At 38.0% G+C, this 72,089-nt stretch overlaps 1 long non-coding RNA gene across 1 annotated transcript; it reads right to left on the bottom strand.

Moving 5' to 3' along the window:
- Window positions 1-35,589: 35,589 nt before the first annotated feature.
- LOC132367828 (uncharacterized) lies at window positions 35,590-54,482 on the bottom strand. The gene is made up of 3 exons (XR_009503861.1): window positions 54,421-54,482; window positions 48,761-48,874; window positions 35,590-36,021 (listed from the first exon to the last, which is right to left on the bottom strand). It is a non-coding gene; the product is annotated as an uncharacterized LOC132367828 (long non-coding RNA).
- Window positions 54,483-72,089: the final 17,607 nt, after the last annotated feature.

The following is a 72,089-nucleotide window of genomic DNA, read 5'->3' as shown; positions in this document are numbered from 1 at the left end:
AGGGGGTGGGGGAAATAGGGAGAGATTGGTAAAAGGGTACAAACTTTCACATATTTCTGCTTTAATGTTTATTTTTCCTTCCTTCTGCTAACTTTGGGCTTAATTTATTTTTCTTGTTCCTTAAGGTATAAAGTTAAGTTGTTTGAGATCTTTCTATTTTCTTAATGTATGCCTTCATTGTTATGAACTTTCCTCTTAGAACTATTTTTTCTGCATCCTGTAAGTTGTAGTATGTTGTTTTTCCATTTTTGTTCATTCTAAGATACTTTTTAATTTCCTTATCCTTTCTTCTTTGATGCACTGGTTGTTCAGGAGTGTATTGTTTAATTTTCATGTATTTGTAGATTTTCTAGTTTTCTTTTTTTATTGATTTCTAGTTTCATACCATTGTGGTCCAAAAACATACTCTGTATGATTTAAGTTTTCTTAAATATGCTAAGACTTATTTTGTGGCCTGATATATAATCTATCTAGAAAATACTTAACGTACACTTGAGATGAATGTGTATTCTGCTGTTATGGGATAGGGTGTTCTCTATATGTCTGTTAGGCTTATTTGCTCTATAATGTTGTTCAAATCCACTGTTTCCATCCTGATTTTCTGTCTGGATGATCTGTCCATTATTGAGAGTGAAACAATTGTAGCTTGGTACCAACTTTAATAGTTGATATTACAGATCCTAACTATTATTATATAGCTGTATACTTCTTTTAGTTCAATTAGTATTTGCTCAATATATTTAGGTGCTTTGATGTTTGGTGTATAAATATTTGATATAACTATCTTCTTGATGGATTGACCTCTTTAATCATTATATAATGACTTTCTTTTTCATTTTTTGTACCATTTTTAGTTTAAAGTCTTTTTCTGATATGAGTTTTAGCTATCCCAGCTTTTTGTTGTTGTTGTTACTGTTGCTTAAAATATCTTTTTCCATCCCTTCAATCTCAGTCTATGTGTGGTTTTAAAGCTAAAGTGACTCTCTGGTAGACAGCATACTATTTAATCTTTTTTTTTATACATTCAGCTATTCTATATCTTTTGACTAGAGAACTTTAACCATTTACATTTACAAAGTAAATGTAAAAGAAGCCAATCTGAAAAAGTTAAACACTGTATGTTTTTTACTGTATGACATCTGAAAAAGGCAAAAGACCAGTGTTTGGCAGGGGTTGGGCAAAGGGGGGGATGAATAGGTAGAGCACAGAGGATTTTTAGGTTAGTAAAAATACTCTGTATGAGACAATAATGATGAATACATGTCATTGTAAATTTGTCCAAAGCCCTAGAATGTACAGCACCAAGAGTGAACTGTAATGTAAACTATGTACTTTGGATGATTATGATGTGTCAGTGTAGGTTCATTAATTGTAAAAAAATGTATATCACTTTGGTTGGGCATGTTAATAATAAAGGAGGCTACGCATGTGTGAAGGCAGGGTATATATGAGAAATCTCTGTACCTACCCATTAGTTTTGCTCTGAACCTTAAACCGCACTATAAAGTCAAAATTAAAAAAAAAAAATCGTTAGGTGCTCTTTGTAGAATGGTTAGAAGACACAAATTATATAGAAAGTATAAAAACAAACTGTATAAAGAAATGACCATTACCATTATTTTAATATGTTATCTTCCCCACTTTTTTTTTTAATGCTCCTTGTGGACTTTGAAGTAAGATATGCATGATTTGAATACTAACCCAAATACTACTATCTGTGGATCTTGAGTGACTTGTTGAACTTCCCTGAGCCTCTTTTTCCTCCTCTGTAAAATGAAAATACTACTCAGCAATCTAAATTTTATCACACATGTTTATCATCAATTAAATCCCCAATTAGATTAGGCCAACTCCTATTTGTGTTTAAAGACTCCACTTAAATGTAACTTACCCCAGGAAGCTGTATTTGAAAAGACTCAGTGACACACCTATGATCAATATATGAACAGACAGTGAAGCAATCAGAGCCCCTAACACGGTGCTTGACTCATGCCTGTGTTTGATACATGCAAATTACTACTATTATTATTATTTCAAGATTATATTGTATACACAGTTTTACGTCTTGCCTTATTTTTATTTAAATGCTCGAAAGTATTTCCCCATCTTATTACGAAGTGAAACAAATTAAAGAATTTTAAAAAGGAAAATGAAGTATAAATGGAGATTTTTTTTCTCCATCTTTGAAACCTGGTTTCAGAATTTTAATATGGAGTCACTCTCTCAGTGTTTGAGAACATCATTCTTAGGCTTGGAGAACCTAGAAATAAAGAATCTCTAATCGGAAGGCATCATAGGTCTTCATTAGTCTAACTCACTCCCATCGAGAAATCCTTTGGATAGTGTTATTAACAAATGATCACTTGGGCCAGATGTGGCTGCTTCCAGTGACAGGGACCTCACTACTAGCTATTTTTGCTAGAGGAACTATGCTCTCTTCTGTACCTTTTGAAAGGACTACAGCTGTGTGTGATTCCAATGTAAACTGACAATAAAAGAGACGAATTACCATAACTGGCTGTTTCAGTTAGGAAGATTAAATAGCCTTTTATTGCAGATGTTTGCCAAGGAAAATGCTCCCCAGTGGAAGACTCTAAGCAGTTAAGATAGATTTGATGAGGGTTTTAATTGCTGTTATGTAAGTGGTAATGGAAAGGTTTTATTAAATGTCACACAAGAGTCAATCGATAGTTTAAAAGAGAAAAGCTTCTCTCTAATGTAGACCTCAGGCTTTTCCAACAGTCGTTTATCAGCAGGGGCAGTTCTATCAGCAACCACAAATATTTATCAAGTACCCAGTGTGCATATGGCAATATCATAAATGTGTCGGGGACTGTTGGGGATTAGAAAAAATAAGCCTATGCTGCAGAGGATCGAATGATTTGAAGCAAGCAAACAGCTACCATGGAAACCAAAATAAATATAGATATATGCATTTGTATAGACATGTATATGCATTCTACTAAAAAGTAATTCAATATACAACATCAAGAGTCAGAATAAGAGATATATTAAAATTGAATATTTATAAAAATAGCATTTTCTTTTCAAAATAGTTTACCACAAAGATTTTTGTTCCTTTATTTGTTTTCCTAGTATTATAATGGAAAAAAACATTTGGTTGGAAGACAGAACACTTGGGTTCTAGTCTATCACTACCTACCTATAACTGGGGCACTTCTTTAACTTCTCTGGGTCTGAGTGTTCATCTGTAAAATGCAGCTTTGGATAAAGTTCTGAGGACTTTTGCTAGCTCTAAGATTTATTGATTCTATGAAGGACTAAGCAACCTCGGTATAGGCATATAATAATTTGTGTTTTAAAATTATTTTACACAATTTTTAGTACTCCATTCATTGCATAAAGTACATGCATACTAAGATGAGAATTCTGTTTCTCACAAAATGCATATATTTTAAAACTAAAATAGAAACTTGATCAGTAGATCATAGTTGGTATTTCCCAGATCCCCAAACTTCTGCAAGATTATCTAAAACAATTTTTATCAAATTCAGCATACTGTCAAGCTTGTCTCTTTCTATTGGTGTCACACTCTCCTAACTACTCAGTGGGCTATGTTGATAAGTAAAAAGCACATTTGCTTTTGAAAAAGAGCTGATCCTTCTTAAAATCGGTGATGGTAGAACATGAATCATTCTGTGCCATTTTGTAGTTTTGTGTGATCTATCACAACTGAATCAGAAACTTGACTTCTGTAAAAAAGTGGCTGATTTTGAGAGGTTATTGGATTTAGAGTGGGAATGCCTGCATTCAAGTCCCAACTCTACCATTCTTTTTTTTTTTTTTTTCTACCATTCTTTAGCTCTGTGACCTTAAGAACATTATTTCCCTCTCTGAGTCTCTTTACCCAATTTAAAGGGCATGAGTCTTTGTATTGGGCTGGCCAAAAAGTTCGTTCGGATTTTTCCATAACATCTTTTGGAAAATCCGAATGAACTTTTGGGCCGACCCAATATTGAAAGTGAGATAATCTACAGATGTCTATACTACAAGTAATCATACCTTTGGAGGTTATTACTTTTGTGATTTTAGACAGACATTTCAGATTTTTTTCTAGGCTCAAAAGGATTTGTTGAGCTCTTATTCCATGCTAGGCATTATGCTAGTCAATTTCATTAAGAACCTATCATTTAATCCGGAAGAGCTGCAACCAGATTAAAGATTGAACTGATATAAAATAATTTATGAGGATTTGGTGAAAGTGAAAGTGATGGTTAGTGGGTTACTGCTTTTGAGGAGGAACCTGCTATAGCTTCCCACTTTCAGTACTGGCCGTGGATAGCAGCTTTGGAAACGAAAAAATGCTGTGCATGGATTAACTCAGTTTAGTTGCTAGGAATACAGTAAAGTGTCACTGCATTTTCAACATTCTCTCTAGCCCCCAAGATCTAGCATGTACCTAAAAGCCACCTACCAGCAGCTATGTTTATACAGGTTAGAGGGCTGTGTCAAAGTCATTTTCAATGGAAAGGATGTCAGAACCAGCAGGAAATGCACAAAGTTAGTAAAGAATAGCCTGAAATGTGCTTCTGGATCAATTATTTAACAAACGCAGTTTACTTCCTCTTCAGAGTATAATAAACATGGTAATTCTTTTCTGAAAGATGACTATAAATGAAGGGAAAATTATGAATATGCCTACTATGTGCCAGGCACTTTATTAGAAACAAAGCAATTTATATACAGTATTTAATTCTGTCCCCTCAGCAATCCTAAGAAGTGGTTATTCCTAATGTCTCATTCACAGGTGAAGGAACTAAGGCTTAGGAAAATAAGTCACACAGCTGAAATAGTGGCATTTAAACCTACGTCTCCATTGTAATCCCAAACCCAAGACTATTTCTGGGCATGCTTTCAGGTTCCCAGTAGACGGATGACTTCTCATCTATCCACTGGCTCACTATCATTTTGGTTCTACTCTATGAGTAGGAAAGGAGTTCCCGTAAAGGGACTCTGGAATGTTCTCATCTCGAGTGTATTGCTTTCTGTAAACACACGTTTAGAATTTCATTGGAATTTGGCTTAAAGCTGGTTTCCTCTGTTAAAAAATTCCCCAAGAAGGACCAACAATCTGTTACCAGCCTCAGGATGTGTGGTACATTAGATCATTGTTCCCCTTTTCTTCATGCCCTCCCTGTAGAATTGTATATCCATACCCTTTGCCGTGTGACCTTGAAGTTCTTCCCTTTAAAAGTAGAGTTTCTTTCCATAAGCTTGATGTCAAGTTTGGCCATGACACTTTCTTTGACCAATGGAATGTGGAAGAAGTGACAGTGTGCCAGTTCTAGGCCAAGACCATCAAAGGCATGGAATATTCCCATATGTCCTGTTTTACTCCTACCTGTCACCACAAGGAGAACATGCCTGGGTTTCTGCTGGTCCAAAGAGGATGAGAGAAATGTGGAGCAGACCTGAACCCAAGCTGCAGCCTAAAGCAGAGCTGCCTGTGGACCCAGAATAAATGGTTTTTAATGGAAGCCACTGAGATTTGGGATGTAATATAGCATTATCATCACAATAGTTAAATAGTAATGTGAATGAATGAATTGGGTTCTGTTTAAAGGAAAGTTTTGGTAGGAAAGAGAGTAAAGAGAGCAGGATTCTGGCTGTCTTCTGGTAAAGGAAGTGGAGAAAAAGTCAGAGAAGATGATTAGTGTAGGAAAAAGCAGAAGAAGAAGGCTCCCAAAATGACAAAATGCATATCAGGTCTTTGGAGACTGGTGGGTCAGAGAGCAGGGACCTATTGTGTGACTTGGTGCCTCCTTGAGACCTTTATGACAAAAGATGAACATCCTCTGGTATAAAGACAATTGGGAGTGACAGAGGCTTTGAAATGTGTAGGCAAACTCTGGAACTGGTAACTCACACTTCATGTTCAGAGGCAAAAAGAATTTAATAGATTAGAGAACCTCCACATTTAATCTCCTGCTCTCTAGCTAAAATTATGGTGCTGTTGGGTAAAGCAGGATGTCTGAAAATTATCTGTGGCAAGTTTTGTGTTTAAAGAGAAGGTTCCAAAAGAGGGGGAAATAGTGTGTTTTTTTTCCTTCTGAAATGACTTTATTTCTGTAGTGCTCTAATAAGCATGCTTTCCTTGATGGACTAATGGCTGCCTGCATTATGTGTGTTTGTTTCTCTACTGCTCTTCAGAGCTACAATAGCACTTCAGAGAATGGCTGTGATGTAACTGCCATTACACAGATGTTATTTGGTCAGACGCCACTCATCTCTCTGGCTCCTAAACATCTCATCTCCATAACATCACACATTGTCATTCAGGTGGGAAGAAGCAGAACTTCTGAAGCTCATTTCTTTTTCCAAAACCTGCTTCTTAAAAAAATGACAACAAGTGCTGCCTTCCTTGGGAAGAAAAAAACAAACTCTATGGAGAGAAACATAATATTCCATTTGCAGAGGACTGACTAAATTAATCTTCTGTTATCTACATGAAGAACTACCAGGCCACCATAAAATATGATAATGTTTATCTATATTTACTGATTTGAAAATATATACATTTCCAATTGATTAGTTTAAAAAGCTCATTGATAAACAGCATATGTAGTATGATTTTTATTATACAATAATGTGTGTGTATATATGGGTAGAAAAGAATATAAATTAATAATATTCAAAGCCAACAGCCTTAAAGGGGCCAAGATTTTATTAGTGGTTACACCTGAGTGATAGGATTTTATCAGATTTAAACTTGTATCTTATACTTTCTCTAATCTTCTTTTTGCAATGAGTACTGCTTTCTGTAGTCAAAGAAATAAATATTTTACTTTCAAAAAATAACTGAAGGGCATGTCTGTAACTTTTTATGAAATTTCATAAGTATTTTACCTTACTCAAAATAATGTAAAGCTGCTCTTTCCCTTCATATATGACTAGAGTAGAGGTAAGTTTTTATAAATGGACTAGGATGATTTGTAGAGCTTTGGAAAGGCCACTAGACACCTGCTACTTAAGCATGATAGACACTGTAAAATGTGCTTTGTTGGGTTAAATTTAAATACCTTTCCTTGGAAAGGTGAAAATACAGTTAATCATTCATTCAACAAATATATATTCAACATCCAGAGCAAGGTACTGTTCTTCGTACTGGAAGAATAATAACACTCTATATTTGCTTTCTAATATTCATTCTATGCATTATCATTTATTTTCCTCATGGTATGAGGTGAACCAGGCCAAAGTATTATCACTTTTCCGATGAATGAATCAAGGCTCAGATAGTGAAATGACTTGTGTACATCGGCAGAGCACCACCTCTCTCCAGATTTAGCTGCCTTATCGCTGGTCTCTCTGTCCCGTGTTCTTGGCACTCCAAACTTCATCAAAGCAATGGGAGTCTCTTTTATTTTTATATTATTTTCCTATCTAACTGTAGTTGCCTTTTGAACTCAGCTTTCCACTTAAGGGATGTTGCTGTCTAAACAACTGGGAAGAGTCACCTGGAATTGGATAAGATTTTCAGATGGATTACACTGGCAAAATCTGACTGGTCATTAATATTTTATGAATGAGTTTATAAGAGTGTCTTGACAGCAAGCTGCGAGCAGGTAGAGGAAGAGGGCAGAAAGCAGGACACCAGGATGGCGGATAGGAGCAGTAATCTCCTGGAAGCCAGTGGCAGCATGGGTGACGCGGATTCTGAAGTAACCACGTTTGTTGATTCTCCATCATCCAGTCCATCCCAGAGATTAGTGTAAACTGGTCCATGCAACCCCTTTCCCTTGCCCAGTAATTTGTTTAGGAAGTAACAAGCAACCCAATTCTGGCAAGTAAGACATGAGAGAAAAATCTACTTGGAGCCTCATCTATCAAGTAGACACAAAGAAGTTTCCCTAATTCTTCCTCTCAATGTTTCTGTGAAGGAAGGTAAAACATGGAACTGCTGCAGCCATTTTATGACCAAGAGAAACTAACTTGAGGTCATAGTTCATGGAAGGAATTTGGTGATGGCCTGGATGAGCCACTGGATCAGTAAGCCTTGAACTCTGAGTTGTTGACATCCTGTTATATGAGATAACTCATTTCCTCATAGCTGAAGCCCATCACACTTATGGTGTTCTGATATTTGCTGCTGAAACTTTCAAACTGATGTAGGTTCCTAGGAGAGGAAAGTGGAGTTATAAGAGGGCAAAGTAGGAAGGCCCTGATAATAAAAACTCTTATTTCAATTTTTCCCAGAAATGACCCTTCATGGCAATACATTGCAACATAGAACAGTGTAGATTAGAGCTTCTCAAACAATGTAGATTCTCTAGGGAAGTGTGTTAAAATTCAGATTCAGATTCAGTAACTAGCTTCCAAGTGATACTGGTGTTGCTGGTCTAGAGCAAGATTGTAGAGAACAAGGAATTGGATGTTGAAACCATACATATTGATTTAAGCTCTAAAAGCCTTCTCATCATATGAAGGTAGTACTTCATAAATTTTAAATCACTATATAAAACCTATTAGTGATGAGGATGATGATGATGATGATGATTAGGGTGATGATGATGCCAATGACGAAAATGGTCACTGCATCTACATAAAGATGATGGGAATAGTGAGGTGAATAAGAACATGGAATCTGGAATTAGCTAAATAGGACCAAATCCTGGCTGTACCTCCTATTAACTGCATGACCTCAGATAAATTACTTAACATCTTTCAGTTTCCTTATTAGCAATATGGATGTGTTAATGATACCAACCTTATAGAGCTATTCTGGAGATTGAATGAGGTAATAAATACACACGGTGCTTAGAGGTACCTGGTAAATAGTCAGTGTTCTACTAGTAGCAGCAGCAGCAGCAGCAGTAGTAGTAGTAGTAATATCTTGTGCATAAAGTTTCCCTTTGATTATCTTACTTTTGTTGTGACCAAACTCCTCTCTGCATTGAAACTTTTCTTTGAGTGTTCTCTACTGTTTCTCCTAAAATGAAACTTGGTTTCACCCTAGTAATCCCACTTCTGTTCACTGATCCTTGATAGCCAGCATGGAAAAAGGCATAACCCAAGAGTCTTACTATAAGCTGGTTAAGGCCACATATAAAATCTAGAAGAGTATTAAAACAGTCCTTATTTGGGGATTACACTGGCTCATTCCAACCCCATCTGGAACCACAGAAGGGAGGACATTCTGACCCACCCAGCACTGAATGACAATTCTGTAGACAGCAGAAACACTGTACCCGTTGGACTTTTCCTATCATCTCTTCCCCTTTATCTGTTCCCATTGTTTTCCTCATCTTCTCTCCTCTACAAATGAAATACCAGAACTTAGCGCTTCCAAACCTGACTTCCTTATCTATCACTTTGCTCACCTCACACCTCTTGAGGTTTTTCCTGATCCCCCCCATGCATCAGGTTCCTTCTGGCTTTTTTGGGTCCTCAAATGCCCTCTAACTCAGCTATTTCAATACTACTCTCCCGGTTGCTTTAGGACTTCCTACTCCCTTGCTCTTCAGTAATGCTCCTTCTGTCAATCCCCAACCTGGGCCACAACCGTAATTCTGTTTCTCTACTCTTAAGTTCTGAGCTTCACTGGAGAAACTTAAATAACAACCAAACCAAGACACTGATTAGAATCAGTATCAAATAGACCCTTGTCAATTCCCTGTCACATTCCCCACACTAGCTGTTTCAAACGTTTTCCCACATTTTTCAGGCCTCTGACATGATTCCTTTTTCTTAGAGCAGTGTTTCTTTAATATTAATGTACAAATGCATCTCCTGGGAACCTTGTTAAAATGAAATGTCAACAATTGATGCTGAAATTGTTGGTTTAGAAACCAGTCTTTTGAGTAGGAATGTCTTAGTTTTCATCCACTTATGCTTTCTCTGGAACTTTGGTCAAAAAACTATTTTCCTTTTGTCTTACATCTTCAATTTCTTCTTCACAATCTCCCTCCCCTAGACCCACAAGCATAGTCAAGTCTAGCAAATATAAACTTTTATTAACTCCACTATTCCTTAAAGTAGTATTTCTCAAAATGTGTTCTATGGAACAATAATTTTTCATTAGTATTTCATAGTATTCCATGCAAAAAAGTGGATTCTATGTCAAATACGTTTGGAAATGCTAGATAAAACATAGTGCAAAAATTTCTTTAGACAGTGCTTTCTACATGTAATTCCTTAAGCACCAACTCTGGAATTAGTTTAGTAAATATGATTCTAGAACTCTGTCTGACTTACTTCACTCAGTGTGACAATCTCTAGGTCCATCCATTTTGCTGCAAATGGCATTATTTCTTTCTTTTTTATGGCTGAGTAGTATTCCATTGTGTATATGTACCACATATTCTTTACCCACTCCTCTGTCGATGGACATTTAGGTTGCTTCCATGTCTTGGCTATTGTAAATAGTGCTGCATTGAACATTGGGGTGCAGGTATCTTTTCAAATTACAGTTTTCTCCAGATATATGCTTAGGAGTGGGATTGCTGGATCATATGGTAGCCCTACATTTAGTTTTTTAAGGAACCCTCCATACTGTTCTCCATAATGGTTATACCAATTTACATTCCCACCAACAGTGTAGGAGGGTTCCCTTTTCTCTACACCCTCTGCAGCATTTATTGTTTGTAGGTTTTTGATGATCGCTATTCTGACTGGTGTGAGGTGATACCTCATTATAGTTTGATTTGCATTTCTCTAATAATTAGTAATGTTGAACATCTTTTCATGTGCTTTTTGGCCATCTGTATGTCTTCTTTGGAGAAATGTCTATTTAGATCTTCCACCCATTTTTTGACTGGGCTGTTTCTTTTTTTGATATTGAGCTGCATGAGCTGTTTGTTTTGGGGATTAATCCCTTGTCAGTCATATGGTATTACTTATATGTGGAATCTAAAAAAAATGGTACAAGTGAACTTATTTACAAAACAGAAATAGAGTCACAGATGGAGAAAACAAACTTGTGATTACCCGGGGGAAAGTGGGGGGCGAGGGATAAATTGAGAGATTGGGATTGACATATACACACTACTATATATAAAATGCATAACTAATAAGGACCTACTGTAGAGCACAGGGAACTCTCCTCAATGCTGTGTAATGACCTATATGGGAATAGAATCTAAAAAAGATTGGATATATGTATATGTATATCTGATTCACTTTGCTGTACAGCAGAAACTAACACAACATTGTAAATCAACTATACTCCAATAAAACTTAAAAAAAAAAAAAGAGGAGTGCAAAAAATACTATTCTAGAACTACCATCTCAATTGACCTTTCTTTTCAAGGCACAACTTCTCCAAACCATAGTGTACATAGATTGCCTCAAGTCCATCAGCACCTATTGAGTCAGGAAGCCCTTGCTTGTCAGCTTTTGCTCACTCTTCAAATGAAACTGTTCCTTCAAATAAAATGATCACATTCCCTTTTACTAACCGATTTTTTTAAATTACATATTCCTGTATGTAACACATACATATAGGGGAAAGTAAGAAAGTAAAAATTATCCATGATCTCATTACCCGTATATAACCATGGTTAACATTGTTTTACATATCCTTCCAACCTTCTGTCCACATATGTATGTTAATGAATATACACGCATACCATATGCTTATATATGTACATAATATATGTGTATATATATATGTTCATGCACTATATACAAATATATGTATATATCTGTATGTGTGGGTATATATATAATATATATAAGTATGTACATGTATATATACAACATATAGACATACAAATGTATTGTGTGTCTGAATAGTATATATTGAGTAACAAGTTAAACAGTTTTTCTCTTAACAGTGGCTATCACAATTCCTTTAAGGCATAGAATAGTTCCTACTTTTGAAAATTACTTTAGTAAGTGCTTGGAGTAGAAGGTGAGCTCCTGAGGGGGGAGGAAGCTGCTTTCCCTAACAGAGGGGAAAGTGTTTGTCCTTTTCTTGAGACTTTGGGAAGGGTCATAGTGATGAGAGGGGAAAGGGAAGAGGAGTTGTGGGTAGCACAAAACTCTGTGCTGTATGGTATTATTCTCTCTTGAGCCTTCAAACATTTAAGAATGCCTGAGCAGCTTCGTTTTGTAGCAGCTGGTGGAGGAACTGAGTTTCTTGTTTAGCTTCACACGGCACAGCACCCGGTACAGATAGTACATGAGGGTACAAGAGCCCAGACACAGAGAAGGATATGAAGACAAAATCACCCAAGTTACTACATGTGTATCTTGGGAAAGATTTAAATATCCATAGATGTTAGAGTCGGAGGTTTAAAGGCAAGATTACTTATATATTTGAAAACAAATGAGCAGCCACCCCTAACACTGGGAAGATAAAGTATATAGTTTAGTATTATATGACTTATTGTATATTCCTTTGCAAAAAATGATATCAAACACTATAATATGTTTCATATCCTGAAAACCAGGTTTTCAATTTTATTGGATGGACCAGCCATTGATTTTTCAGCAACCTAGTCTTAATACGCAAATGCAATTTTATATAAGTGGTTTTGATAAAACCGTTAAAAATCTGACCATATCATATCAGCTTTAATAAGTTTGATTCTTGGGTTCAATAACACTGATAATATGTTAATCTTAGGCCTTGTGGTGATGCCTCAGCATTAGAGTCCAGCTCTCTCTACCCTATTCCAATCTTTTCATCCTCATCTTTTCCTATCCATCCCTTCCTCTCCTACCTCCCCTAAAGAGATTGCAAAAACCACATACACCATAAGCTCCAGGCACACTCAAGTACTTAGCAACTCCAAAATGGCAAAGCCTTTCAATACCCCTGTGTTCTTGTTGTCTGGAATACCCATCTCCTCAGTATCCAACTGTCTGTTTGAAGAAGTCTTTCTTCAATCTCTCCATGCAAAATGGATGGTTCAATTTTCTCAGCTTTCCAAGCATTTTATTTATATCTTTATTATAGCAGTTATCATGTTATCTTTTGATTATTCGTTTACATGCATTCTTCTGGCCTGGAGGTGGGAGGGGAGATAATTCAGTATTATAAAATACGAACACATTCTGAATCTATTTATGATTACTAATAACCATAATGCCAAAGCTAATGTGATGATTATAATATGCTAGTACATGTAGCAATAGAACTCTGCCCCGACTATTACGCCTGCACAAATGTGCTTAGGCTTTCTCTCTCTCTTGCTTTCTTCTTAATTAACATTTGGATAATGCTCTAAGGTCTATTATGCCATACATTTTCCTCTCAAACACAGTGGATCTCCAACATGAACTTGCATATTAAGGACCTGGGTATTTAGTTAAAGTACAGATTCTGATGCAGTAGATCTGGAGTGAATCCTGAGAGTATGCATTTCTAATATACTCCCCAAAGAGACCAACACAAGTGACCTTTAAGTCCTAGAAAACATGTGTCCATTGTTGTGAACTAAATGAGTGCTAAGGCCTCGCAGAAAATTTATACATGAAGAATTTATATCTCAGATGAGGCTTGGGTTCTAAAATCAGCCAACACTACATATAGTTAAAATTATATTTGAAAATATCATAGGAAATTGCCGTGGTGGAGAAGGGCACAATAAGCGCACAGTTTTCTCAGTAAGTTCAGTATATCTTTAGGTTGATCCTTCAGTGTTTGACAACTGACGAAGGATCAGTGAAATGCACATAATTAACTGGTTCTATCCAGACTGTGCACCCAAGCCTTACAGTCCAAGATTCTCTATGTCTGGCTAATATTTAAAACCGGAAAAACAATTTTGATCAACATGGTGTGGAGAGTTTATTCACTGTCTTGTCTGCAGAAATTTGATAATTCTTTGGTTTGAGTACCATGTGAAGGAGTCAATTTACAGGTCGAGATCATGTGGCATAAAAATAAATAAATAGTTAAACAGATAAATATCTTAAAACACTAGAATTATAATGCTTACTCTCTGAGAAGCATGTGTGAACTAAGCCTGCTGTGGGAAAAATATCTTCTAACCTCCCATCTCATGTTCATTCTTGGGTATAGGTTCACTGAGCAGAATGGCAATCAGAACTCACGCTACGTTAATTGTTGTATTCCTCTCTTCCTTTTTCTAATTTTGACCAAAAGGGTATAGTTAAATATGTATAAATTATATGCTTGTAGTCCCAGTATTCTCGTGATATTGATGCCAAATACATGTAAGCTTTTTATGTATTCCTGCCATCTATAGATTGAGATTATAAATTCAGGATTTCTCAAACAGACAGCCTGTAAGCCAAGGCCTGCAAAGCAGTGGAGTGGAATATGGAAAGCCTGTCATAGACTATTGAAAATGAAACAAATGTATTTCTGCTGAAATCCATAATCCTGTCATTTTCAGTTCCCAAAGATAAGCCAATATAGGAAAGTACATGATTTTTTCATAATTCCTTATCCTTTTTATGGACTATTTTCTGTTAAAAGAACTGGATAGCTATTCAACCTTTATTGTCATTTGGTTCCTGTTCTCTCTTTAGGGTGTAGTTGATCATGAGTATTAGGCACTTCTAGAATGTTCATTTTACCTTTACAAATAACAGTGAAATTGAAAATTTTTATGCCACTCTAATGGAGCCCAATGAACTTCTCAGGCATGTGATTAAAGACTAGGCAATAATCAATTTTCCTATAATCTATTTCCATACTTATCCCTTGCTTTCTCTACCAGATATATTGCTCTACCAAATCAATAGAATTTTTGTAAAAGAACGTACTTCTAAAATAAAATGCATTAGTCCCTCTTACTTCCTAATCTCAGAGTCAGACTGGACTGACAACCTGTTCTTAATGTCTCTGAGCAAGCTAATCCTGCCTCCTACCTAAGGGTGCTGGGGAGATGATTGAAAATATTGAGATATAAAAACACACTGGAGCTATAATAAACAACTCAGCAATATGCCTTCTAAGGTGGACAGATTCTTGGTAGGCAGTCCTAGTTATTGCAGTCTCTTTTAGGTGTTCTAATGCACTCGGCTGAATTATGCACCACACTGCTTCTGAATGACACAGCCATTTCTGACTCCATTAATATGGAAGATTTCAGCCAAATGCTCTTAAACGATAGCTTCTCTTTATTTGTAATTTCAGACTCTATTGATTTCCTTCTGTTCCCTTCATTATGATTTCAATTGATTACCTTGGCAACTGCAATAACAATGATTGCACTTGACACTGTCTGAGACTCTTGAGATGGTATTTGAATAGGAATGGTATAATTTGGGGGAAAGTGCCTGCAAGAACCTGTCATTAACAGTACACTTACACTTTACTTTTATTGACTTTCCTCTCTTTTGAGTAGGCCCTTGTCACAGAGTTGGCTGTTAACAGGGCTACAGTAGTAGCTGAGATTTCTGCAGCTCTTCAGAGGGTAAAAGATTCTTATTATCAAAGAGAGTGGTATGGGCTTGCATATATATACACACACATATACACATGAAAATATAGTGTGTGTGTGTGTGTGTGTGTGTGTGTGTGTGTGTGTGTGTGTGTAGCTGTTGTCATTTTGCCAATGCTGCTGGCTCTGTGACTTGCCATTCAGGTCAGCATACCAGCTGTGGTGGGCATTTTGTGGTGATCGAACTTTTAGGGCATCAGACCTTAGATTAAAGGCTCCAGCCAAGATTTAATAATATATTATGAACAATGTCTTTATTAGGCTTTTAAGAAAAAAGAAACAAACAAACTTGCTTTATGCCATTGTCACACCACAGAATTTAAAATTCAGAGGCTCCACTGTGGATTGCAAACTGTGAATTTTATGCAAGCTCTTAGGTCTCCACTTTTGCTCAGTTGGCCCTTCCTGAAAGAGTGTTTTCTCTATGAGATTCTTGGAGAATAACAGCTATGCAATGGGAAGGCGTCTATGTCACACTCTTCTATGTTTCTTTCTTCCAGTGTTGTTTTAAATAAGTAGCCACCCATTTATCCTGTTGATAATAGCACAAGGCTTCTGAAAGGAGGAGATTTTTGCCAAGTTGCAGGGCTCTACAAGAATTTAGGAATACTAAGTTTCAGCAATTTCTGCTGAGAGGCCCATGTTCTGTTCGTTCTTTGGAAAAGACATAACACTCTGATTTCCACCAGAATGTTTGGCTTATTTCTCTGAGATTTGCCAGGCAGCCTTAGTGTACCAGGAAGAATCATGAATTAGAACGCCATAGACTTGGTTTCCAGGCTCATCTCTGCCGTGGACTGTGTGACTTTCTGCAAGTCAGTTTACATCTCTAGACCTCAGTTTACTCATTTGTAAAACGAGGATTGGAATTGATGTTGCTTAAGACTCTTTATAACTATATTTTTGTAGAACATTTGCCCGTGTAACTTGGTGAGCCAGCTAATTATATATAAATGTCAGTGAATTGAAGTAGAGGAGGAAGTGCCTGGCATAAAATATGCTTAGTGTTTGCAGAATCTGCACATTTGAAAACAAACAAGCAAACAAACAAATAAATAAATACCAAGGAGTTTTCTTGAGTTCAAGCTATTTTCTGTTTCTCTTCAAAATCATTTGTCCTTGACCATCTGTGTAGCTCCATTGTTTTTGTTGAGCTGAAAGCTAATTAGATTTGATCGACTATTTCCTGTTTGGGAGACACAAGATTCTAGTTCCATCCTGTGTATATAACCAGTTTTTAGTTTTCTTTTTCTTAATTTTGCCCCCAATAGAGTGTGAGTATATGTGCATGAGGATTGAGCAGGGAAAGCCTATGGCATTGCAGCTCCATATCAGAGAATGATAAAATAAGCTTTTCAGGGTTATGCAGCTAGATCGGCGAATGCGCTGATATTTAAGTGACACAATTCTGAGAAGACACTGTGAAGGTAAACCAGTTAGGATGTTATGTGTTGATTATATATTGTATATTTTATTATGGAAAGTGAGACGAGAGGTGAAGAACAAGTAAAGGTCATTCTCTAAAGAAAAAGGCAAAGGAAGAGAAAAAGCAAAGAAGGCAGACTTGGGAAAAGACTGATTAAGTCAGATCCAGCAGCAAGTTCTCCTTTCTGAGAAGTCTGTTTTTTCACAGAACTGTAGATTCTCATTTGGTTTTGACATGGCCCATCCCTCATCATTGCCAGAAGCAAAATCAGTGTCTTACAGATGAAAAGTCTTCATGTTTACCATGTTTAAGGATGCCAATCATTCACCAGCCTCAGTATTCAGACTTGCTTGTCTGTCAATAATCATACTGCCAGCAGTCCAAAAAAGGAATCTGGAGTATACAGTGGATGGATGACAGCTAAATTCCTTGACAACACTGAAGAGTCAAGGGAAGGTATAATTTTAATCACAGAAGCCAGAAGTGGAAGGCGCTTACCCTTTCTCTTTAACAAGCCCTACTCATATCTCACTGTCACCTAACACAACCCCTACACAGGGGGATCTTGGCTGTTTAAGAGAGGGTTGGTGACAACCACTTTATGATGAAACACTGCTAGAAGATTAGGAGAAAAGATAGGATACTTAGAGCCTATACTCTTGACTTCCACAGCTCTTGGTAATTGCTTCCTTTCTAAACTAAAAGGCCAATTTAAAATGGAGACGACCCATAGAACAGAAGTAACTAGGCTGTACCATCATAGACTTGGATAATGTTATTAGCTTTATAAGGAGGTTTCATATATTCAATACAGTATACCATTTGATTCTCACAAGAACACCAAGGGGCAGATATTATTTTTCCTTTGTGTCATTGGGAAAACAGGCTCACGGAATTTGGTGGAGTTTATAAAGATAGTAAGAGGCAAAAGCTGGGAATTGAAAGCTAATATTACATCAGGTTAGAAAATTCTTTCCATTATAACACAGCTTTCTCCAGGTAAACAAAGCTCTGTATTTAGAAAAATCGTATCAGGATAGAATGGGATGCCCTTGTGAAGAAGTTGAGATGACATTGGCCTTGGTCAAGCACTGATTTTTGGATCTTGGAGACTGTGATTGCTAAAAGCAAGGGCTTTCCTTGGCATCAATTCCAACACCTAACATTAAGCCTGGGGTCTTTCTTCTGCTGTCAGTGCTTCCACGCTGGCCTAGCATAGCACTCAATGGCTAACAGATCTGGGAGACTGGCACAGAACTTTGGAATGAACAGATATTCCTTGTGTTGGTACCCCTTTGTAATGGTTGCTCACTTCCTCATCCCACTGCCAGGAAATGTGTCCTTTCATGAAGGCGTTTGAAGGAGATGCTTTTTTGTTTAGTGATTTTCTGCACCAGCAGTTTCCTCATTTAGAGATTGAAATGGATATACCTCACCTTGGGAAGTGACGTTCTAGAATCTGTTCCTTTTTCGTGAGCAGCAAGGTGGCAGGGACACTGCAGACATGGAACAAAAGAGGAAACATCTTTGCAGAGGAGAAAAGGGTCTGTGCAAAGAGTGTCAAGGGGATGACTCTGGCCATCCCTTCCCAGAACTAAAATTAAAAAGAAACAACTCTGCCTGCCAAGACTGGGGTAAAGAAACCCTATTGAATATATAATCAGCAATGTGGTTTCTGCTAGGGATTTCTTTTTTTTTTGCTTGTCAGTAGGCATTCTTGATGTTTATGTCTATGATATTTTAGTAAAAAACTTAATTCAGGGACCATGACGGCTACATTAGTGAAGATTTTGACACTCCAGGGACTAAACCAAAATGGAAACAGCCATGTGCAAGAGGCACATAAACCTGAATTAAGTTCACTAGAACACAGGGGTGATCACATTGGGTGACACTCATTAGGCACTATGTTGTACATAAAACAATATACTCTTTTCAATTGCATTGTACATTAAGAGACTGCATGTTTTGGAGTCAAAAAGGTGGCTTAGGCATGAGATAGTTCTGGATTAAAATGCCAGCTCTGCTACTCACAAACTGCATGGCCTTGGAAGAGTCATTTAACCTTCCTGAGCCTCAGTTTTCTCACCTGTAGAATGAAAATAATGGTTCTAATTTGTAAATATGTAAAGCACTTGATAAATTGCAGGTATCATTGTCACTATTTAACTCTAAAATGATTCTGTATTGGTTGTATTAGCATTATTTTTTGTTGTTCTCAGTGATTATTTCTCTGGTCACTTGTTCTACGTATAATTGCAAAGGTTAGTAGGTTGCTTTTAGATATATATTCTTAATGAGCTGGTAATAGAGAACAGGATCAAGAGATGGCCTCCCTTCGTTAAGGATAGCAGTAGAGAACCATAAAATGTACCAGCGTTCATAGTTATTTGGTTGGAGAGGTATGATTTGCATCCCAGTTGATTGTCATCAGTTCACCGACACTGAGGTTAATCTCTAGATTCTCAACTGCCATAGCATAGTATTGAACTTTTGTTCATATAGCATCTTATATGTTTTTAAAGTTGTTTTGAAAAGAAGACTTGGCCAAGAATCTGTATTGACTTTATATAAGGTCATTCCATCTTATGTAATTTCTTTTCAAGTTGGTATTTACTCCTAGATCTATCTCAAACCAGTCACATTCTTCATTGGTTGTTTGCAAAAGCATAGATTTCTAGTCACTGACAATGGGGTTAAAATTAATGGTAATAGCAAACATATTTATGGTTCTTCCCATTTACTGGGCATTGTTCTAAGCACTTTAAATATATTAACTTATTAATTCTTATTAATAAGTGGATTCTTCATTATTATCTTCAGTATACAAATAAGTAGTACCACTCCTGGGGCAGGGCAAGAGGAATCTGTGTCCTGACCCCTGTGCTTCAGTAGGCTCTGCTTTGGGCTCTTCTCCAGCTGTACCCCTCCCAGTGGACAAAGGGTCTATGGGGCCAAGGGTGCATGTTCAACTGGATGATCAAGAGAAAGCCAAGTGGTAGCTGCTTGTGGGAGTCATGGAAGGAGCTCATGTTCATGGTCAGAGTAGTGTAAATATTGTATCCTTTCCATAAAGGAAAAGCGTGGTGGAAGGAAGGAGTGTGAGCTACTGGCCAGCTGTCCTGGTGACACCATGTCCCGATATGATACCCTGAGAATTCTACATGTGAACTTTGTCTTTCTAGAATGATAGAAGATAAAACAGTATACTAGCTTGATTTATGATCTTTCATTGGATGTATGATAAGTGGGCCTCCATTCATACTCTTTTCCCAGGCTGCACAAATGCTAGAGGTAGGCATATGAATGAAGAAATTGAAGCATATTGAAGTTAAATGATGTGTTCAGTTTCCCAGAGCAAGAAAGTGCTAGAGCTGTGATTTGAACACCTTACACTATGCTATTGTTATAGTTTAGTTTAAGGAATCTGCTAATATGATATTGGCAAGACCTTTCACCCTCATTCTTCACCATCCTCAAAGAATGGTCCTGCAAGAAGATCCGAGATTTCTATGCTGCTGAAGCAGACATGAGAGCACGTGCAGCCATTGTCATGCTGCATTCAAGGAGACACAGAGTTCCCCGGGGTTTGACTCAGGGGCCAGTGGGCAGCAAGGGGCAGGCAGAGTTACAGACCAGATGAACCAGAGGAGAAACTGTTTGAGCCACCAGAAGAATCAGGATGTTGGGTAAAATTTGGTTGAGGGAAAATGAAGGGTTCATTACAGAAAAAAGGAAAAGAAGTTAAAAAGCCCTGGTATCGTAGGATGTACTTCAGTTTTGAAGTCAGAACTATATTCAGATCTTAGCTTCTCTATTTGCTAAGTGACTTTGGCAAGTTATTTATGCTGACCAGGCCTTTGTTCCCTCATTCGTAAAAATGGAGAGGACAGAAATCCCATGAAAAATTATTAGCACAGTGCCTGACACAAAGAAGCCACCCTATAAATGGAGATATGAGCATAACAGAAATATTAGCAGTAGTGAAAAAATAGAAATAATAATAATGATGGTAATAGCTAATGTTTGTATAGAGTTTACTAAATTCCAGACGCTCTGCTCGGCACTTTCTGTATTTTAGCTCTTTAGTCCTCATAACAAACGAATGAGAGAGTTCTATCATTACTAGTCCCCTTTTACAAATGAAGAAACTGAGGCATCAGGAGACTAAGTAACCTGTACAAAGTCACTGGGATGAAAAAGTGGCAGAGACAAGATCCTAAACCAGGGGTCAGAAAACTTCCACTATAAAGGACCAGATAGTAATTATATTATGTTTTGTGGGCCAGACTCTGTTTAGTTCCAGGATCTGCCATAATAAAGAAGGGGCAGGAGAAGGGGCAATTGGAGGGAAAATAAAAACCTCAATATTTTAAGGGTTTTTTACCAGACAGTTAAAGTCTCATTTAGTGATGGAGATGCTATTTGGTTAGAGAGATCTTTTAATGGACACATTGGTTATGCAAAATGAAGGCATAGATTGGATGGGAGAAAAACTAACTCCTTTGCGTAAGAGTGCTCATCTTGGGTGGGTGTGATGCTCATACAAGTTGAAAAATCTAACTTAGCCTAACCTTGTGCTGCGGGGGCCGAGGAGGAGGAAAGGAGGGATAATAGATAGCTTTTAGGTCTGAGTAAACAGTTGATCAACAATAAAAATCTAAGTCGAAAAGTTTGTTCATCCTTGCTTGTTTTTATTGATGCAAATGAAGACATTCTAATCACCATGAAAGAGACATTCATGAAGTTCTTGCAACAGGCACTAAAGTGTTATGATAGTTTTACGTAATATATAGAGAGAGCTTTTGTCCGCAAAGAGCTCACAATTTCAAGAAGTTTTCCAAATATTAGGTTAGCACCTCCCTTTCTCTGGTGTAGATTAGAACCTCTTGCTAGTGGCTCCTGTCCTTGTATAAAATTAAGACCTAGATGAGGTGGAGAAGGCTGATTAGTTCTAAGGGCAGAACCAAGCCTGTTAATAGTGGCCGAAGCTGCTGGTATCGTACTGTTACTTCTCCCCACCTGCTTCCTACTTCTCCCCCTACCTGCTGCTGACTGATCATTTTAACCATTGTTTTGTGTATGAACGTGGTCGCTCTTTTCTTTTTAAGGTGGAAGAAAATATGAATAACAACAACAACCAAAAAAAGAAAAGGAAATAGAGGGGAAAAAAGCATTTAAAATCATCCCCATCCAGTGAGAAGTTTCTTTCAGACCTGGTGTGCAGGGCTTATGCTCAAGGATAAACTTCTGGCCAGGATCTGGACATATTTAAACAAGCATCTAAAGTACACCTAGGAGGGACCTCTCTGGTGGTCCAGGGGTTAAGACTCTGTGCTTCCACTACAGAGGGTACGGGTTCGATCCCCGGTCAGGGAACTAAGATCCTGTGTGCCATATGGCACGGCCAAATAAATAAGTAAATAAAGTACACTTAGGATCATATTTAATAACATTTTCTTCCTGAGTTTCTTAGAGAAAGACCTATTCCTTCAATTCATAAAGAGCACATTATATTTCACATATTACCCTAGAAGTATTTGTAGGGAAACGTTGATGATTTACTGGAAAACTGCATTATCTAGATCACACCATTTCAGGCTATGTGATTCTGATTCTAGTGTAGCCATGTTACAAATCTATAAATTGTAGATAGCTGATAGTGGTGAAAAATCATTCTTGCCTAGAGACAAGCAGATTCTATCCACTGACTTCTCTCCCCACCTGAGAAGAGCTAGTTTTGCCCCCATTGGCACATTGCTTTCCCTGTGTCCAGTCTAGAAATGCATGTGTTCTGTGGACTCTTCTTTGAACTGGTTGCAACATCTGACCAGTTCCCTCATTAAGGAGTTGAATAAAATCTTTAACACATGTTCATTTTTCATCCATGTAAGAGTCATGGGTTTATATGTTTTGAAAATTATCCCTAATGCTTTCTTCTAGTTTGCAGATTAGGGGTTCACTCCTGGCAAGCACCTCTGTCACCGGCATCACCTTCCAAGGTGTAGATAAATAGACAACGTGTTTGCCTTTCTTATTTCTACAACTGAATCTCAACCCAATATTAACCTTATATTAAATTTCATGTTAACCTGCTTCAGAACTCTGGGGAGTGGAGAACAACGGTGTCTTTCTGGATTGGGGAAATATTTTTAAATAGCCCCAAGACACAATGTTCTGCATAACACCATAAAGACAGCAGTTACAGCATTCCTACGACACCTTTCCTTCTCTATTACCTCCAGCTAATAAGTTTTGCAGAATCAAGGTTGGTTCTTCCCTGACGGCATGAAATAAAATGTTCCTTTATTTCGTTCTGCCTATCCCTCTTAAGAATCAGCAGATAAATATCACACCTGTTTTGGACTTTTGCAGACTAAAATAATTGACCAAAGAAACAAAGTTTTAGAAGTGAAAACTGTACACTTCTATGAGAACATTAATGCAAAATGTTCTTTCTGCTTGACTGACTAGAATGAAGCGTGATGTAGAAAGAGCATAACTCTATTACTCGATGATGATGCTTGCTTAGTATAATGCACTCTCTCCTGAAATAGGTTTAAGAAGCTAATAGAATTAGTTGATTATAATTAGGGTTGATAGGATCGGCAGATGAGGTTGGCACAATAAACCATCTCATTGAATAAGGCAGGCTCAGCTGGCTGCTTCTCTGGTCCTGCATCGTGCCCACTTGAGCTTAGGGCTGGGCATCCCAATCCAGAGCATGGCGGCCCTTCTAAAAGCCACTCACCATGTGCAATTTCCTGGAATTGTATTGATATATGAATTATATAATGCCATTTTATTAGGGAATGGAGCCCCCATTTATGATTATTCTTCATCAGTTAGTAAGCATTATGTGACCAGCAGTGTCCTTAAAAGTGCTGGCAAGGATAGAGAAGTATATGTGTGATAGCACCTAGCCTCACAGAGCCAGCTGGAGAGAGAGAACTAACCAACCTATAGCAATCAGAACACAATTGATTGTTCATCTGGGATACTGATTTTAAGTACAATAGCCATGCATAGAAGAATGGTAATGAGAAATTGCCTGAGAGAAAAAGTGAAATTTGAGCTAGACATTGCATGACATGAAAGTTGGATATTTCAGGTAAAGTATACAGGGTGAGCAGAGGCCCAAAGGTGAGAATTGCATGGCATGTATGGAATTTAGGGTGAAGTGGATCTGACTGGTATGAAGAATATAGTTTATGAGTATTAGGAAGCAAGTTTGGGTTGAAGAGGGAGGAAATGGGGATCTCAGATGACCTGGAGAGATGGATAGAAGGGTCTGAATTTGGTGTCAAAACCAATCAAGGCTATTTTGGGATTGGAAGTAGGGAATAACATAATGAAAGTGGTGACTTACACAAGATGAGTTGAAAGGGAAATTTCATAAAAGTAGTAAACAAGGTGAACTGTGCCTAGGGCCTGGATTGGGGATAGCATTGTTGGAATAAAAAGAATGGAAAATCTAGTACATATTTCAAAGGAACCAGCAATAAGAATTTAATTCAATAGAGTAAACATTTATTGAATATATCTCTGTACAACGAACTATGAAAGGCATTGCAGGAAACCGTAAGAGGACAAGGCTGTGTTTCATGAGTTTAAAATCTGGAATGGGGGTTGCAGATATAGAGCAGTGAGTTCAGTACTGAGCAATACAGGTCCATACGTGCTTCTAAAAAGAGTAGTAGAAGCATTCAGAGAGGATAGGTATTTATTTTATCTGAGGTAATTAGGTGAGGTTTCACAAAGACTCACTAAGACTATGAAAAATGAAGATGTGGAAAAGCTAGAAACATGAAGGGCATGACATTCTTGAGAAATGGAGGTAGAATTGGAATTTAGGGTGTATGGTCCAGGGAGGAGGGTGGAAGGACATAGATAGACAGGCAGCGTGGGAGGCATAAAATCAGGGAAGGTCTGAATCCCAAGGAGAAAATTTAGACTTTATCAAGAAGCCAATGAGGGGGTCATAGAAGCTTTTCAGCAGAGAAATCAACCGATCAAATCGATGCATGATAATGATAACCCTGACCATGCATTGAAGATGGATTATGGGAAGCAGTTGGGGGAAAGATTGGTGATGATGAGGTCAGCTTGAAGTAATGTTGACTGGGAGCTGTGAAAATAGTCACAATAAAAGAAACAATTTAGGAATACCTGCAGAGGTAGACTCTTACAAGCCTATTAATTGAATGTAAAATTGATTGGCATCCATTTAACTAAGATTTCTTGTTTATGTAAGTGAGAGGATGGTAACATCCTTAACTGAAATAAGGAATATGGAACTAAAGCAGGTTTAGGACATGTGAAAATAAATTCTAGTGTGAACGTACTGAGTTTGAAGTACTAATAGGTCATCGTTATGTTAATATCCAAAAAGGAATATAAAATATTTGCTTGGAACCGAGAGGAAAAGTCAAGGCTATACCTGTAGAAGAAGTTTCAGCCACAGAGGTGTGTTAACATTGAATCTCTGGCATTTAATGAGATTGCTTCAGAATGAAAACATGGAAGATATGGGCTAAGGATTGGGTCTTAGCCTAGGGAATAAAAACATTTAATGGACAAAAAAGAGGAGAAATCATTGAAGGAATTAAGAATTAGGAAGATAACCAAGGATAGTGGCATTATTAAGGCCAGATGTTGAGATGCTTTCTAGAAGGAAGAGTTAGTCATATATACTGAGAAGTACCATTGAATTTAGCATGCAGGAAGCCCATGGTGATTTTAGTGGAGTGCAGTTTTAAGTAAACTTGTGAGGGGGGAAGTCAGATTGTACCAGGTGACAAAAAAATGGGAAGCAAAGAAAGTCATTGAGGGTACAGTCATTCTTTCAATGTGTTCAGCATTGAAAAAGGGAAAGGGGACCGTGCTAACTTGTGGGGGCAAAAGAATTGGCAAGAAGAACTCAAAGTAACTTTATATGAATAGGGGAATCAATGGAAAACAAAGCCTGAAGATAAAGAAGAGATGTGGGGATAACTGATGAAGGAGAAATTGGTAAGAATACCATCAAAGCAAGCTTGAGGGGTTAGCCTAGGGGGAGAGGCAAAAACATTTATTCTCCCTCTCAGATTTCGTTTGACTAAGTTCATTTAACTTTTTAACAAGGTTATCCTACCCTTAGATAAAATTATATAAATTGTGTTTAGGGAGCCAATAGCTGTATGCTGCCTGTGATCCACAGTTTGAACCCAATTAATTCAGTTTCATATTTTCTTGGTTGACCCCATTGCCTCAGACTTTGGCTTTTGTCCCTCAAATAACAGTCTATTTGACAGTCTATTGGACTGTATGGTTGGCTTTCAATTTTATTTTAATACCTGAACCCCCCACTGAGATCACCTTGAACTCCACAGTCTTCATGCCAGCCAATTCCCCATCCCCTGCTTTGCCCAGCAAAGATCTCCATGAACCCACTCTGGGCCTAGTTTGTCTTGGAGGGTATCGCAGAGCCCAAAGAGTCAACGCTGGAATGAACTGTTTGAGAACTGTTCAGGAGTTCAAGCATAAGCTAGATGATCCATGGGCAAAAATATCTCTCCAACTCCGAAATATTGGTGTTCTTTGGGGAAAGAGATCTGATTAGAGGAAAAATACCTGATTAGAGGAAGAGTTTATCTTCCAAATCTATTAAGATTGATGTGATCAGGCTTCCCTGGTGGCGCAGTGGTTGGGAATCTGCCTGCCAATGCAGGGGACATGGGTTCGAGCCCTGGTCTGGGAAGATCCCACATGCCACGGAGCAACTGGGCCCGTGAGCCACAATTACTGAGCCTGCGTGTCTGGAGCCTGTGCTCCGCAACAAGAGAGGCCGCGATGGTGAGAGGCCCGCGCACCGCGATGAAGAGTGGTCCCCACTTGCCGCAACTAGAGAAAGCCCTCGCACAGAAACAAAGACTCAACACAGTCATAAATAAATAAATAAATAAATAAAAGAACGTGAATTTCTTTAAAAAAAAAAAAAAAAAAGATTGATGTGATCATGAAACATCCAAGCACAGAGGTTGTATAGATAGTTGAAAATATGGCATTGGTGCCATTGGTGCTCAGATAAGAAGGCTTAAATTTTTTCTCTATTATAAAAATTGTCCCTATTAGCCACCTTTAAAATTAATTTACAAATATATATACATGCATACATATATGACTTAGGGGTGGACTTTCTCACTTTCTATCTTCTATCTCCCTCTCTTTCGTGTGTATATATATATATATATATATATACACACATATATGAAATAACATATATATATACATATATGTGTGTGTGTGTGTGTGTGTGTGTGTGTGTGTATGTTATTGAGGAAGATGTGGATGGAACCAAAGGTAATATATACCTACCTACATACTTGTATATGTATGTACATATATGCATGTACATAAATATGTATTATATGCATAGGTACATGCATATATAAAAGTATGTAGGTAGGTATATATTATGTTCAATGCCATCCACGCCTTCCTCAATATCTTATTTTTATGTCTGTGTGTTCCTTTCGCTTGTGACAAAATTAGTTTAAGCTTTCAAAGGGTAAGCATCATGTGTTTGCATAATTTTCTCCAAGCAAAGAGTATTAAGGGCTCAGTTAATCATTTCTGACAATGGTGATGAGTTGCTTCCAAAATGATTTTATGTCGGCTCAGTCTTACTGTACTTGGTTTAAGGAAACAAGTTCTCAAATAGGCCACAGCTCCCTGCCAAGAGCTGTGGTTGAGTATGTACTGCCTGCATCCAGTCTCTAGCAGGCAGGCTGAAGCAGAGCATCTTAAAAAGGTTGTGGGAGGCTCTTCGATTACCTTGTAAGACCCATCTTTCATCTCCAGGAGACATCATTTTAAAAAGACCAAAGCCATAAAACATCCTTGGGCTTTCTTTATTGCCTTTGTTTTCACTTATTGCCGTTAAGTGTAAGTCATTAGGAAGATTCACTCCACCAAAAAGACCGTGGAGAATTGACTGAAATAGAGCAAAATCATAGGATGAACTGATGGTTTTCTATCTGTACAAGTGTTGAATTAGTACATCTAAGAGGTCTTTGAAAATGAGCAGATTTGATACACTTCTTTAAGGGGAGCATCCAGGAAATCCTCCTGACATGGGAACTACAGATTTGGCCGTCTGTTCCTCTTGTAAGGAATTAGCCTCTTGTCAGCCAAATGTAATAATAAGAAAATATGATATTCAGCTATGCTAGATTCACCAATGCAATGAAAGTTCTTCCCATAATACTGACTGCCTGAGCCACTGAGTCTTAAACTTTTTAATCCCCCTCTAGGTAAATATTCTCTGCATGTCAGGGGCCTCCTGTAGCAGTGGTTACGAGCTTAGCTTCTGTAGTTCAACTGCTTTCACACTGCCTGCCTTCAACCCCATTCTGGCCTTCACTAGCTGTGTGAATTTGGGCAGGTTGTTTGGGGCTCTAAGTCTTTATTTCTTCTTCTGGAAAATAATGTGTCGGATTTGTTCTGTTTCCCCCCTCCAGATCCACTGAACTCCCTTCTCCAATCTTGTACCAATACTAGGAGGTAAACCATTCTAGATAGAATGGAAATTTAATTTATTGTCCAAAATGGGACACATGGAAGTAAAAGGGAAGGGGCTATCCATATCAGGAAAAGGTATAAACTGATATGGTTCCAGGCAAACCCAGAAATATGGTCATCCCTTAAATGGACTATGAGAGTGGGTTCATTTGCCCTCTGACATTGCATTTTAATTGGTTGACAAGAGTATGGAAGAAGAGAAGAGAATGTTGCCAGGGTATTGATTTCCCTGACTTACTCTTTGTGGTATTAGCCAACAACTGGCTAAGGCCATTGACCAAAGGCCACAAGAGCTATTGGGTGGATTTCTCCAGGCAGTTATTTCCAGGTTCCAGTAACTGCTTCCTTCTCTCATCCCTTGAGGCCCAGGGATGGTTAACTGTGCCTTCCGTGAGCATCACCAGGGTACCATTATATTTGTAATTTCCATACACCATGCCCATGACTTTGTTAACAGCTCCTTTTTTAAACTTTCCTCAGGTGACTCCCACTTGAGGGTGCTATTTGTTTATTGCAGGACCCTAACTGATACAAATCCACATAGTAATTGTGCCCACCTCATAGAGTTCCTGATTGAGTAATCCGTGAAACATGCGTAACGGCAAGTAATCATGCAAAAGTAGCAATTATAAATGATAAATTGCACTTTGCGAAGCATTTTTGCATACGTCATGCCATTTGGCCTCCAGACATGTATGACATGAGGATAGCATTACGTTCCCACTTAATAGTTAAGGAAATTGAAACTAATTAAGTTCAATGACTTATCCAAGCTTATGGCTCCAAATAATAGATTTGAGATTTGAACCCAGGATTCTTAATTCCAAAGCCATGTTCTTCCTACTGCACTACATTGTAAAGGTGTTTTAACCAAGACAGTCTCATCAGATTGTTCTTCAACCTTCTCAGATGTAATTGTAAGACATCGTCATCAAGCATATGGAACTGCTTTTCATTTTTAATATTTAAAAAAACCATGATTAACTTACTGGAACAGAAGGAAGGTAAGATGTGCAGCAAAGGGGAAGAGGATCTACTGCAGTGATAAACTCCAAATGGCCCCTGCCCTCACTAGCCTGTTCCCATAAATGTAAAGTCATGGTTCCATATGCTGTGACTCTGAGTGATCAACTTGCACATTTCCAAAATGCATGCCAAGTACTTTTGGAAATCTTCAGAAGGATGTCTCACAAACCAGTCCATCAACGAGGGTCCCTAAAAAATTCTGCCTGTTTTTTTGTCCACTGCTCTTGCTCCCTCTCCTTGACATCGCTCGCTGGCTTCAAAGCAGCTTGGAGAAGCCTTGTCATTGCCCCTGCTGATGGTGCTGTGATCAAAGTATGTGCCAAGGACACTGTGTCCGACTGTTCCAATGTTTTTAATCTTTGCAGAACAGACAGAAGGGCCTCCTCCATTTCCTTTTTTTTTTTTTTTTTTTTTTAATGAGAGCCTCTGGGAACTACAGTTTTGTCTTTTATTTTATTTTATTTATTTATTTATTATTTATGGCTGTGTTGGGTCTTCGTTTCTGTGCGAGGGCTTTCTCTAGTTGTGGCAAGTGGGGGCCACTCTTCATCGCGGTGCGCGAGCCTCTCATTATCGTGGCCTCTCTTGTTGCGGAGCACAGGCTCCAGACGCGCAGGCTCAGTAATTGTGGCTCACGGGCCTAGCCGCTCCGTGGCACATGGGATCCTCCCAGGCCAGGGCTCGAACCCGTGCCCCTGCATTGGCAGGCAGATTCTCAACCACTGCGCCACCAGGGAAGCCCCCTCCTCCATTTTCTTAACCACACCTGCTCAGCTGGACCTGGATGCAGTAATCTTTGTGCCACCATTTCAAAACCTCTCAAGAATCCTTCCATCAATTTCTGGTCCCCATCTCTCAAACCACAAAGAGTCAGACTCTGTCCAAAAGGCTGGATAAGAAGTGGGCTCCATTCTTTGCCTTCCTTTGCCCCTCTCCATTCAGCCTCTTCTTATTCCCAATACTCACTACTTTACAAAGTAGAACGCGGAAATCCCCGCGCCTAAATACTGCTGGGAACACACCAGCAGTCCCTGCATCCCAGCTCACAAAACCAAATGCCCTGCTACAGTAGATGTTATTTTGGTTTCATTATTTCAGAGTGGGCAAAAAGCACCCACTCCTGAAACAGAAACTCCCCCCAAGCAGGTCTTATTAGCAGAAAAAATATACCGTTTATTGTAGTGAAGGATCTCATCTCTCTGAGGATCAACTTGACCATCTTTCCCCAAAGACCAAGGGGTATTTATGGACTAAGTGGACAAAATAAGAATTTAGAAACTCTATATTCCCACAACACTCCTGCTATTTATTGACTTGATGTTTAGCTTAGGGCAAGTTGTTTAACCTCACTATGTCTTTGGTTCCTCATCTGGAAACAAAAAAGAACTAAAAATACTCTCTCCTCACAGGGGAGTTTTGTGGATTAACTAATTAGTGATCGAAAAGTTCCATATAAATGCTAAGTAATCTTACCATTCTTGCAGCAGATTAGTGATGTGTGCTCGGTGGTGGTGCTGCATGTGTCCTTTTGTTACTCAGTCCTCCCTGGGTGTCTCTGTTGTTGACCTCACCTGGGCCACAGCCTGGCTTTCAGACTCCCAGGGTGGGGCTCAGCTACCTGTAGCCTCAGAAGCAATGTGAAATTCAGGCCTCATGTCAACTCTTCCAAACATATCCACTGTCAGAAAGCAAAGTGTCAGATATTCCATCTGACAAGGACCACCACTAGAGAGCAGCCCATTGGAACACCACTAGGCTTTTTATCCATTCCTAGAGACCTGCACTCCTCTGAGATGATTCCAAGGAAATAGGCTGGTTTGCTATCTGTCCCCAAATATGTGATTGACATGTACACAATACACACACACACACAAGACACTCACACACAGAGTTCCCACGCCTGGCAAGAATGTGCAAGTTGGCTACTTGTAACTCATAGAAACAGTTACATGTACTAATGAGGGAAGCCATAGAGTAGTTAGTCCAAAAAACCAGAAAACTCCTAACACCATTCATATTTAGATTGGGAATGTATTACAAAAATTTTTTTAATAATTTATATTTTGCTTGGACTACTGTTAAAGATTGCTTGCTTTCCTTGAGCACGTATTAGCTGTCAGGTGGCCAGCCTTCCCATTTCCATGTCTGTGCTCAATCATTCCCTTCATCACTTTCCTCACTGCTTTCCTCTCTTCCCCTCCATCTTATTCTTCCTTGGATATCTAGCTCAAGTGTCTCTTCTAGAATTCCATGCCTGACTCTCACAAACTTCAGTATGTCCCACGTCTATGTTGCTTTAACACTGAGTAGTGTTCATTTGGTCCTTAATATTTTCCACTTTATATTGCTATTTGCCTTTTGAAAATGAATCCCAGATGTTAACAAGGCTCTCTTGGCAGTTTTAGAGCTAAATAGCATCAATTTTAAACTCTATTTAACACCTAGGGGAAATTCAAAGCCGTCCTCAGGATTTCCTCAAAGTCCTTTAGGGGTTACTTTTCATATGGTCACCTCTGACTGTGGGCTTATACTCCTTTTGAAATATTTCAGGTTATAGATCATCTTAATGCCCTAGAGTACTGCCTTTATTCTGTTTGGGGTACACCTACATATAAAATTCAGCCCCTTCTCAGTTTCCACAGAGTCTCTCTTCCTCAGTGAAAGCATTCATAATGCAGTAGTTATTACTGATGAATTAAGAATAATGGAGAAGGGACCCACTTCATGGCAACACAAACAGCTGTAAACTGAATGTGGGAGATCCCTGTTCCTTCAGTCATCTCACCTAGAGGGACTTTTTATTGACTAGGTCATGCCCCAGGCCTCATACCATCTGTCTGGGACCTCTCTTCCCCCATCAGTCACTCTTTTCTCCCCTTCCTTTTCACAGTAGAACAAACTTTCTCTCAGTTTCTCATGCAGAGTACCTAAGCCATCACTTTGGTTGTTTGGCTTGTGAATATTTCTGCCATCAGGGTCTTACCTTCTATCCCAAAGTATCAAGATGTTTTCCCCCCAAAGATAGTTTCTTTTCAAGAGAAATCTCATGCCAGCTGTTAAGATGTCATTATTCCACACTGCCCCATGCCCTCCCTATCCAATTACATTATTAGCTCTTCTAGGCCAGACTCCTTCTCATCTTTTTTTTTTTTTTTTTTTGTATTCCTAATCCTCAGTACAACCTAGTTTCTATTAAGGCTGATTGATGGTGGTGATGTCTACTGTATGCAAATACAGAGATGAATCTGATGTGGATCTCGCCCTCAAGAAGCTCGTAATCTAATATAAAAGTTAAGAGTTTAGGTATGATGATGATGGTGGTGGTGGTGATGATGATGATGATATTGGTGACCACTAACAAGAGAATCAAGGAAATGGGAAAGAAACTATGTACTGTTGAGTTGGGAAGGATTGAAGGTTGCCTTGGATAGATAACCCATTACATGAATATTTGCACAGTGATAATTAGGAGTAAATTATACGGTAGTAGATGTGTAGAATTGTCTTCACAGTATTGGGTTTCACATAATGAAAATCTGTGACCAAATATTAGTTAAGCAATTGTTTCTTTTTTCTATAGTTTACCATTTGACAATATTTTAAACATTATTATTTTATATCATATCAATATTTGAAATTTTTATTTTAAAAGTAGACATACAATTAAAATTAAGATTACAAACTCCTACTGTCACTCCACTTAAGAAATAAAACATAAGTGGTACACTTGAAGACTTCCAGGTGCCTCTTCCTTATCTTATTCTCTTTTCTCCCTATCAGAGACAGCTAATCTGTGACATTTTAATTTAATTTTCTATTTGTGCTTTCTTTCTCAGATCACACTATAGTTAAAAACTTGTAACACAGGCCTTCCTGGCAGCAGACTCGTGGTTACAAATTCTCAGAGCCTTTATTTAACACTCAGGCCAAGATGGATTCCTAGTAGTTTTCCCTTACCAGTGGGCAGAATTTATTTTACTGATCCACCCTTTTATTGAGGGTAGAATGCTTCATGGGTTCTGACTTTACAATGGGTTATCCATTCCAGCTTTACACAGTGTGTGGGCTGGAAATCTGCCTTGTCTCATGGGACTGTTGGAGCCATTAAAATACAAGCCGTATAGTTATTCACGCTCTCCATCTTCATCTCCCTTTCTCCCTCCACAGGGAGGCAAAGGCTTCATCTTTCATTTACATTTCTGATTTCCAGCTCCCTGTTCATTTCTGGCCTCTGGGATTTTCCTTTCCTTTCTTGTGAGCTTAGCTCTAAATTTGTTAAGGTGCTTGTATTTTTATTCAGGGTTTTTAAGTCTTCCATATTGTCAGAAATGTAAGTGTCCCTGTAGATTTATCTAAGTCAATGGTTATGATTCCCAAGAGAAACAAGTTTGTTTGCCACTTTACCAAGTTGCAACCACTAGCCTTCCATACATTTCTCAGCTGCATCAAGCACTTTCCCATTTTACTACTCTCTCTACCTGGAACCCTATTTCCCAGAAACTGGCTTCTTACCATATTTTAGGTCTCAGTCCCAAAGTTTTCTCAACACAGAGGCTCTTGTTGACCACTCTATCCAAAGTGGTCCATCACTGAGGTACCCCTATCATCTTATTTTATTGTCTTTACATTTCCTTATTAGAAATTATCTTCTTAATTTTTCTGTTTATTCACTGACTATTATTTCCACTTTCCATAATGTAAGGTCCTTGAGAGCAGGCACCATGACCATCTGACTCATATATGCCTGGAACAGTAATTAGTACATAGGAAGCTTTCAGTAAATGCTTATCATCTTAATCAATTAATTAATTTTTGAGTACCTATAAATGTACCAGCACTGGGAGCATCAACATGATCAAGACCTGCATAGGCATCTATTTCATCTGCCATCCTACCCTCGAATTCCCTTAACCACAGTGGTTTTGCAGCCCTGATTGCACATTAGAATTACTTGGGGACTTTTGAAAATCCTCATGCCCAGACTAAACTTCAGACCAACTAAATCAGAATCAGAATTGGGTGGGGCCTGAGCATCAGTTATTTTTAATAGTTCTCCAGGTGATTTCCAAGGGCAGCCAAAGTAAAGAGTCACCACTCTACCACATCCCCACCAAATGATAAACTACCCTGAGCTTGCATGTTCTTGCACTTTAAGCTCCAAGGGGGGAGGAATTGTGCCTATTTTCCTGCACTATTTTGTCCCCAGCATTTAGCACAGAGCCTGAGAACTTGGGGGCACTGAACAATTATTATTGAATGAGTGGAAATCTTCAATACACTCCAAAAGCAGTACATGAAACTTGGGGAGTACTGTTCAATAAAAAAGACTTTCCTTATCCTTTTGAAGGGTATGTTGTCCTCACTTCTGATTTCTATGTAAAGGTGGTTTCCCTAAGCACACCCCTGGACTCTCTCGGCCCTGTTTACTCACTCTATAACCAAGGAAGCAGATGGCTTCTCTGGTTGATAGAGATGAATAAAGGGCATGATTGGCTCAGCGCTGATGTTCCTCCTCTTTGGAGTGAGAGCTGGGAACACATGGGAATACACATCCCTCCTTCCTCTGGGAGCACCTCCCCTGTGGGGAAGCCGCCCTGCCTGATGCTGCCTGAGACAGGAATCTGCCTAATTCTGCGGTTGGTTTTCACACTAAGTGTCCTTCCAGTTGAACTCAATCATTAACAAGTACAGTGCTTTGATCTTTATCTGACACTCCTCTGTTGTTCTCAAAAACCTCAGAACTCAAGTGGTAAAGAAGGATGCTATTTATTAGGGACCCCCTTAGAGAATTCCAAATACTTATAATTAAACAGAGTCTGCCATCTAAGTCATTATAGTCTCTGGTGTTCATGATACATTTTGGGCATAAAAGAAAAAGCCCACTTCCACCTGACAGCCTCTCAGATATTTAAAGATGCCTGCCATGCCTCACTTTTTGAGGTTTTTTTCTTTATAGATATATTATCCCAGATTCGTCAATAGCATGTGTTGGGGTTTCTCTCACAATGTAACCTACTCATAAGGCATTTCACTTTATATCTATTCTTCTCAAACTGTGCTGGCCAGCAATGAATTCAATGGTCTTCTTCAAGATATGAAATGAGAAAGAGATATTTATTTATTTTTGATTAAATCTGTCTTTTTAAACACCAGATTGGATGATATAGCTAATGATTCAAAGTGGGTTTTCTATTTTATTTTATTTATTTATTTTTTATTTTCTTTAATAAATTTTATTTATTTATTTATTTATTTTTGGCTGAGTTGGATCTTCATTGCTGCATGTGGGCTTTCTCTAGTTGCGGTGAGCGGGGGCTACTCTACGTTGCGGTGCACGGGCTTCTCACTGCAGTGGCTTCTCTTGTTGTGGAGCACAGGCTCTAGGCATTCAGGCTTCAGTAGTTGTAGCACGTGGGCTCAGTAATTGTGGCTCGTGGGCTCTAGAGCGCAGGCTCAGTAGTTGTGGTGCACGGGCTTAGTTGCTCTGCAGCATGTGGGATCTTCCCGGACCTGGGATCGAACCCATGTCCCCTGTGTTGGCAGGTGGAGTCTTAACCACAGCGCCACCAGGGAAGCCCATGGGTTTTCTATTTTAAATTGAAGGCATTTATGAATCATTCAGTTGAACTAGAAAACAACAAGAACATGAGAAATTTTATCAGAACACATTCACTAGAAACAAATCAAAAATATAAAAAATAAGTTTGCAAGCTCTCAGTACTTTTTAAACTAGGTAAATAGTTGGTGATAGATTGATTGACAGATTATAGATAAATGCTAGATACACTTAGCCATATTACCTATAATGTCATACATACATATCTTCCTATAAAAATTAAATTTGCTAGGTTAGAAAGAGAAGCAGATCCAACTATATGAGATTAGTGAATAGGAGCAGAAGAATAAAGCAACTAAATAATTCTCTGCTTAGAAAGAATGCAAAAAAACTAAAACTTAGGCAAATGCTTATACCCTGCAGCAAAGGAGCACTTAAGCTGGGAGAGTCTGACTATCTATTTACTTCATGAGCACTTATCACTGTGAGCCCACAGTTCTGACAGCAGTGCCTGATTAGAATGAGAAAGATTAGCAGAGACAAAAACAAGGAGCTGATGCTATACTATTATTTAGTGAGTCATGGGGAGGGGCTCAAGGAGGAAATATAGTAAGGTGTTCACTAAATGTTGATACAACCTAAATCTTCCTCTTCATGAGTGCCCCCCTGTATACCTAAAGGTAACTGAAATATGGCAAGCAAAATTGTCTTGCTGAAATATACCGCAGTTTCCCAACATTGGAATTCAACACAGTCCGACAGAGTGACGAATTGTAGGCCCAGAGAGTAGTGCTGAGTCCAGCCATGAAATTTCACACAGGAAAGGAATTCATATCTGTTCTTAAATGACAATAAACCAGAAAGATGGAAGATTGATTCAGAAGCTTCTGCAAATGTTATAGCTGTTAAAGTACATGAGGACTTAAAGGCATTCCTTTCTATAAGTGTAGACACCAGGCTAGTAATCCATTCAGCAGGAAAACAAGCTAACAGTTTATGCTCCCTGAATTGTGTTTTCTAAATATAAAATGAAGGGGCTGAGACTGTGGTGGTGGCTCACTTTGAAAGATTCGGCATCTGCTTCCATAAACATCTCTGAGGGCTGTGTGCCAGGACCTGTGCAAGGAGTTTGACACCTCTTACTCGACTTGTTACAAATGTGAGCAATTCTGAAAATATCTGCAAGTAAAATGGTTCTTCCTAAAGAAATAGGATAGAGAGTACACATGTCATAGTAAACATTAACATGAATAAAATATTGTATGCAGTAATGGAAATGGCACACATTAAGCAAATATACAGTGAATTTGGAATAATGATATGATTTTGGCTCAATTAAAGTAAAAGTAAAATAAAAGTGAAAGTGAAAGAAATGAACTAAATTCCTTTTCTCTGCTGCTTCCATATTCTCTTTCTTTCCTCACTTCCTTCTTGCCAATTTTTCTGGTCTCCACCAAGAGTTATTTCTCCCTGGAAAGGACTTTGATGGATACAATCTCAGCGTCCTCTAATAGACCAGGTTATGAGAAGGAAAATATGCAATAGGTGATGCATTAGCGTTCACTCTCTGAGTCTATAAAGTAAGCTTCTGTACCTTTCAGGAATGAGCAGATATACCAAGGACTCATGGAGAGGCAAGGAGAAAACAAGTATCTTATGTTTGCTTTATTCTCTTCCATATTGCTATACACCTTTCTTACTGTCTCCCTCCTTTTAAAACCTTACACTCTTCCCAAGTCTCATATTTAAAAGTAGAAGAAACTGATAGATTGAACTTACTCTATATATAAAAATGGCATGTATATAGAATATATACTCCTCCAATTACATTTGCAGCACAACTATGCAAATAGATTTTCTCTACCAGTTATTCTGAAATGCCCAAAATTAAAATCAGTAGAAAGAGGTTGTCTACACAATAAAATATTAAGCAGTCATTAATTAAAATAAAAACATATGTACTTGTACATGGCCATGATACATTGTCAAAGTAAAACAGATTACAAAACAGTATGTAAAGTATGATGTTATTTTATGTTTAAGTGTGCAATCTTTATATCTAAATATAATCAGGAAGTATATACATAAAAATATTTGCAGTGATTGTATCTGAGTAATAGGTTTCTAGATCATTTTAGTCATCTTCCTTATACTTCTCTGAATTTTTTCTAGGTTTATGACTTATGTTTATATTTATTAAGACACACACAAAAATGGGCGTGGGTGGATCATGAGAAGATTAGACAAAGTCAGAGTAATTGGCTGAGCTGGGACTTGAACCCAGGCATGCTGCTCTGAAGCCTCTGGTAGATTCTACTCTAATACAGGTACCTCCAAGCTAATCGCAACTGCAATAAGGTGGAAAAAACATTTATAACAACAATAGAAGGCTGAAGAAAGAAAGGTTAGAAATAAAGAAAGAAGTTTAGTAGCAGAAACCAAAAATAAATTCTCAGTCATTTGCATCTCTCACTTTGTTTTTGTTACTAGTCAAAAATAAAAGTACCCAAATTAATTGATTCAATGGTTAGGTTCATTTGACAGCTGTTATTTATGCTGTATCTAAATTGTTACAAAAGTATGCCTCTATGGTATAATAAGATGGGATGATGCAAACACAGTTGTATGTGTGTGTGCACGTGCACGAGCGTGCACACGTGTGTTTAACATACAGGAAAGCACATACAGCTCGAGTAGTCATCAGAAAAAGAATAAAACAGATCAGTTCTGAAATAACATTGTTTCCTCACATCTCTAAAAGGAACCTTTAAATAAAATTCCATTCATATTTTCTTCCCTTTGGAATCAGAGGGAACAAGTTATACATCTTTCTCAAAGATGAATCCCTGATCCGTCTTCAAAAGACTCACCGGGGAATCCTGGGTGTTACACTAAACTTCCTAAATATATATCTATTTCTCCCTAAAGTGATACTTATACAGACTAAAATCAGAGATCAACAGAGCAAAATGTGTATGTATAGGTTTTGAAGATAGTCACAGCTTGGAAAATTTATTAAAGCATATTAAATATTTCTAGCATGGCTTTTAAAAATGAAGTTAAGTATTTATATAAGTACAATTGTATTAAAGTGGTAACAAACCACTCCCATTTTTCTTCCTACACATGTGTGAAAATAATATTTGTTCTATCTATAATGTCTTTAAGTCTATTTTGTTTTCAGTCTTCCTCAGTTGCTCCTATATAGTATTTGCTAAGCCCTTTCAAATCAGAGCCCACGCAAATGTTCTGTGGCGCTCTACTCCCTGTTGGCAAAATGTGTTTGCCTTCAACAATTTCAAAGGGTTGTCAACTGAAAACAAGCCAACTAGCATCTTTTGGTGAGGAAATGAAATTCTTAACTTTATTATGGCCATAAAGGTATCTTCCTTCTCGGACAGGGAATTATAGATTACAATGGAAGTCTATGCAGCAAGTAGTTTGTGGAGTATCAATAACTATCTGGTGACTAAAAACACAGAAAGTTCTTTCTAATTCAACAGGCATATAATAAATCTGGAGTATAAAGATAACTTTATTTTCCAAGTTCTTACCTATCACCATTTCAGAGATGGATGATATTAAAATATTTCACCAGATAAATAACATGCAGAGAGTGTAGCATCTCCAAGCCAAATGCGATGTATTATTCAGGAAGGATATATTAGAAAACATAGCTACTTTTTATATCTTTGTTATTCAATTCTCATTTTTATAATATTTTATAATGTTCATGATGTATTCACTTATTAGATATATTTTTAAGAATAAATACCAATATATTTGGATAGTGTGTTCAAGGGTGGTTAAGTTTGTAAACCACTGCTCTAAGAAAATAAGACACATGCACAGAAGAGGAAAAGAAATAGTTTAGCCACACTAAAAGTCTTAAAGTCTAGCAGGCTTTAAGTAGGTAGAAAAATTATTTACCTTTAAGTAGGTAAAAAAAATATTTAGAAAATAAACATATCATATGGAAGAAAAGCTGTATCAATGCAGGACAGAGATTTTCCCAAAATAAATGAATGTAGGAAAATGCAATACTAATAAAAAATTGAAAATTTAGACAGGGGAATCATTAAGCTGATTGGCCTGTTTTTCTGTTTAGAGCAGTTCAAAATTCCTTGCCTAATGGAAATGGCATTGTAAGAAAAAGGTTACAGAATTTGTTAAAAGTAACTTGTAATATACTTGGTCAGTTGCTTTGTTTTGCTACATTGACAGTGAACTCAGTATAAACATTATAACAAACTTGAAAACTCCAGGCAGGACCTTGTAGGCATTAATACCACCTCACAATTGTGACTGAGTTTAATTGTGTCCCCACCTCCTGCCTACCCCTAAAAGAGTAACTGTGTAACCAAAAGGCAGAGCTCATCTGGTTGAGAAGAGTAGAGGAAGCGGGGGGCGCAACATCCTGCAAGAAAAAGGCAGGTGAAATAGGAGCATCATTCTGGTCATGTTAATAGCGCAGAGAAGAAAGGAAGAGGAACAAGGACATGGTAGAGAAGGCCTTGAGGATCAGGGGAGCTAAGTATGTGCTTTCACCCCTAGTCACACAATCCAGGAAAAAGCAAAATTAAGAGGCAGAAAGTTTGCTTGTGAAGTATAAAGTCCTCCAGATGGAGAAAGATGAGGCAAGCCAACAAAGTGGTCAAGGGCCTAGCAAGATGGAGGGTCAATCAGTTTATTAGAAATATAGATGTAAAACATTAATGTCAGAAACCCAAGCAAATATCTTTTGAAAACTCCCCAACATAGCAGCAATACCCCAAACACATCGGCCTTGGAGAAGCTGAAAAGTCAAATTTGACACTGACATGCTGGCAAGTAGTTTAAGTCAAAGTCGTAGGCTTTAACAGCTGAAACCAAGTCATTTAAAAAATACAATAAAATCTGGAGCTATAAAGACTGTGGAAACTTACTTAAGAGCATGAGCTAAAGATAACCAGGAATTTGCCACTGGGAACTATTTAATGCTTTTGATGGAGCTGCAGCACATAGGGTCTAAGGTAATTGATGTACAGAAAGAACAAGCTAATAAATACTAGTTCTAGAATTTCTATGATTTAAGGAGGATAGGAGTGGTAAGTTGATGGATAAGTCCCACAATGCTTTTCTTTTATAAGGTCTGCTAAGCCCAGTTGGCAATCGCATTTCAAATCCATTCATAAGGTCCCTATAGAAGAATAAAAAGCAAGTGTCATGTGTCTGGACACTCACCAAAAAAATAGAACAAAAGTTGCGTATACATGCTCAGCATTAAGAAATGTGTTAAACTATTATTTCTGGTGAATCCATTTAGTGTGGTTTTTGTATGCCTAGAAATGTAGACTATTTCTAATCTGCTGCTTTACTATAGCCTTTAATAAATTCTCCCTATAGAAACAGAATAACAACAGGAAGGGCCTCAGACAGGGAATAAGGAGATAAGAGTGAGAATTACTAATCTTTCTGGCCTTGTTTTTTGTTTTTCGAATTCTGTTTGTGTGTGTGTGTGTGTGTTAGTTTTTGTTTTAATGAGGAAGCTGATTAAGATAGGTTTGAACATGCTATGACTCTGCAATTGAGGATGTAAACTTACTAACAAACTTCCAATCAGATCAGCACTGCATTGGTTAGCTATTTCTGTGTAACAAACCACCCCAAAACTCAGTGGCTTAAAATAATAACGTTTTATTAATTCTGGTGTTTCTAGAAGTCAGCAAGGATGTGGTGCTGAACTGGGCTGGGCTTAGTGGATCTCTACTAGACCTGCTTATGTCTGCAATCATGTGGCAGGTCAGCCAGATGCTGGGGGCTCCAGGATGCCCCTGCAGGGACCTGGATTGCTTGGATTTGAATCCTGCCTCTAAAATTTAATATCTGTGCAGTCTTGAGAAAATATCTTGTCTCCTAATTCCTAAATAGTCTCATCTATAAAATGGGAATAACAGTACCTTCACAGAGTATTGGTGGGAGTATTAAATAATATATATATCCTGACATACAGTCATTTAATAAATGTATGATATTTTATTATTAGTAGTACTGATTGGAAAATATTAACAAAGATGCAAATTACAAGAATGGGGAAGATCAGTGAATTTCTAGCTGGACTTGCAAATGGCTAAGCATCAATAATTTGTGAAGTAAAATACAGTACCAAGCACATACCGACTGTGTAACCTAGGTTTTAACTATCTCTAAACTATTTCATTGAAATCACGATGAATTCTTCTAATACGTAAATCAGCAAAGTATATAAATGCTTTGTACTTACTTCACTTCTTTTAAAAAAATGGGATTCTGAATCATTTTTGTGCATTTTAAAGAAAGGCTTTATCAAAGCAATCCATAATTATAGCAGCCCTCTCCTGATAGGACCAGAGGGACATATTCTAAATCAAGTCTTTCATGGAATTAGAGAGAAATGTTCCCATTCCTTTTTCCCCCAAACTTCACTTACAATCCTTTCACCCATTACCCAGTAAAGCCATAAAGGAACCAGATCAAAAGTTCTGCAATCTCAAGTTCATGTATCATAAAAAGAACATATTCTACCCATGGGTAGGAAAAGGAGGCAAATCCAAGTTCCTAACCACAGACCATAGCTAGGGAGTGTGTATCAAACACCTATCCCTTGGAAGAAGAATGGCAGTTCTTCTGTGAGATGAAAATAAAGGAGAAATAGGAGAAAAGAACGTTGCCAAGTCACCAAAGAAACCAATTATGCTTCCAAGCAGCCAGAACATAAGCATATGCCTGTGGGCCCAGGGCTTAAAAGAAATCAGAGAATGTTGAAAGAAAATCAGGCTTCAGATCTAAAGGAAATCATCTTCTTTGTGAATCCTGCCTGCAGTTTTGATTTTTTTTTTTCTCTCAATAGAATTTGCATGAACCGTTTCAATTCATTCTCCTTGCACAGATACAGCACATTTACCAGCATGCTGACATTCCAGTGGAAGAAGTGGAATATGATATATGCCTTTTGGTCTCCTTCAGTAGAATGGACTACTCTCACAAACTTTGCTTTTGAACTTCAGAAAGGATGAGGCTAATATTTATTGAGTACCTGATATGCAGCAAGAAACTGACAAATGTTTTCATGTACGGTTTGTCACTTAATTCTTGCTATAACCCTACAAGGCATTAACCCCATTTTACAGATGAGAAGACAAGCTCAAGAGGTCATGTGGCTTGGCCTAGGTCACAGAGCAAACATTCCACTGGAGCCAAATCAGAATGAGTGCTTGCCAATTAAGAGAGAAAAATATACCGCAAGCATGCAGGTCACCACTCCCTTCCCACCACCTTTTATCCCCCTTTGGGATACTTCCTGAAAATAGCTACATTTCACCTCTACTGCATTCATCTCCATGCACACTGCATAAATGCCTCAGACAGAAAGATCCAGCACAGTTCTCAAATCAGTTACCCAAACACCATGCACACATACACACTCAGTGAAATGCAGAGGTTGGAGGGGAAAGGGAGGTAAAAATGAAAGTCTGTCTGTGGAAGAGAGATGAGTATAAATGAAACTTGGCTTGCAACTTCTGTGCTCATTACCCTGTGTTTTTCAGAGATCTGTTTTCAATTGCTGGTTTACCACCCTGTACTGGGAAGTGCCCATAAAAGGAAAGCGTGAGAGATCAGGAGCCCAGTTATTCCTTTATGCACCAGTCACAATCAATTGCCAGCATATAAACTTGAATACCTCGTGGACTCAAATGGAGTTTAGCCCATAGATACTAAACTTCCTTTAAGACACAGATATCTTGTAAATTGAGTTTCATGTACTTCTGTCCTTTTAGGAAATTTGGGTGGTTTAATTCTGATTGCCTTGTCTGTGCCTCTGGAAGTAAAGTGTCTGTAGAGAGACTGAGAACTTTATAAGACTTTCTGTAGGTAACTAGTAAATTATGAGATGGTCAGGTGTAGGCTACATGTGGATACAAATGTAACCTCGAATTCACTGTTAGGGTCATATGTGTTATTTCTCCAAGAAGTTCTGGGAAGCGTCTACACTTCATGAGTAGGATCTATGCACTAAGCATGATGCTAAATGTTCAATATGGGTGGTCTCATTTAAGTCAATTCTGTGTTTTACGCTCATGTTCACAGGGAGTTGCTCATGAGGTGGTTTGAAAAAGGATGTGCGCTTGTATTTGCCTGTTTGATCTCAGAAACTGAGCTGAGAACAAAGCAGGGTGGTACTTGTGCTGGTTGGGAAGAACTCTGTGACACTGATGTCATGGTTTGAGTCAATACAGACACTTGAGAGAACAGATACTCTGTGGCCTTTCTCTTGGTGACACTATACATGGAAAAAGACAAGAAGCCTTAGGATGCAGTAGTAGAAGTTGTTGATAAAGGCAGAGTTCAATAGTGACCTGGGTTGAGACCAAAGGCAAATAAAATATTTATGGTTCCAGTTTTTGATTTCTTAAAACAGGGAATAAAGGATACCCACGTTTTTTGGTCTAAAAACTAATTGAAATTACTTCCTGAAGTGAAGATTAGAAATCAGAGGAAATGTTTTTAAAGAAAGACACATTTAAGAGAACCTGCTTATTGAGGGAATCTCAGTTCCTTGTGAGACAAAGGCCTAGACCAACGTAGGTCTCCGATTGTTTGATTCCCTAGTCACCTGGTCTGCTTTCTCTCCTGCTACCCAGAAGATCAGATATTTGTGGTAGAGTTTGTTTGGCTACAACCTGTTTGGGGAGGAAATTCAGATTCACTGCCAAGGTGTACCCAGGAAGACATTGCCACTGAACTCATTTCACCAAGCAAACAAAGCTGTAGCTCAAACACCACTGTGACTCTTTCAGACCTCCCCGGTGATGGATAAAAGCCTCATAAGCTAAATAGTTTTTTCCCTATCAGTCAACATTTGACTCGCATTAGTGAAGACCTCTCACAATTCAATGATATGCTCGTTGATCAGGAAAGAAGTATCTGTATTTATTTAATGGCTAGTCTCTTCAGCTGGTGTTATTTCAAGATTTCGTTTTTGTATTGTATAAACTGCAAGCAATGGCTATCTGACCCATTTCTTTTCAATCCTGTTCAGTGTTAGTGAGGGATATCAAATTGACAGGCTCAGAGAGAAAACAGGAGTTATCACAGCAGAGTAAAGTTGCAAATATCCCTTCTGTTTCTGGTCTCCAGAGCTGCCAGTGACCCTGGTGTTACTGTGGAGAGAAGAATGCACAAGCAAGTTAGTTGGGCTACAGGTTGAATAAATAACATTATTTTGAAAAAGGAAATTCTTAGGGCTCACTGGATTGCCAAGGAATCTTTAGCTTCATCTCAATCCTTTGTTTTACAAAAGGGTGCTATTAAAAATATTTGCTGCCCCAAATATTCTTGTATTTCCTTTCCATTTCTCTAAATCCTGGCAATACTTTAAGGCCTAGCTTCTATTTCACCTCCTCTGTGAAGATTTTCCTGAGCACTAAAACCCACAGCAATTGCATCTCTTCCAAACTCCTCTGGCTCTAGGAGGAAAGGATATAATAGTGATTACATCATAGCATAAGCCTGAGTTCCAGCTGTGATTCGCACTGGCCGCGTGGTGTTGGGAAGGTTACCTCTCACCTATGATCCCTGATTCCCTCACCCATAATTCTCATCTACTAATACTTGCCCTCATTGAATGGTGATGAGGATTAAATTAAAAGTGCCATGGGTAAAGACCTGACCCATAATCTCTCAAGCAATTTATCATATTGTCTTTAACCTTGTTATTTACATAACCTTGTTATGTTTCATATGTTCTTTTTTTAAAAAAATTATTTATTTATTTATTAATTTATGGCTGTGTTCGGTCTTCGTTTCTGTGCGAGGGCTTTCTCTAGTTGTGGCAAGTGGGGGCCACTCTTCATCGCGGTGCGCGGGCCTCTCACTATCGCGGCCTCTCTTGTTGCGGAGCACAGGCTCCAAACGTGCAGGCTCAGTAGTTGTGGCTCACGGACCTAGTCGCTCCACGGCATGTGGGATCTTCCCAGACCAGGGCTCGAACTCGTGTCCCCTGCATTGGCAGGCAGATTCTCAACCACTGCGCCACCAGGGAAGCCCCCCCATGTGTTCTTTATCTTAAGGAGATTCTAAGCTCCATATCAGAATCATGTGTCTTATTTACTTGTGTTTATATCCTCTACCACCTATTTTAGTGCTTAGCACTAAAATAGTTTTAGCTGTCCAGGCACAGTAGACTGATGCCTTGATGTTTTAACTGGTGTAAATAGCCTTGGCAGAAAGAAGAGAGCTATGTCCTAGAGGTAGGTGCAGCCTATGAGCATACGCACGCTCCTTCTGATTAGTATATGCAGCCATGGTATGGTGCATATAGCGGAGAGAAAAAACACTTCAGCAGTTTGAATGGCTCTTGCCACAACTGTGGCAGAAGGGGAAGTTTTCTAAAGTGAAAACAGGCAAATGCCATAGACGAAAGGGTCTAGTATGCCTTGGAGAAGCAGTTTTAAGTGCATATTTTTCTCGTTTATTCCAGTTAATGAAGACTGGCCAAATAATCCCTCCCAGAATGCTCAGAGTGTAAACCTGGGGATCTCCTGGGGTCTAAGGGGGGAGTGGAGACCAGCAAGTTCCCTCAGATTTGAGTGACTAGTGCTGGAGCCTAGAGGGGAGGTGGTTCTGCTAGTGGGTAGCTATAAACTTGTGTGGGAAGTGGTAGTAATGTATTACCATGGTAATTGCAAGACCAGCAAGTTGCAAGGAGTAAGACATTTGACTCCATCACCAGTGGCTAAGGCAGGATCCCTTTGTTATATCTGGGAATGTGACTAGCAAAACCATAGTCATGTGGTTGTTTGGCAAAGCACCCTAGATTGGACACAGACTGATTACATGCTTAAGCATCATGAGTCACTCAGTCTTATATTCAGACTCTTCGTGATTTTTCTGTGGCATCTTGTACACTCACACTGAGCCTTCCAGAGGGATCCCTGTCCTGTGGATCAGCTGTATTACATTCACTCATTCCACAAACAATGCCTTGTGCACCTACCAGGAGCCAAGCATTGTATTAAGTAATAGAGTTACTAAGGTAAAACACACAGTCCCTGCCCTGAGGAAACAGGTCTACCAGGCAAGACAGAGAAGAAAAGAGTTGGTTACAAGCAGTATGATAGAATGCAATGATAGAGCGATGCATAACACAGTGTGGAGGAGGACTCCTCATCCACACAGCTGCAGGGAAGAGAAGTCAGAGAAGCCTCCTCAAACAAGTTCCTTTGGATTGAGTTTTGTAAAGTGAGGGTATTAGCCAGAGGAAAGCAGAAAGAAAGAGTATTCTGCGTAGGGAGTACTGTACATACCAATGCAGGAAGGCGTGAGGGCACACTCCAGTGTGAAATTCATTGGCTACAACTACAGCTCAGGGCATAACAGGGTAAAGAAAATAGCTGGGGGGTGACGCAGGGGTCAGATCATGAACCCTATGTGTGCCATGCTACTGGGAATGGATGCGATACTGTTCTCAGAATATTAAGGAGTACAAAAGAACACAATTTGATTGGATATTCCATTAAAAGCCCGGAAAAAAGCTGGATGGAAATGATGGTGGATAAGGAGATCTGGGAGAAAGAATAAATTTTATTTGATTATGATAACACTGTGGTACTTGGGAAAGGTTCAGATGAAGACATCCAGTGGAGAGTTAGATATTGTTCCTGGAACTGGGAGCTAAATATGCAAGTTGGGGAGTCAATGGTAATTAAAGCCACAGAAGTATATTAAATCACTCAAAGAGAGTGTGTAGGATGAGAAGAGTAGAGACCAAAATTTTGGGATGAGCATTTCAAGAAGAAAACTTGATAGATAATTAGAAACAGTGGCCAGAGAGTCAGAAAGAGAGTCATGAGAAATGTTCATGGAGGCCAAGGGAGTAGAGAGTTCTCCAAGAGAACGAAATGATCAACAGTAACAAATGTCACTTGGCTGGAAATTGACTTTCAGTTTGACATTTTAATCCTCATCACAATTCTCTAATAAAATACTGACTTCCTAATTTGATTGTTGACAGTTGCCTTGCCCCACCCTGATTATAATTTCAGATTTTCTGTGACTCAACAAGGGAGGCAGAATTTCCAGAGCATAAGCAGGTACTAACTGAACTGCAGCTTCTTTTTAATATGAGAGTGGCCTAGCACCAACAACAAAGTTAAAGGGACAGCATATGAGAGACACGGTCCAATGTGAAATGGTCCCCAGTTTAGTGTTTATTCTGAGAGTTAGCTCAGCACTTCTTTCTGCTGATGGGGAGAAATATTCATAGCACCTTCTCAGACTCCCAGACTGCAGATTCCTCATCTCAACACTTAACTGCCCAACAGCTGCTCATTCTGTGCCCAACTCAGAAAGATTTATTTTCAGCGACCAAGAAATGACATACTAACCATGCCTCACAAGGGTTGGTTCTTTCAGAAAGACTTCCACCTTTGTCTGGCAAACCTGGGAAAACTGTCGAGTCTATTCCAAAAGAATGTCAATGTCAGGTTCTAAAGTCTAAAGAAATTAAACAATTTCTATATTGAGATTTCATTAGTTTCATACAAAAAAGAAAAATATGATACATATTCCCATAATTGCTTTAGAAACATCTCATAGTATTTTGGCCATGTCAGTTATGTATTGCTATATAACAAACAACCTTAAAACTTAGATTGAAACAATGAATTATTATTTTTCATCAAGATTCAAAGGTTTGGTTTGGTATTTTCTATGTACATTTGAACTCGCTCACATGACTGCATTCAGCTGTTGAGTTGGCTGAGATGGAAAGTTCAAGATGACTTCACTTACATGTCTGGCAGTTGATGCTGGCCGTGGGCTCGGGCACCTCTGTTCTCCTCTACATGATCTCTCATTCTTCAGTAGGGTAGACTGACTTCCTTGCATGGCCATCTCAGGGCAGCACTGAAAGAATGTGAATGTGGAAGCTGCAAAGCCTGTTAAGGCCTCATCTTAAAAACCACACAGAATCACTTCCACTGCATTTTATTTTCAAAGCAAGTTATGTGCCACTCAGATTCCAGGTGAGGAAATAGAATCCATCTTCTGATTGGAAAAACTACAAAATGTTTTTCTTCAGGCCGTGTGTGTGTGTGTGTGTGTGTGTGTGTGTGTGTGTATTTAGTATTATTTTTTACCTAGTTGCTATTCACTGAAGACACACTACAGAATAAAAACTAAAAGCAAATTCTTTGAAATCATAGTACTTGAGTTTTAATCCCAGCTCCTCCCAGCTCTATCAGCTCTGCTACTACTTGCCTCAGTGGGTTACAAGAGTATTTTATGGTATTTTACTTATAAAGTGCTTAGAAAAGTACCTGGTATATAAAAAACACTCAGTGATGATTATCTTTATTTATTAGTATCTTAAATGTCTTATTTTTCTATTCTACATTATAACTATATTGCTATGTTATTACAGGCTCTTCACATATGTAATTTAAATTTCTATCCAGCAGTTCTTTATGTGGCTATACTATAATTTTCTTAACCGTCTCCTCTATAGTATATCTAGTCTAATTCCTATTATTAGGTATTATGTACTGAATGCAATGATTGTTTTTAGGTATAAAGCTGTTTGCATTTTTTTGTTATACTTGGGTCTGTGCGTATTTGTCTATATGTTTGTGGTTATTTCCACAAGATAGATTCTCAAGGTTGGAAATTCTGGTAATGAATTGTCTAAGACGTCTGATACGTATTGCCAAATTCCTTCCCAGAAGAGCACATCAGTTTCTACCCTCACCAACAATATATGAGAAGGTGTGCCTCTATACCCTCAGTTGTGATGCTTTGGCTGTGACATTATCTCCAGATGGAGCACATGAGAAATCTGGACTCTCATTTTCTCCTCCCTATGAAAGCAGATTAAAACTAAGCAGAAAAGCAGCCCTAGATGCCACCGAAAAAGGTTGGGGAAAAGATGTGGGGGGTTAGAGCAAACGTGTCTAGTAAAAATAGAAAAATATAATATTCACATTGAAAAAATTAGTTGCCATCTATCCTTTCAGCAGTAAACTAAAAGATATGCACTTAAAGTAATAGATAAAATTGCTATTTTTATTTGGTGGCTAGTTTGATTTTCTTTAGTGATAATGTCTAAATAATGAGAGAAAGAGATGCCAAACATCAGAATTTCCACAGCAGCCAAAATGTCCAGTTACAACCCTCTGCAAAGCAAAATAGGATAATAGGTGGATTTGACATTTACAGATAATTTTCTCTTCCATCATTAGATGGATGACTCCAACACAATGACAATAAGTCCTTATCTTCCAATCATATTTAATAGAACAAATTTGCTATACTCATGAACATGAATAGACTCTTGGCAGTGCGGGTTATTTTAATGGACACATCACTTTAAGCTAAACCTTCTCCATCTGTTCAGCTCTCTAATTACCAGTGCATAAAGTACATAATTCACAATTACATCATAAAAATAAGATCTACATTATATCAACTCATGTCGGAGCTTTTCAATCTACGCTATTTGGCATCTGTTGCCATATTAATATTTGCTCCCTTTCAACAAATCAGAGACAAATACACCACTTCTCAGTTAGGAAAATCTGAAAAAAATTACACGTTTGCAAGAGAAAAGGGAATTCTCTATCATACCATTTCCTTTTATAATCATGCCTTATTGTTCAGTATCACTTACTTGCTCCTATAATCAGTCAGTCCTACAGGATCCAATCCCTTTCTGAGTTGGGCCTTCACAACTTTCATTGGAGAGAGTCAAAACTAATTTAGTCACAAAAAGCTTAATTTTGCACATATGACAATGCTAAAGTTATTTCTCAGCTCATTTTAAGAATATAAGTGATATAATTGAGATTATATAGAGAAAATTAATTATAATTATATACCATATATATGCATACATAGGTATGTGTGTGTATGTGTATATATATATATGTTTTCTCATTCGAGGGTAGATTGGATTAGTCTGGGTATCTGTTAGATGGAAAACCATAAGAGGAGACTAAAAAGAGAAGTAAGGAGAATGGGAAAATGATAGATGGGCCAGCCCATCCACTTGACTCCCCCAGCCCCTGTCCCACCTTAGGGTCTGAAGATTGGGTGATGTGCAGAATTTGCTGAAGACCACGTCCCTGGCTGCCCTGCCGCCTTGCTCTGGGATCCTACATGCTTAACTGTTCTCTTTGCTTACCTTTGGACTTGATACAGTTCTTCACTTTTTATAATTGCTGGCATCTGTTTGCCTTTGCATATCTGATTCACTGAAGGACAGGGTACTTCCTGTTCCCTTTGTGTAGTGTCACCATGGTGACACACTCACCTGGAGGCTTAATAAGTCCTCGTTTTTGGTGACAATTATGTAAAATGTGGACAAAGAGTTGGAGGTCTCTGAGTGCTTCAGAGGGCAGAAAGGACTCCCAGTTCAAGGAAGCCAGAAGGCTTTCCTTTTGCTACAGATTAGAGTGATATAACTCAAGCAAATAAGGCTAGAGAATGCTGACTTAGATTCTGGCTTCCACATTAGAGTGAAAACACTGTTAAAATTGTTTTATTAATTCTGAACTAATCACTCAGTAGAGAATAGCATCTTGTTGATGAAGGGAGTATCCTGTCAATCAGACATGCAACTGGTTAGCTGATCCTTCACCTTATACCTAGCTTCTAAACATTTATCAACTCATACTATGACTTTTTCTTTACATTTGTCTTTCCAATTAGACTGGGGAACCATTAGCTCAGTGTAATTGGCTGAATTGTGTCTATTTCATCAATGCTATTGCTAATTTATTTATTAGATAGTGTTTAGGAGTGAATGAAAATTAAGTCAATTGTCAGCATCTCCTTATCTCTCATGGTACAATATTATGCTTTACAAGGTAACGGAATTTTGTTTCTAATATTGGTTATATTAGGTTCAGTTCTGCTGATTCCTGTAATGTTTGTTCTGAATACTCAATGTGCTTTATTTTATTTTTCAGAAAAAGTTTTGGGAAAAACAAAAGACCCTATAATTCATTGCATGCATTTTACATTTAACATAGTGACTGGCAAAGCTATGATTAAAGACTATTTTTCCCAAGTCCTTTCTTAGATCCAGACTGATTCCCAAGCAACTCAAGACAGGTGACCTCAGACTTTCTTTTCCCTATGCTATGAAAGAAGCTTTCAGAATCTTATTTTTCTGAAGTCTCAGTTGCGAATATACAGTATGCTGTCAACAGTGACAGAGATCACACTGAAAGCAGTTACAGTCTAAGAAATGCCTGATTGTACATTTAATATAAATTGTAAAATGTCTTCTTATCTTCTATGGTAAATCAAAGGTTGACTCTCCTTCCATAACTACTGAGCATTATTTTGATTGATAGATTATACCAGAAATAACAAACTGTATTCCAGCTACAAAAAAAAAAAAAATAGAATTATTTGATAAAATGCCATCCCAAGTATGATGCCTGCCTATGGAAGGATTAATGTAACCTTGCATCAAAAACTACTGTTATAAGCAGTGGATCTGATTCCTTTCTTGGAAACTTTTGCTAGGTACTCACCCTGTGGAAATTTAGCTCAGACTACTCCAGCTGGCATTTCAGCTTCTGCACCATGGCCACAACCCAATTTCTGCTATCACCCACTATATCCCCAAACACATTATCTGTTTAAACAGAACTACTTGCTATTCCCTAACTATATTCTTTGTTAGATTTGCTTCTCTTTGCTCATGCTGTTCCCTCTGAACATCTCTTTAGTCCTTTCCTCCTCTCTTGCATCCCTAATCTCCATCTCTCAGACTCCACCCATCTTTCCAAACCCTGTTCAAATGTCATCTGTCCTTGAGGACTTCCTCCCCATGAACATAATCTCTCACTTCACTGATCCCTTGGGGCTCTTTATACTGGAATAATTCTTTTATCCCCTCAGTTAATGTCTCTTGAATATAGAGACCATACTGTAACCATTTAAAATCTGCAGCTGTCAACACAGCATCTGGCACATCAGGTGCTAGAGAAGTCTTTACCGGGTAGACTGAACCCCTTCAAGGGTAGGATCACATATTGGAGGTCTTTGAAACCTCAACATCTAGCATTGTGTTAGCTCAAAATTGGTGCTCAGGAAACATCAGCTGAATAAATTGAATCATAGAAAACTGATGCAGACATTCTACTTTCCCTTTTCAAAAACACCAGAAGAAAAGACCTGAGGATCTATTTTCTTTTTTAATTGTGTGGTCACTTTAAAAAGAATCCTCACCATCCCGGAAGGTTAGCAGTGTCACTCAGCACAGAACAGAGTGATCGTATCAATATTCATAAGCTCAGCGAAGTGCCGCTGGCTTCAGTGCAGTTTTGACACTCTTCAACCTGACTAATAAAATAAAAACTAATTCTAAAAATAATTTACCTCCTGGAGACCTTAAAATTGATTTTACTAATGAAGGAGGAAAAAAACTAGCATGGACCTTTGCTTTTCGATAAGTGAATCAAATGTTATAACAGATCATAAGTCTAAAATGGCATATTCTAAACTGCCAACATCTCTTTTTAGAGGACATTTTGCACACTTTTCATGCATGTTTACAAGTTGAGCTGTTTCGTCAGCTAATTAAGAGATGGAAGGGTGAGGCTGAGGGAAATGAGGAAACCAAAGGAATTCAGATTTGTTTTGATTTAGTCCATTTTAGCTTCATTCAGTAGAAGCTATCTTCCAATAAGCAGGTTACTCTGTGGAAGATTATAGAATGGCATATGTGTAACAAAAATATGAGACTCTTAAACATGAAGATAGCATTTTTTAATTCACAAATCTCTTTATCATTAGAGTAAACTCGGAATAACCTGCTGCTTCATAAATGGCTAGTGAGAGAAAGGGAGATATCATTCCTCAAGCCTTGCTGGCTAGCAACTAGGCCAGAAAGAATCATGGAATAGATAGAATATGGTGCTATTACTTGCTAGATTGTTTGAAGGTTGCCCCTGGGAAAGTTTTTGGTCTGCCATGTGTGTGTGTGTGTGAAAGAGAGACACACAGAGACAGAGAGACTGATAGACAAGCAGAGACACAGAAAGACTGAGAGAAGGAGAGAGAGAGAGAGAGAGAGAGAGAGTACCATTGGAGCTTTCACATTCACATCAATCAGTTAAGCAATCCCAGATCAGCTTCTAGATAAATAGGCATGACTGGAAATATTTAAGACTGATGGGGCCACCATTCATCCTGCATATTTTAATCATTTATCTTCCTTAAGTTATGGTGTTGAACCAGATCCTTTAAAATATTTTCTTACTGTTCTATTTCTTTTTTGAAATTATTCCTTAGCTCTCATATGTTATGATTCTTTCATCTCATGAAGTTACTGAGAAGTCCCATATCATGCTCTAAAAATACACCTTCTTTATGGAATCATAGAATATTGTCTCTGGAGAGCACTTTGTACATAATAACATTCCCCCCACTGCCCTTCCTACCTTTTATGCTGAGGAGACTAAAATCCAGAGGGGTGAAATTCTCAAGGCCCAGCAAGTTGGTGAAACTCCATAAATGAGAATCTAAATTCCTATCTGTCCAGCTCATTGTTTTCTGTTTTGCCTTGCTGTACTTTTTTTTTTTTTCTGCACCGCTTTGGCTCTAAATCAAAGAAGGAAACCTAAATATTTAAGTAAAAATATAAATGTGCCCTATATTTCCAGAACACTTCCATGAACTTTATTCATTCATTCATTCCTTTCATTTATTTAGTAAAAAATATACTGAGTACCTACTTTCTAGATACCAGGGATAGAAAAGACTATAAAAAAGATTCCATTTTCCCCATATAGTTTATTTTAAAATACATATATTTATTTGTATGTGCATATATGTAATATGTATAATATGACTCATAGTAAGTAAGGGAAAGACTAAGGAACATTTTTGCATTCTAAAAGGTTTTTAAATGTCTCTGCTATCCACATCTGATTGTTGAACATGTATGCTCTTTTCTGGGGTTAATCTCGTAAGTAAGGAAAACCACCAACTTCCCCCACCAACAAGGGACAGCCAATTAGAATCAAGAACGTTGATACACAACATATATGTGCTTCTTCCTCACTAGCACACCTTCTCATTATGTCCTCTGTCCCTTAATAATTGTATTTCTCCATCTACCTTGCAGCTTTGCGCTGATCTGATGTCAGTGTAAACAGACTACTTTCAGCTCCAGGTTAAGGAGTTCATTAATGGAGGCACAAACACCTGTACAGACTTTGTTTTTCAGAGTAATGAAAAGACTGCTTTCAAATCCATGATTAATTTCCTCTGCAAGGAAACATGTTAGTCTCAGTGAGTGCCCCTGCTGTTAAATTAACTTCCGACCCTTTCTGCGTCCTTCCCAATGACTCTTGGAAAGTTTCAGATTTCTTCAATGAAATCAATAGCTTGAGAATGAAATCACATCACCATGGGCCATCTTTGAAAACTCTTTTGAGGGCAAAGCACAGCTTGGGCCATCCAACCCATCATGACTTTGCCATTTGAAACCTCAGTGCTCAGCTGGCCTTGGCAGCATTCCGCCTGAGCTCTTTACTGAATATGCTTCTCTTTTGATCTGCTTTTAATTTACCCTGTTCTTTGTGCTGCCTCCTGTTCTGCTGGGGATCAATGGGTGTTTATTTTGCCACTAGTTGTATCACTAATTGCTTGACTATGAGCTTCTTGAATGTGGTCAGTTGTTTCTCCTTCATAAAATGTCTTTTGCTTTTGTCACTGTGTATATCAATGTCTCCAGAGCTCTCAGAACATGTGTGGAAGAGCTTAAAAACTACTGGATACTTGGGAAAATTGATCTACAGTCATGAAAAATAAAGGTGACTAGGTTCCTCACTGAAATGGCTTCTGAGGGAAGCATCTGATCTAGTCCTAGGAAAAACGGGGAGCTATTGGCCCAATTTTCCTGCAGACTATGGGATTTTGACTCACTTTGATGTTGATCTGCAAGGCATGCAGAAAATCTTGACCTCTTCTTGTTGTTCTCTCCTCAGCAGTGGCCTTTAACAACCTTTGATCTAGATTATTTCCAAAACTCCTGGAAGCCTCCTGAAACTGATGTTTGTTTTGTAGCCCTTGTGCTGTTCCTATGTATCCATTGATCATTTCCATTAATAATGGGTGTTGGTCCATTTATGAATTTACCACATCAGATTGAGGAGTATGCTTGGATAAAATCTGATGGCTTCCACATTTCCCTGATAAAATATTCATGACATGAGGGTTTCACCTTTATAAATCATGGTTACTCTGTTGATTTTTTTTCTTTCACATTTTTCAAACAAGCTCATAAATTTTTTCAAATGTGCATCAGAGAAAACAACATGAATGAATAGATGGATGTACTTTTCAATTACATGCATTTCTGGTTTTACTACTGCCTTCAGCTTATATTAGAAGAATGGGATACCACATAGGAAAGGGATCCTGCAAACTTAATGGATATGGAGACTGATTTCTTAATTAAAAAAAAAAAAAGTTGTCTATCATGATGGCTTAATTTAAATGGAAAGATTAATTTAAATTGAAAATTTTTGGTTACTTGGAGTCCTGACATAAAGAGTATAACTTATGAATGTGTATGCATCTTAATTACAGTTGACTTTTGAACAACGTGGGGGTTAGGGGCGCCGACACTATGTACAGTTGAAAATTTGAGTATAATTTATAGTCGACCCTCCATATCCACAGTTCCTCTGCATTTACAGTTCCTTCATGCACTCAGTTCCACATCCGCAATTCAGCCAACCTCAGATCACAGATCATGTAGTACTGTAGTATTTACTATTGAAAAAAAGCCTGCATGTAAGTAGACCCATGCAGTTCAAACCCATGTTGTTTAAGGATCAACTATAATTCTTGGCATGCATGTTTATTGACTCTCTTCTTTTTAATCCTTGTGGGATGTGACGCATATGAATGAATGGGGGAGGGAAATGTTTCAGTTATGTATTATTGAATAACAAACCACTCCAAAACTTTGTGACTTAAAACACAACAATTTATTATTTATTCTGTTAGTTGAATACATTCAGCTGAGTGGTTCTTTTGTTTGATGTGAGGTCCACTAGGGTCACTCACTGGGATTCACTCACTTGTATGGTCCCTGTGACCAGCTACTCACAGCGTGGTGGTCTCTTACATGGTAGCCTGGAGCTTTTACATGGCAGCTGGCTTCTAAGAGGAGGAAGTGGGGACTGTCAATCTTCTCAAGGTCTGACCGCAGAAGTCCCAAATATCATTTTCATCACACTCTTTTGGTCACAAATCAGAGTTCCCACGTAGACTAAAGAAGAGGGGAAATGTACTCTACTTCTTGATGGATAGAATGGAACGCTTGTATGAGGAGGGAAACATTGCTGTTGGCTATCTTTTGAGACTACCCCGGAAAGTGTAATATACTGTATACATGCACAGGGTACAGATAATGAGTGGAATTAAACTTTGCTCTATTTATAAAACAGGCAAAAGAGTCTGTGCAGGTGGGAGGTGTGTGTGTGTGTGTGTGTGTGTGTGTTCTCTCCAAAAAGTCTCACGTAAGGCTATATTGCATTAATGTAACTAGTTGGATGCCAGCACTTCACTTTTGCAGCCAGAATCAGAAGGAGTACTATTTAGTTATGTAGAAAAAAATTCAGAAACATTTCAGTGTACAACCAGCTTCCAAGTACATTAAAAAAATAAGCCACTTTATAATCCAAGGGTTGAAAGAGTTGATAACTGTTAAGTAAGAAAAGTTGGGCTTTAGTAACCCCAGTGTCTACTTTCTGCATCATTACAACCCTTAGAAGTGTATCGCCCCCACTCTCTACGGTTGCCAAAAGCTCTCATTTATTTACTCCTCTTCTCCATCCTCACCCCCATCAACAAATCATGTTATAAACTTGTTCTCACTAAGATGTTAATGACTAACAAGGTTGAATATGTTATCTCTCCAGAATAATTTGCATGTAACATAAGACCAAGGCTTATGATATCATTTCTTTGGGTTAGGGTATCAAGTTGAAGAAGTAATACTGTACATTCAGGTTTTTGACCTCCAGAAGATGTCTCGTATATCCCTAGGTCATTTTGTTTCCTCTCACCCCAGTTGTCCTTGTTGAGTTTTCAGAGAATGCAAAGTAATGGCAATGACATAAGCAAAATATAATTACAAAAGCAATCTGTTGGAAAAAGAAATGATAATGTTTTCCAAAATGAAGCACTGTACCATGTAGAGAATTTGGGCACTATCCATTGTTTTAGAGGATCCATGCCATGGTTCCTCACTATTGATATTGGAAGAAAGTACTTTCCATTTTTTTTCTTGACCTCCAAACTAACTAGACTCTTTTCAGTACCAAATGATGCTGCCTAGAGGAGTTTCCAGGACCTAATAATGTAGTGCTTTGAAACGAATTGCAAGGAAGGAGTTGCATATATTATTGCAAGCATTCCTTATTTTTGTTTATAAATGACATTCTTTGATATTTTGGATAGAAAAAATAGGAAAAGTCAGTCACCATGAATCAATCAACAGAGAGATGATTGAATTGTGTGCTGTCATCTGTTTCTTTCTAGCCTTGACAAGCACAGTGTGTGGCTGCCATTTAGAGAAAATGTGTCACGGAACCAGCTATTTCTAAGCACCAGTGACTGGCAAAAGGAGAAGGATGGAATGGTGGTGTACTCACGGTAGGCTTACTGGTGCTTGGGGGCAAATGGGAAAGTCCAGGACATGAATTGTAGTCCTGGAAGAATTTGTATGAATGTGAGGAAATACTGGGGGGATGATAGGCATAACAAAAGAGGCCACAGTGGTAAGTATGCAGCTGTTATTTACATGAAGTTATGATTTTCTGTTTGCTGAAAGTAAATCCATGTCAAGCATTGTGCTAGGCAGTTCACATAGATTACTTCACTTAATCCTCATGACAACTCAATGAGGTCAATATTATTGATATTTGTATTATAAATGGCGACTCTAAAATAAACATGTATAAGCAAAGTAATTTGCCCAAAGTATACAAATAACATACAGCTGAGGTAGGATTTGATTTGAGCCCAACAAATCAAACTCTGGAACCCAATATCATTTTTTTTGATTTAATTTCTATACAGTGAGAGGATCTTATTTGGTGTATAGTTCTATGAGTTTTGGTACATGTACCCAATCGTGTAACTGCCACCCACTCAAGATATAGAACAGTTTTATCATCTTCCCTAATCCCCTCATGCCCTTTTGTAATCAACCCCTCCCCTTTTCTCAGTCCCTGGAAACCACTGATCTGTCTCCTTTCTTTATAGTTTTCACTTTTCCAGAATGTCATATCAATGAAATCATAAAACATAAAGGCTTTTGAGTCTGGCTTCTTTCATGTAGTAAGATGCACTGAGATTCATCCATGTTGTTGAGAAAATCAACAAGTCATCCCTTTTTATTGCAAAATACTATTCCATTTCATGGATGTACCACAGTATGTTTATCCATTCATCCATTGATGGACATTTGGGTTGTTTCCAGTTTTTCAGATCTCAGTATCTTAACCATGACAAAATCCTGCCTTCACTCAACCAGAAATTTTGCCTAATTATTATAGCCAGTGTCATCAATGATATCTTTGTTTAAGGATTCTCTCTTGGGTTCCCTGAGAGCTTTTGCCTAGAGCTAGAAACACCAGATCTATTCTGGTTCAAGCACAGTTTTTCAGGGTCAGCTTCTCTCTCGTGCAGAAATGCCATTAAATTTTCATTATAACAGTCATGCAGTACTTGTCACCTAGTAGTGCTTAAAATTGTATGGAATGAATAAAGAAGAAAAAGAATACCAAATAAATTATCTAAATTAATTTTCTAGCACAGGAGGTAGAGGAGATGGTAGTAAAATTAGGATTGGCAATTCAGCCTTTGTGTAGAAATATATAGAGTTTAATAATGAGGCATAATGTAATGAGAAACATTAAAATAGGGTCCTATAAGTCCATAGTTTTTTTCCCTACATCGCCAACACCATTATTTGAAAAGTGGGAAAAAATGTAATGATTGTTGATCTGATTTCACATCAAAAACTACCTTGACTGCATCTTTTCCTAGTTTTAAACTTTTTGTCATGTAACTAACTGGGAATTTAGTTGAATTGAACAAATCAGTCATTGCTTTGACCAAATCAGTCATTGCTTTGACACTGATGATTTTCTAAAAATTTGTTTTCTTATGATAACATAGCTTCAGGATATATTTCTACTCAAACAAGTTAAGTTCAGGTTTCAAGAATCCTATTCCTCTTAGTAAAGCAATTTACCTACTGATTTCAATCTACTGCAGTTAGAATAACACTTTGACTAAATTCAACTTTGCGGTACAGTTTTCTTTGTTTTTTCCCCTCTACAGTGGATATACATCAACAGAATCAATACATTGACAAAGCACAGGTCTTGGAGTCAGAAAAATTTGGTTCCAATTCTGTGTTTCGTCACTTATGAGAGTGTGACTCTTGGCTAGTTTTAAAACCTCCCTGAGCATTATTGTTTTAGCTGTTAGATGAAGGTAATAACTTCTGTGTCTTCTGCCTGGGAATATTGTGAGGGTCAAAGGAGATTATGTAAATGAACACCTCTAGTATTCTTAGTAATAAGCAAGTGTGTCATCAATGTCTGGGGCCACCGTAGTACTAGTGCTAAGATTTACCTTGCATTCGACCTCTTTCCTGATGACAGGTCCATGCACACTCTATTATCCGAGGCTTATGGGTATTCTGGGCTCTTTAAAATGAGCAGTTTTCTCAAAGGGCAGGCGACATGGAGCTTAGTAAAGTCTTGTGGCATTGATGAGCTTCTTACTTCTGATCTGAAGAAAGCCCTCACCTTAGAGACCATACGGAATCCTGCCCAGATGATGAGTTGGACTCCCTGGAGTGGTAATAAGTTCTGTAGACATTAGTAGAGTTTATTTTTTATTTTTTATTTTTGGCTCAGTTCCCAATCAGGTTTCTGCATAGCCCACACTCATGGCTGGACAATGTTGACCTTACTTCTCTCCAAATGCCCCACCCTTACCCCTGTCAGGCCAGATCCCCTCTGAGGTCACAACCCACACCCCTCGCTCTCTAGCCCAGGTTACCCTACTTTTAGTCTCTCTAAAGCCACGTGTAATGCATAGATGGTCTGTGTGTCTTTCTGTAATTAGGCCTTCACTTTTCATTTTCAAAAATACAATTTGAAACAATCTGGATATCTCTGACTGATTAGGATAAAAGTCCTACAGTGTGGTAGGAAAAAGGAAAACATGAAGATGGAGATTTTAAGATGATATATTACTAGAAGTATAAACCTCTATACTAATAGAAATGATTCTTATTGAATATGCCCTCTCTAACTTTGACAGTCAGGTCTCTGACAATTCTGACAGTAAAGGAATTACAGATGAAAATATGAGAACGTATGAAAAAAAATAAAGTAAGGGGGACTGAGGTTGTAAGTAAACTAATGATGATTTTGAAAATATTTTTACCTCAAGTAAAATAATACTAAATAAATGGTCCAGTGATATTTATACATCTAAAATTAATACAAATTTGGACTACAGCTAATTTTCTACTGTCATTTTTGTCCACTGGTAACTTTACAAGATCTTCCTACCACAACAGTTTTTATGAGATGCCCATTAATTTGTTTTGCTTGGTTGCAAATAATATGCATACTGTGGTATGTGATAGATATTAACTCATTCAACTCTGTCCTAATCCCCTTGTGGTATACCTTATTACAAGACTGCCTTAGAGTCTGAATTCTGTAACTGTTTGGTTCCCACCAAGCAGATGCACCCATGAAAGAACTGGCATGCAAAAATGAAATGGGAGACATTTGCTAGTGGGCATTTGATTTTTCAGCAATAGAAGAAACAAAGCTTTAAGTATCCAGTTCATAATTTTGTGGGTATTGAGTGTTTGATGGGCTATCCATCCTGTTGGCATGGCTTGTGACTGTGATGGTGTGGTTGTGGAGCCAGTTGTTTTGGCAATAGCTTCTTGGTCCTCAGATGGTGGCAGAAGGAGTATGGTTTGGAGCCCACAGCTGAGGCAATGGCTTCCTTGTTCCTGAACTTTGTGATTATCCCTCACCTTTCTTATTGTGTCAGTGGCAGCAGCTCCTTTGGTGGGTCAGTTTTGTAGTGTTGCTTTCAAATTTATTCTTGGAATCTCTGCCTAGAGTCTACTCCTCAAGCCCTCCCACATTTTTTTAAGCAACTAATTTAGTGGATTAAATCCTTTCTGTGTTTTAACCTGATCTATACATAAACTAAAATGTGTCGGTGTAATTTTTCTCCAATTTTGATACTTTATTATTTAAGGTTTGAAATTATTGACTCTCTTCTCTGGGGTCTATAACCCATACCAGAGGCACAGAGTAACTTGTATACCCGAGATGAAAAGAGACTGATGGAATCTTTCTTTAATAAGTTTACTTTTATTTCTCAAATGCTGTCCTCAAAGACAGGGTTACTTATAATATTTGCTCTGTTCATCATAACTTCAAGCCAGAGAACAGTGAAACTTCGCAGATTGGGCTAATTGTCCATCTGCCCCTTCTCCATAAAGTTCAATCCCAACAATATAAATAGGCAGCTGGATTAAATTCTAAAAGCAAAATCATTATCAATGCTTTCACATCTTCCAATTCTGCGTTACAGAAACCACACCTACTTTTCATCCTTTCTTCTTTCAAATCATCCCCAGATTAGGTGGTTTGTGATTAGGGAATACTTGAAACTAAATTGTTATAAATCTGGAAAAGCCACCAGAAGTAAATATGTATATACTAGAATATGGTATGAGTAGTGCTACTGTGTGGGGAAGAATTATTATTATCTTTAGAGTTGGATTTTTTATCAAAGTGACTAAAACATATTTGTTTTCACCTTTTGGAGGAAATATCATAGAAGCACTTGTGAGAATAATTTTGTAAAAATTTAAATTTATCCCAGGTCCATGTCTTGAGTTAAGTCGTAAGAAAAAAAAAAAAAGAAAACTAATACATTTTATTTTAATTAAATTCCAATTTTACTTGGGCAAAATTTGAAGACATATTTTCCTCTCATTTCTTCTGTCAGTCTCCTTCAATATCACTGATAAAATGGTCATAATATGTGTTTATGCTTTTACAACATTATTTTGCCTATTTTGCCTCATTTTAAAAAGGTCTGTTATTAACACAGAGGAGGGGAAGACAGACAAGTGGGAGAAGGAGGAAGAGGAGACAGAGAAGACCTTTTCTTTTTTCCCAAGAGAGTAGAATAATACTTACAGGTACAGAAATCACAAGCTGTTGGCTAAAGACTACTAAAAACATTCCACCTACAGTCATTGCCCTTGAAAATGCACTTGATGTCTGGTGTTTAATAGTCTGGCATTTTAAGTCATACATTGAAGCTTATAAAATATATTTGGCAGTTTGTTTTGGATTAACTTTGACTGCTTTTTTATATATCTGGATTTGGAAAAAAGAAAAAAAGGGGGAAGGGTAGGCTGGAAAGAGAGTGGGAGGAAAAGGCAGATATAGGCAAAGCAAAATATTTCCTCAGGGGGACATTGGTCTGGTTTCAGCCACTGGTGCCTATGTAGGGAGCCCATCGCGAAGCTTGTGCATAGGTTTATTGTGCTGGTCAGGGAGTTGTCTTCACTGCTGTAGGGCTCATCCTTGAGTCTCACTGGTTGGTACATCAAATGAAGTCAAGATTTAGCCTTGGATGACAGATAAGACAGTGTCTTACCCATGCCATCTACGTCATTATCTCTTAGAAGTGCTGTGGGATTTTAAGGGGGAGATATTTGCAAAGTTCTTTAAACTCCCTAAAAGAAAGTTCAAATCTCTCTAGTAATAAAAATGTTGTTGTTATAAATCCTGGACTAGACATAGGTATAAAAGTTTCAATCTCAGCCAGATTTGGGATTTCAGTGTATCTTAGATCCACCAGATAAAGAAAATACTAGCCCTTCTATGAAGGCAGAATGCTGATGTGTGATTTTTTTTTTTTCAGACATAAGCCTAAAGGTGGGGGAGGGATGAGGAACAACTGAATCAAGACAAACAGAAAATATAACCAAAAATAGAATACCATTCAAAATAGAAACAAAACCCTTAAAGGTTTAGGAATTAACCAAGAGTACACAAGCTCTCTGTTGGGGGAGGAAAAATGTACCTCTATTAAGGAACATAGAAGAACTGATTAAGAGGAGACATTGCATACTCCTGAATAGGACAACTTGATAATATACAATATATTAGATACTCTAATGAATCTGTAAATTGCATGTAATTCCAAAGAAATTTCAGCTGGATATTTTTAGAGCAATCTAATAAAGTCGTATTCTAAATTTGTATGGAAGGGGAAAAATGTCACCTTTGAAAATGTAAAGGGGAAACTTGTCTTATTAAAACATATTACAAAGTCTTTATAGTAAAAATTGTTCATGCAGTGGTGCAAGGACAGGCAAATAGATTTCTGGAACAGAATAGAGAGCTAAGTGATAAAATCCCATACATAGAGAAATGTAATACATGATTAAATGGTACCACAAACCAATGGGAAAAGAGGGCCTTTTCAGAAAATTGGCCATCTGTTTCTTGATAGATGACAAATAGAAAAATAGATAAATAAAATAAATATGTATTCTCAAACTAATATGGAACTCCAGGATTAAGGATTTAGGATTATGATATAAATGTGAAAGATAGTATATAAAGATCATAGAAGATAATGTAGGATAATTTTAGAAGCAAAACAAATTATTGATTTTATCACACTAAAATTAAAGAGTTCTGTTCAATAAAGGACATCAGGAACAAAATTAATATGTAAATAATAAATTTGAAGGAGTTATTTGTAAAGTCTAAAGTTTATAAGGAACTTACGTATATCATTTTTTAAAATCCTGAAAATCAACAAGAAAATATAAGAACCAAATAGAAAAAACTGCAAAAGATATAAACAGGTGATATACAAAAGAAAAACCTCAAAAGGCTAGCAAGCGTACAAAGAGGTAATCTAATTCATCAGTAATAAGATGCACTAAGTTTACCATTCTGGACAATGTCAAACTTTGATGGAACTATGGGAATAAGGGAACCACCATGTACTGCCAGTGGAATGCAGCCTGGTGTAGTCCTTCTGTAAACCGCTCTAGCCAAAATGAATTAAATGCCAGGTAGTATGTCTTATGAATATACCTCCTGGACATATATCAGAAGGAAAAGTGGACAGTGTACACAAGGACACTTAAGTGTGACATTTTTTTAGGTAGGGGGGAGTTGGAGGCAATCAAGTTATCTATAGCTGGGGGACTGGATAAGTAAAACATGGTGATTCACTCAGCGGGATACCACGGAGTACTTAGAAGCAACCAACTAGATGGACCCCCGGCAACACACATAGATCTTAAAAAACAGTGCTGAGTGAACCAAGGAAGTAACAATGAGATTTAGAGCCTAATTCCATTTTTATCCATTAAAAATACATATAACTCATATATATATATATATATATATATATATGTTATATATATTTAAAGAATACATATCAAACATGTTTGAATAGTTGCCTATTTGTTGGTGATGTGGGAAATAGGAGCAAGGATTCGAGTCAGCAGGGAAGAAAGGTAGGAAGAAAAAGAGGGAGGGAAAACGAGTCAGGCCTTGCATGGACCCATGATGATGATATTTCATGATTTCTTCAGCTCTCTGTAGGAAAGACTAAAGCAAACAAATAGAACAAAACACACACAAACAAAAACAAAACACACACACACACACAAACAAACAAAAACAAAAACAACAACCCTCAAGAAATGTAAAAATCTTGGGCATTGGTCTTTTCTTCTTCCCCCAGGCACTACCATTTAGCCATTTTCCCCTAAGGTTCTCCCACACTCCAGAAATTCCAGTGACTCAACCAACCTCCACAGGGGATGACAAGGAGGAAGGGAACTTACTCTTCCCCAATGCTCTTTTTTTTTTTTTTTAACTTTTACTTATTTGTTTATTTATTTATTTATGGCTGCGTTGGGTCTTCGTTTCTGTGCGAGAGCTTTGTCTAGTTGCGGCAAGTGGGGGCCACTCTTTATCGCGGTGCGCGGGCCTCTCACTATCGCGGCCTCTCTTGTTGCAGAGCACAGGCTCCAGACGCGCAGGCTCAGTAATTGTGGCTCACGGGCCCAGTTGCTCCGCGGCATGTGGGATCTTCCCAGACCAGGGCTCGAACCCGTGTCCCCTGCATTAGCAGGCAGACTGTCAACCACTGCACCACCAGGGAAGCCCCCGATGCTCTTTCTTAACCCAGCCTCAGCAAAGACCATTCCCCTCCAGGCCACTTTGTATCCATCCTCCTTATTCAGTTAGGAGAAGCATGAGTCAGATGGAGCAGAAAGGTACAACAAACTGGATATTTTAATTTATTTAACTATGTATGTTTTCCCCTGGCAAAGTCGTTATGGAGCCAGCCCAGGATGATCCCAGTGGAAGCATGGTTCCGAGGAAGGAAAGCATTTTGATGCCTCATATTCTGCCATAATAAACACTTCATATCACCCTCTTACACTGGTTATGATGAAAAACAGTATACCCTCGTAGAAAGAAAAGGAAATTTTGCCATGTGGAGGGTCATCCAAAATGTTGTTTGGAGTAAACCCTGGGTCCTGGCATCCCTGATGTTGTTAATAAAGGCAGCAAGCCTGGAAAAAAAAAAAAAAAAAAAGATAGTAAACCTCAGGAGCACATTCTCAGACTAAGTTTATTTACAGCTCTGCAGCTATCAATAACAAAGACAATTAAATTAGCTAGGTCAAAAGCCCATTGGAACTGAAGAACTCTATTATAAAATTAAAGTTTGTGGAAAGTGGCCCTCACCAGCCCTTCTCACATGAAATTGATGGAGAGGCTCTTTGGGTTTGTTAAAATTCAGAAAGGATTAATAGCTTTCACATTGGAGAATATTACTCAGAAGGAGTACACAGTTTAAAATACTTCACCCATGTAAATGAGCACTGGTTTCATTGTTTTGTTTTAGATACTGTGGTTTTTGTTTTTTAAAGAATCAATAGACAGGAACTTGGTGGCGGGGGGAGGTAACTGTTCTCAGAGAAGCATATTCTGACTGCACTGAGATGGTATGTAATTTGCTCCATCAAAGCCAGAAGAGTCAATAAGTCAAGATGTGGCTTTAGCTGCATCTCAACATAAACACTGGATTTCTTCATTAACTGATCAAACACAGAGTTCAAAGGGAACTGTAGTGTTCTTTCGTGTGGGGAAAAATAATGGATTACAACAAATATCTCAGGGTTTTGGAGGCCATGCTGAACACAGAGGTTAGCAAGACATTTTCTTTGTCAACCCCAGATTACCCTGGCATACCCACAACAGAGCCTGCATTTCATTAGGCTTCTTTTCTGATTTAAGAAAAGAAAACATGTCCTTATAGTCCAGTAGCCCTCAGTGTAACTTGACAGTACATTCTGGGGTTCTGCTTCTCTGAGGTTGATGGTCTGGCACCCTTCATACAGATTCCTTCCCCCCTTCCTTCCTTCCTTCCTTCCTTCCCCCCCTCACCATCCCTCCCTCATATTTCGCCCACACACCTGTCTCCCCTCTCTTTCCCCCTTCCTTCCTTTCTTTTTTTTCTGTCTCTCAATTAACCCAGCTGACTTTTTATGAACATTTTCTTTTAGTAATAGTTTAACTACCCACTGAATTAATTAAGCATTTACTATATCCAACCCAGATCTCTCTCCTTGATGATAAATCAGTGTTTCCACTTGTTTCTTCAAATCTCTAGCCAGCTATCTCATATTCACCTATTCCAATACTAGTTCTATTATCAGTCTCCTCAAACATGCCCCTCTTTTATATTCTCTATCATTCATTTTCTGTTCAGTCACCATCCCAATCTGGAACCACAGGAAATCACCTAGACCTCTCCCATTTTTTCACAACCTTTCTCCAGCAGCCCATCTCTATGCCAAAATTAGGCAGGCTGGATCCATACCCCATCTCCAGTACCTCCCATAAAATAGGCATCATAATGATACCTAAACCATAATGTTCTAGGGATAAAATAAGACACACCATGTAAAGCTCATCACACAGTGACTGGCACATAGTAATGATCTATAAATGTGAGCTAGCTTTATTTTCCTCCCAATTGTCTTTTAAATCTGTTTTATCCACTTTGCCATCATTGCCTTCAGGCTTTTAACGTCCCTTATGAAAAAGTATCTCCCTGTCTGGTCTCTGCTGTCCAGAAAATTTCCCATTGTCCATTCACTGCCTTGCTGCTGGTGTTAACTTTTGAAAAGCCTAATATGCCCATGTAATTCCAATGTTCTAAGACAGTAGTTGTTGCCATTATCTTTAAACTGAAGTAAACACTTTTCATAAAGTCCCATAAGGCACTTTGCACAGGTTCCACCTATTATCTTCTTCTCCCACTTCTTTCCCAACTAACTGTAGACACAGAGAATCTTGGATAGTCTCAACAACTGTCCATGTTCCTTGGCATGGCCCTGTCATTGCACTTCCTTTTCCCTCTTCCTGGAATGCTTTTTCCTTCTTTCCTCATACAACATCCCACATAATCCAGTTCCATCCATCATCGCCTACTTTATGAAGTCTTCTCCAACTTCTGTAGGCAGGTTGAGCCCATCCTTCGCCATGTTCCTAAAGCCTTTTGCACATACCACTGTAGCACTAAGCATATCGTATTGAGATGATTTGTTTTTAAAGTGGTTGTAAAAGCAGGTTTGTACAAGAAAGGAAAGAAGGCATTTGTTCTTTAATTTAATAATTCCATTTTCCTGACATCCTGTATCACCGAGTCATGTTCTGCCTCTGAGGATCTTCTATGTCTGTTTCACTCAATAATTGTAAAATTTCCTCCATGGCCCTATCAGGATTTCCAGTGGAGATGTTGGGGTCAGTGATGCTCCCTCAATCATTTGTCACATGCACTCCATTCTGCATTTTATCACCACTCATATTAGAATGTGGTAAATTCTAGCCTTTATTTATTACACTCAAAAATAGAACTGTTCATAAATGGTCAAAGGAATTGGAAAAGTAAATATTCAGAGTTAATTAAGGAACACATAAATAGAAATCCCTGTATTATTCACAGAGATTGAAATAGTTAACTGTTACTCTTTAATAAGAATGATGTCTATTGTATGTTATTTTAACTTTTCCAAAGCATTTCTGTACACATTCAATCTTCTCAACAACTCTCAGTGGTATACAGGGAAAATATTATTATCTCTACTTTACTGATGAAGAAATTGAGGCTTGGAGAGGTTAAATGATTTTTCAAGGTTACAGAGCTAGTGAATAGCAAATCCAAGAAACCACATCATCTGATTTATAATGTACTATTCTTTCCATATTTTTTTTATACCACCATTTATATATTTCTTCTGCTGGATGTCATGCCATCATTAGGGCTTTCACAAGAATTGCGTGTGTTAGTAAAGATTTTGTCAAAAATTTTAGAGAGCCTTTTAAAAAATATTTATGTATTTTTACATTGGGTTTTATTTCATGATAATAAAAACACATGCTCATTATAAAAAGTTTGGAAAATGGAAGTTCTTAAAAAAGAGAAAAATTGTATAATTTTCCCATGTAGTGACAAACATGATTAATATTTTGGTTAATTTCCTTCCAGTCTTTTATCTGTGCTTGATTTATTGTTTATTTTACATTGTTATAGTCATATTTGGGTTCAGTATTTTATTCTCTTCTTTTCATATATTTTATCATGAACATTCATATTTTGAGAAACATGGGCTTACCAACATTTCTAATGTGTAAAATATTCCATTTTATGGCTCTATCAGACTTTAAGCAGTCTCTTATTTTTGGTAATTTCTATGATTTTTTTGTTTTCCTTTGATCACTGTACTTTACTCTTCTCCTGACCATAGATACTACATCCCCAAATGAAAATCAAACATTAATTATATTTTTCTTAATTTATAACCTATGTGTCAGGCTAACAAAATTCAAACTTGTAGTTAGTGGAAATGGTTGGTGCTCTGTAGAGTTCAGAGCATTTGAGTAGGGATATCATACCATCCCAGACAGGGCTAAGTCAAAACAGTATTAAACCTTTTGTTGACCCACTTTCTCAGACCATAGGACACATCAATAAGCCACGTTCTAGCCATTGGGATTCCTGAGGTACCTGGAAGACATATCTCGGCTTTCAGCTTAGATTCCCCAGACCCATTTTCCAAAATGACACGTATCCCATGAATCCATAGACATTTCATTTAATTTCATTTAATTATTTAAGTGTCTTGTCTCCCTCTGTTGGTCCTCCACAGGTGTGGATATGGTTCCAGTGTGTCTAACATCAAAATGAAAGAGAATGAACAGTCAAAAAACATCAGCCTGGAAGGGACCTTAGAGGATATCTAGTTAAAGGAATTAAAAGTAGATGGCAGTGGGACTGTCTGGGTTTGTATGCTAGGCTTTTCAATTATTAGCTGTTTGAGCTGGGACAGTCTTTAATCTCCCTGTGCCTCAGTAGTCTAATCTATAAAACAATAACAGGAGTAGTGCCTACTTTATAGGACTATCCTGAGAATTAAATATGGTAGTCTATGTAAGGCATCTAGAACAGCGCCTGACTGATACTAAAGTCCTGAAAAAATACTATCATTTTTGTCACTTCATTTTATGGAAGTAGAGATAGAAGACCAGGACCAATAACCCAGGTTCAACTATTTTTACATTAAACCAAACCTTTAAAAAATGTATTTACCATTCATTTTATAGACATCCTCAGTTTGGATTGGGAGAAAATGATTGTACTGTAGTTTGGCAAATTTTGCTTCCTGTGTCTTAAACTTGGTATCTTCAAATTGAGCTCTTCCCAGAATTTTAAACCCTTGTGTATTACAAAGGAAATTGAATCAATAAATTTCTGATTCACTTACCCTTAACTCATCAAAACATCATTAGAGTTATTTGATGTCTGGGGAAGCATTAAGTGTCTCCATGTGCGGAGGTATGCACATCTTCTCCTTCTAAACTGATAAATCTTTTCCAGCCAGGCATAAACAGCAATGAAGTACCAAAAGAAGCAGCTCTAAAATCAGAATGGTTGAAAACCAAGTGAGCTTGTTCCGTGCAATTCATATCTCTCAGCCTGACTTAACTATCCCTGATTTTAATAGATGAGCACTTCCATTTCAGAATGCGTGCACTTTCTTCCAACTAAAATCTATTGAGTGTCTATTGTGTGCCAGGCATTATTCTATCAGAAAGGGAAACATTAAGAATGATTTTTAGTTACAAGATGATTGTATGTGGACATCCTCGGAGTCAACATTGAGATTCTGCTAACTGAGAAAATGAGGACTTTCAAAGGGTGTTTGAGGTAAAGGGGCTCTTCAGTGACCCAGCTTTGATTCCATGGATGTTGGCCCTGGCTCTTCCAGCTAATTTCTCCATGGCTTTGGCCTTGCCAGTCACACACCAATTTTGATTCCATCATTTAGTCTTCTACTAGGCCCTCCTTCCACTTTGACTTGCTTTACACCACTGGTTCTGGTATCAGTTCAAAATTGGCACTGCTCAGGGCTCTGACCTCTCAGTTCTCTGGTTCTAATGTCAACCACTGCTGGCAGAATGGATACTCCTAGATTCAGTACTCATACATCTAGAATAGAGACTAGAAAGAAATAGCAGCAAGTGTGATAGGCAGAAGTGCACCAGAAATAACAAGAGAGAAAGGAAATGGAAGGACCATCTAGTTTCCCAATGGGGAATGAGCACAGGAAACCCTCAGAACACTCTTCTTAGAGCTGGTTGTTAGTGCTTTGCTCAAGTCTGAAGTAGCCACCAGTCTAAGAATAGAGTCAAAACAAGAGGTTTATGATTTTTCTAAGGTTTTGAGCAGACTAATTTACCCCCAGAGTGATGTGGCCTGAGAAATAACAGTGTTGTTCATAGATGTGCACCTGGGAATCCTTTATATTCATTAGAAGCCTTATTTAGCTTTTCTAAGCCTCAGTTTCTCCAACTGTGAAATTAGGATCAAACTCATAGGACTTTTTAAAGAATTAAATGATTTTTTGCATATG

The sequence above is a fragment of the Balaenoptera ricei genome, chromosome 6 (genome assembly GCF_028023285.1).
Source record: "Balaenoptera ricei isolate mBalRic1 chromosome 6, mBalRic1.hap2, whole genome shotgun sequence".
In the NCBI taxonomy this organism is placed as follows: Eukaryota; Metazoa; Chordata; class Mammalia; order Artiodactyla; family Balaenopteridae; genus Balaenoptera; species Balaenoptera ricei.
Note: the sequence above shows the minus strand (reverse complement) of the source record. Positions and strands in the feature narration are given on the sequence as shown.